The sequence below is a fragment of the Schistocerca cancellata genome, chromosome 2, assembly GCF_023864275.1.
Source record: "Schistocerca cancellata isolate TAMUIC-IGC-003103 chromosome 2, iqSchCanc2.1, whole genome shotgun sequence".
Taxonomy (NCBI): Eukaryota; Metazoa; Arthropoda; class Insecta; order Orthoptera; family Acrididae; genus Schistocerca; species Schistocerca cancellata.
The window spans coordinates 126,011,664-126,083,752 of NC_064627.1; the positions used below are offsets into that span (position 1 = coordinate 126,011,664).

Here is a 72,089-nt window from a genome sequence, read left to right on the forward strand (position 1 = left end):
GCTATTAAAGGAATGATGGCACTAATAGGACACAACAGGAGGTGGAGATAAGACCACCAAATCCGAAATGTGTGTACTTGGAAGAGGATGACAGTTGGTCCCCTTAGCCAAAGTCAGAACCGAAAGTTGGAGAATCTTCACACTTACTTACAATGCACAAAATGAACGAAGCGATACACATGGAAAAGGTAAAATCTCGTTCTGGAACACAATACCCTGGGAAACTGTTTATGAGAAGGATGAGCTCCCTTCATTGATAATAGTGCAAACTGTGAATTATGCAGGCTTAGCTTACCGAATACAGATGTTTAAATTGAGTGGTGAAGACAGAGTAATCCCTCAAGAGAGCACAGGCCCCTTTTGAACACAGGTGGCAGAACTAGATGAACAGAACCCACAGTGTTCAGTCCAGTGAAAGCATGTTACCTGGCAATAGAAAACACACACGATTTTATACGAGACAGGCAAGAGAAAAATCCAGATCCATCTGACAGTGAACAAGAGATACAAATTGCCTCATGTATGGACCACAGGAATAAGCTTTAGTGAAAGAGGAGGAACCAAAGATGTCAATAGACATACATCGAATCATTAAAGTATCGATCGGTAACAAAGGCGAAACTGATTCAGATAGTGGCAGTGAGCTAGCTGCCACTTCGGAATATTGACTTGATCGTTGTATGCCGAGCAAAAACTGCCAATTTTGAAAACCTGGAAAACAAAAGCCATGAGATGTTCAACTGAAATCGCAACTCCAACTAGAATTACAATCTTGTGTCAGGAACCCTACTTAGAAACTAATTTCGTGTTCATTACAAAATTCGTCATCATGATGATTATAGAAGCTGATTGCCGCCGAAGTGGCCGTGCGGTTCTAGGCGCTGCAGTCTGGAACCGCGAGACCGCTACGGTCGCAGGTTCGAATCCTGCATCGGGCATGGATGTGTGTGATGTCCTTAGGTTGGTTAGGTTTAACTAGTTCTAAGTTCTAGGGGACTAATGACCTCAGAAGTTGAATCCCATAGTGCTCAGAGCCATTTGAACCATAGAAGTTGATTACGTTCATAAGCAGAGGGCAATATTAGACACAGGAAATGGATGTGTGATGTTTTCGGACATTATGATTCGCTTTGAAGAGAAAATTACAAGCAAATACACTTCTGGGGAATACTTGAATTGCAAATCGTTATATATCATTGGAAAACTGAGAGAAAACATCCACACAGTATATGGACAGAGGGACCAGTCTCTAAGGTAATGAACTTATTGAGGAAAAACACACTAATACTGACAATAAACTAAATATCCTAGATAATATCTCTGGTCAAGAAAGAGGAGACTTAGAACACACTTTGCATAGCAAAGCAGAGGTATTCCTACAAAAGACAGGTGTGATTAACAACTATCAATACAGATTCAGAGTCGAAGAACATAAACACTACATGGTACCACCCTACACCATACCAGTATGTTACAGAAAACAAGTATTTCTCAAGTTACATAAAATGATGGGGTGATACAATTATAACAGTCTATATACAATAGTCTGCTTTAAATTGTTGACAGTAAAGATGGATGGATCAGCTTTCTGCTTGACTCTAGGAAGATAAATACAGTAGTTATGACTGAAACATGTAGAACAGAAATGATATAAGAGTTAATACAAAAATTTGATGGCTCAAAAAGTTTACATTATTAGATTTGAGGTGCTGTTTGTGGCAAACTGAGTTGGCACCAGAGCGTAGACAGTGCACAGACTTCATTGCATTCGGTAGATGCTACCAATTTAAAAGACTTCTATTTGGACTCAGTATCTGCACAGTGAAGTTTATAAGGGGCTTGGGAACAATTCAAGGTGATGCAAGGATATTAATTATTATTAATATGTTGAGGGGAATGCTGTGCTTAGGGAAAAATAAAGTACGATTAATACTATCTTACATTATGGAAAACGGAGACTAAGAAGGAGTAGGTGAGGAACATGTGTATATAATTTTGAGAAGAAGGTACCTAAATATTAAAAAAATGCAGTGATTAGAAACACAGATATGTGAATCAATTGAATGACTAGACCTAAGGAAGAAAAAAACATTCAGTTCTACTAAAATGAGAGGAACATGCGATAGTAAACACCCCTTCTCAAATAAAAATCGGACAGGTGGAGAGCTGATGGGCGACAATCAAGGCAGATGGAGAGGAAACACTGTCATAGAGTAAATAAGAAAATATGGAGCACACATAGCTAAAAATTAAGTACAGGTAGGAAACACCAACAGCATGCAAATTATAAATGTAAAATCATGCATCACGAAAACCTTTCAGTCATAAACTATGAACTATGAAGATAAGGAAATCTGATAGCATTAACTGCTATGCAAAACTTGAAGAATCAACCAGCCTATGTATAAGGTCTTAAGTGAAAGGCAACAGCTGTAATAGAGTTAATTTGTTTTAACAATTTCACATATAACCTGTAATGAAAGTTTCTGTTTTTCAGAGACACATGTAACATAAAGTGAGATTCTCACATAGATTAAGTATATACTTTGCACACAACATTGTAAAAATGAGATGCAGACATAAGTAAGAGGACAACACTGCTGGAATGTCGAGCCAAGAGGGCAATGGTCGTGGTACAAGAGAACAGAACATTGAGGAGGCACTAAAGGTAAAAAGTGGAGACATCGATGACTCATAATGGTTATTAATGACATGACAGTTTATTAGCACTAAAATACAAGCAATGAATGAAAAAGGGGCAGTATGAAAGCAAATGAAGGCAAGAACGAGTGGCAGGGAACCTTATTTCAAATGGGAATCACAGTGGAGGACAACATCCTTAGGCAACTGATGAAAAACGATACAACCGTGTAACAGTAGATATAGGAACAGGAGTGATACACGATGGCATGATGCTGAGATAAGAGATAACAAGGTCACCATGAACATCTGTTCAGTCCTAACCCCACATAAAACCTGGCAACTTTATCCAACATCGTCAAGTCACATATTATCCTAGCCCAAGAAGAGTGAAAATACAAGTAAGCAGAGCATAAGTTGCTGCAACAAAAGAAACGAAGACCATGAGGGAGAAGAAAGAATACCTGGGCTAGAAGACTGAAGAGCCATCATCCACAATCCTCTCCTGAGATCTCAAAAGTCAAATACTTCAAAATATCATGCAGAAACTCAATAACAATTTAGCTTTGTACCCAGCCAATAATATGAAGACATTGTACTTTTAGTGCCTAACAGTAAAGGTCAACATAGAACTGCTGTTTATCTTCATACAATGGAATGGTGGGTAACTCACCAAGAACAAGGGCCTACTAACTGTAGCAAACACATGATTTGTTACATGAGCAAAGTGATTACCCTGGTAATACAGTACTACCATGGGAGTCGTGCTGATATCTGTAAGAAGATATATCTAACTGACTGTCTACCATGCAACACTGCCAGGAAAGGCTATACCATATTCTCCAGCTACAGAATACTTCGAACCACCATTATATGTCAATACTTATGACTCTACCGCATCAAAACAAGTCCCTGCAAGCTGTGACAAATCAGGGGTCTACGCAACCACTCAGCCTACAGGAACTGTGTACTGCAGTCCACAAGTAAGTGTACGAGTACAATGGAAACTGTGTACTGCAGTCCACAAGTAAGTGAAAGAGTATGACAGGAACTATATACAGCAGTCCACAAATAAGTATAGGAATACAATGGGAACTGTATACCGCAATCCACAAACAAATGTAAGAGTGCAACTGTAGTATCAGAAAAAGTGTTTTTCAAAAGCAAGTCACCCAATGACAAAAATCTGTCCTCTGCAACTGTCAAGAAACATTTTCTCGATGTCACCTGCATGTTAACATATACTCTATTGCCTGATGTCATATGTACCTTGTAAATTTCAATTGTTTTGTGTGCATGCATACTTTTGTAAACTTTAGCCATATTATGTAAATATATGCTTTTGCAACTAATCATTTTATGTAGATGTATACCTTTGTAATCTTCACGGATTTTATACATGTACGTTGTGTTTACCAGCAACAAGGAAGGATTTAAGAATATTCCATATGTATACAGAGGGAGACAAATATTTAAATGCACATGTACTGTGAGGGTTGAGAAAAAATAATGTGATAGATTAAACAAAGGTTTCCTCAACTTCAATAAAACATTTCTCATTACTGGTCAGTGGAATGAATGCGAATTTTTTTCCACAAATTTGAAACATAATTAACCTAGTTAAAGGATGAGTGAGATACTGATCCAAGCATGAAAGAGACATTCATGTATAATTACTTAAAAGAGTTCTTATAAAGCTAAACAATAATTGTGGACTCTTAATTGATGATGATATAATTGTTCAACATTAACATATAATAAAGGATTGTGCAAATTTTTATGTATTAAGGAAAAATAGTATTCTAAGACGACTCGCCTTAACTGAAGACAAGGTAATTGGACAAAGCAGAAGATGGTGCAATAATCAAGTTGAGACACTTAACTAATATGGCATTACTTCAGTCAATGCCTCAACCCTTAACTAAAGAAAGCACCAAATCACCTAAGAATTGGGAGGTTACATAAAGTGGCAATCAATTTTTACCACCTTCCACGAGCAACAAATAAGGTGACACTCCATTTTACCATTTTCCATGTGCATCTCCTTGATGAGATGATTCGAATATCTCCAGACTTAATTTCATATCAAATGATAATGAAAGTGTTCTTGGCTGATTAGAATATGATACTAAGTAATCCCTTTTCCACTTGCAATGTACATACATTTTGGTAGCAATGCATACCTTGAACAGAGATGAGGAGACGAGCCACAATGCAATATTTTTCTTTAAAAGCCACTTTGCTGACATCTGTAGAAGGACGGGGGTAGGTCGCAAAACATCACAGTGACAAGGGAAGCAGAAGTCGCTTACCGTATTCACCACAGAGGGCCAAATACATGTTTATTGCTCTAGATGTCCCAAGGGAGAGGCTACTGCACAACTGGCTGGACCGCATTTTCAGAGATGGTGAAAGAAATACATAGTTAAGAAAGCATATGGCACTCATGTGAACAGGACATGATACCTGCATATATATATACATTAATACTGGTAAAGGCCGGTCCTCCCTTAGAGTGCTCCCTGATTGGTGGAATAGTCTGAAAATTTTGGGGGATAGAAGAGTGCACCCTTTACATCATTTTCTTATGGAAGTGGAGTTAGCAAATAGGATGACTGAAAGTAATGTTCTGAGAGAGGGAGAATTAATTCTGTATGTAGTAGTTTGGCTGCTCCCTAGAGGTCTGGTCGGCAGACTAAAATTTTGGGGGGAGGCAATGTTCTTCACACAGAGGAGAGGCAGTTGATAAATAAATTTACAGACAAGAAAGAGCTCTCTCTCTCTTTTCAGACCGTTGAGTTGGTATGTGGAGTGCTTGATGCTCTGGGGGGCATGAAGAGAGATTTATTCTGTGGTCACTTTGATCACAATGGACTCTAAACTAACTAACATCAGAGTGCCGTATATTCTCCAAGTGGAAGATCGAGAAGAGTCGTGTCAGTTAATATATTCCTGTGAGAATTGCGAGGGCATCACTGTACACTTTACCCCAACAAACCAGGCGAGTGTACACAGCCGTTATACACAGACTAGGGACAAACAGTCCTCTGCTTCACAGAAGAACTCAGTAAGAGTATATAACTGACACATGAGTCAAGAATAATCAGTTTTGTGCATTAATAGACAGCGCAGAGAAGACCCAGTCGTCTGGCGTCCCACACATTCAACGACACATTGTGCAGTAGAGGTAAATGACACACTGCAATCGCGGAAGTAGTACATTACATATGATGTTCTCACAAGTGTGTCTCTTCGTCCAGTTCAATGTTTAGTTTGGAATAGTATACTAAACACACCTTGTTACGTTCAGCGAAGCAAAATCGTAATGCACAGTTTGCTTCTGTTCATACTTGTTTGGTTTAACTTATTGGATAGCAAAGCATTGTTATCTATAACTGTCATATATTTGTATCATGATTTGTGTCTACTTTTTAAATTTCTTTGTCAGTAAACCATTTCTGTCCTGAATCATTTTTAAACAACATCGTAATAAAAAACAATACAATAGCATACATAATGGGTAGTTTGTCCTAAAAGTACGCTACCTACTCTGATTAAATTTATTTACTTGGTACAGAAACTCTTTCAGGAAACCACAAATAACTGTTCTTCTGATGTCGTTCTGCAATTCATGCTTCCTACCTGCCAGGATCAGATTATAAGCACTCTCTGAGCGATGCTTGCATACCAAGTGGTGTAGAGAAGTTGGTTGGTTGGTTGGTTGGTTGGTTGGTTTGGGGAAGGAGACCAGACAGCGAGGTCATCGGTCTCATCGAATGAGGGAAGGAAGTCGGCCGTGCCCTTTTGAAAGGAACCATCCCGGAATTTGCCTGGAGCGATTTAGGGAAATCACGGAAAACCTAAATCAAGATGGCCGGACGCGGGATTGAACCGTCGTCCTCCCGAATGCGAGTCCAGTGTCTAACCACTGCGCCACCTCGCTCGGTTGTAGAGAAGTCTGTAACATTTATGGACGTATTATCTAGTGGGCTACAATTAGGGTATGGATTTCGACGATTTTTCCCTCCTGTTATCAGAAATGATGCTCATTTGGATATATGAAGAAATTTCTCTCTCTCTTATTATATTTATTAAATAGTTTTGTGATATCTGTGAGCCATGGTGGGGTTGCTTTCGAATTCCTAGCACCCAGCTATTTCATAATTTGGGTAAACTGAAACTCTAATCAAGGCCTGCCTGTTTTATTACCCTGTCATTGAGATCTGATATCTTAATCTGTGCTGTAATTAATTGAAGTTATAATCGCCAAAGGACTACACGTTTCAGAGGTATTTTTATCAATAAGGTAGTATCACGAAATGACACATGATGGTCCATTTATCCACAATTGTAGGTTTCAATCCGTAAGTGCATATTTGATTTGGATAAGTATTGTGTCTTCGAAACTCTCCACACATTCAGAATATTGTTCATTAAAAGATTAATTATTTTGTTAATTTGCGGTTTATGTTGAAATTTGGGATGCCTTCGCGAACTTTTTGTATATTTTATCACTTCCATCTTCTGAAGATTCGTTTTTGGGACTGGCATGCCAGCTTGCCAACTTTCGTGATACAGGTGGTACCTCAAGGCAACCGATTCACCATTGAGTACCTCACTGTCGTTCTTTATGTTGAATTTCAATGACGTCCTTCAGGTTGCAACACCATCGAGACGTGAGAGGAGATTATTGGCAAATAGATAACTTTTGTTTTTGTTATCCAATATTTCGTTTAATTTTATCAGATGGCACGCTCCGATGCGTACGCTGCCAGTTTTGTTTTTCAGATGACGATATTCTTTTTATTCTCCTCCCATAGATCCTAAATGGGGGCTATTTTACGATTGATTGAAACAAGGAATAAGAATCCGAATAAGAAGGTTTTAGAGATGGGATAGTGAAAGCAGCAGTGAATCAAATACGTAAAAAGACAAGGCTCGATAACAGTCCTTGGACAACCCCCGAGATATTTCATTCAACTGAAGAAAGGAGAAAACACTAAACTGCAGAAAATGAAGCTGTTAAAAGGTATTACGGATGTCTAGAAAATGATATTGACATAAAGTGCAAATGAGCTAGGCGGGTTCGGCTAGAGAACAAATGCAGGGATGTAGAAGCATGCATGACTGGGAGAAAGATTCACGCTGCCCATAGGAAAATTAAAGTGATTTTTGGAGGAAAGAGAGTGCTATGTGAATAACAAGAACTCAAGTGATAAAACGGTACCAAGCAAAACGGGGAAATCTGAAAGATGGAAGGAACATATACAAGGACTGTATAGGGGAAATGAACTTCAGGGTAATATTATAGAAAGTGACGTGGAAGAAAACGAAGATAAGCTGCAAGAAATGATATGTAAGAAGAATTTGAGTGTGCACTGAAAGCAAAATAAAGCTCTGTAGTAGACGACACTCCCTCATAATTATTTAAATCCTTGGGATAGCCAGCCATCCAAAACTGTTCCAGTGTGCAAGATATATAGGGTGAAGTACATTTAGACTTAAAGAAATACGTAGTAGTTCCAATTGGAAAGGGATTACACGGTGACAGGTGTGTATTATACCGAACTATAAGTTTAATAAGTACTGGTTCAAAATACTGGCACGAATTATTTTCAGCTGAATGGAAAAAATGGTAGAAGCTAACTTCGGGGAAAATCAGTTCTGGAAAATACGAAGCAGCACTGTTCTTACGATTTCTCTAGAAGATACATTAGAGAAAGGTAAACCTAAATCTATTTGTGGATTTAGAGGAATATTTTGATAATGTCGGCTGGACTGTTCGATATTCTAACGGTAGCAGTGATAAAGTACAGGGACTGAAAGATTATCTACAAATTTTACTACATTTAAAGACACATATGAAAGGAAAGCAGAACTTGAAGATGGGTGAGGCTGGGTTGTAGCCTGTCCCAGATGCTGTTGCATCTGTGCATTGAACAATCTGTAAGAAAACCAAGGAAAAGATAATTGAAGATCAGAGAGAAGGAAACAAAGTTTAAGATGTACTCATGGCATTCTAATTCGCCCAGAGATAGAAAAGGACTTGGAAGAGTAGTAGAACTGTAAGGATATCGTTTTGAAAATAGGTTCAATATGATCAAAAGTAAAACAACAATAACGTGATGAAAATAGGCGAAAAATAGCTCTGGAGGAGAATAATTTTTCAACGGAAGATATGTAATTAAGAGTTAATTTGTATTTTCTGAAGATATTTGTTTGTAGTGTAGCTTTGCATGGAAGAGAAACGGGGGCGATAAGCAGACAAGAAGAGAATAGAAGCATGTTAAGTGTATCGCTAGAGAAAAACGCTGGAAATTTAATGGGTGGATTGAATAACTAATGAGGACCTTTTGGCCAAACCTGACTAAAAGAACGATGGATTGATAGGACACATCCTGAGGCATCAAGGAATCATCAATTTCTTAAAGTAAGTGCCCTTCTTCAGAAGGTTATGCCTATACTGGTAAAGAAATTAAATTTCTTGGATGTTTTACCCATACTAATACTGTAATTGCGAAAGGAACTCTGTCTGTTACGTTTTCTCCTCTAACACGCTGAACTAATGTGATCTTTGGTATGGAGATATCTTAAACCATGAAGTGGAAGATAGGCTGCAGTAGAAAGTGTACAGTACAAGGTAATTATTGAGTTGAAGAACATTACGTGAATTAAGGAAAAAATGTTTACTCTTTGTAAAAGTTATTTACCCTTCAACATTGGATTTTTATCATGTTTGAGATAATGCTTCTTTTGTTCGATACATGCTACACGATAGGCTTCAAAGTAATGATTCTAAGCTTATACAATCTTCAGTGTGCTTAATCCATATTTCCACACTATTTGTTGCATAGTGTACACTCTGTATGATGTATAAGTACTTCAGTAGTCCGATGCACGCTTCTGCCTATAAATCTCTGTACACAATGCTCGGCAGTGATACTGCGCGTGCCTACACATCATGTGTTGGGACAGATTGGGAGAGGGGCAGAGCGGACTACACATCATGCGCTACGCTTGTCCAATTAGACGGACATGTGAGGGCAGCTGATGTTATTGCACGTACAATAGCTTACTTACTCACCATCGCTCGCTACTCACATGTGATTACCAGTTGCAGGTAACATCTAGTATGAGATATTTGGCTATACTAGTCTCCATAAACTGCATTGAAGAGATCTGTGCGATTTTTCATTCCATTGAGAAGTTAGTACGTTTGGTAAAAGTGTTCAAACCATCAGCATCATATGATGTTACTCTGCCTCAAGGCTCACTCATGAACAGTGTTACATCAGAAAATTTACGGCGATTGACAGTGGTGAAGATTTGAGAATTGATGAGAGTTTATTTGAGGAAAAAGGCCATTGGAAGGACATTTACCCTGACGACATGGAACAACTCACTGAACAGACACACTTTTTCACAAATATCATCATGACTGATATGATCTGGAAACAAACCCTCCTAGATCGCCAAAAACGGAAGAATGATTCAGCAAGGCAGCACTGAACACGAAGTCGTTGGTGTTTTTTTCCGATTCTAAGCGTTTTATCGAGGCAGAATTGATGCCTGTTATTCAGAAACACCTTGAAAGAGTCCTTATTAAGCTAAGGAAAACAATAAGGAAGAGGAAATCGGATTTGTGAAAGAAAATCTGTTGGTTTCTCCATTCGCCCGCTCCGAGCGATGCAGTTTTTAACGGCCAAGCATATTCCTGTGCTCCACCCTCCTCGGTGTCCACTACATTTCACTGTATGTGACATCTTACTGTGCCAAGAAGTAAGAATCCATTGAAAGGGACACATTTTCCTTATGAAAATGGTTCAAATGGCTATGAGCACTATGGGACTTAACATCTGAGGTCATCAGTCCCCTAGAATTTAGAACTACTTAAACCTAACTAACCAAAGGACACCACACGCATCCATGCCCGAGGCAGGATTCGAACCTGCGACCGTAGCGGTCGCGCGGTTCCGGACTGAAGCGCCTAGAACCGCTCGGCTACACCGGTCGGTACATTTTCGTTATGAGAAATAGGTAAAGACAATAATGGGAAAGTTGGTCAATTTGTCAGTCGAAGAGCTGTAACACTGACCGATGGAACGGCCATAAGCAGCAGCGTATACGGTATATAGCGGAGAATAATATGTTAAGAGAAAAGAAGTTACTTGCAGCTTTGCTTGCCCTAAACTATTTATCACAGAAACCTCTTTATTTAATCGCCATATCTCGCAGTGAAATGAGCATATCTTTTTTCACTGACTCATTTCGTGTTTGCTTGTAGACGACCAGGAGATAAGTGTCAATTTCTCACAACTTAAAACACTAATGCAAATGAAAACCTTTTGCATAATATGGCACAGAAAGAATTATTAAAGAAAATAGTAGTACGGGTAACGAATAGCGGTAACATGTGCTGGGGTACTTCCTCTCCAGCTTTTCTTCATGTAGACTCTCCTGCGGCCTTCATGAAATTCTGTTTCATCTGTGATTTTTATTGCAGAAGTAACTCGAATTGATAACAGAGTAAGCTAGTGGACTACGAGATGATCCAGCTAACTACCTCCTGTGTTCTGTTGCCTCTGTTCGACGTGTTTACTCATAATAATCTGTGATGGAAAGCTATAGCTGGATAGAAAATTACCTTGCAGTGGTCAAAACTTCCATGTCATCTGTTTCTTTGCTAATTGGAGGTAGATGTGGCACAACTCATCTTGAAAAGAAGCAGGTGGAAACGATTTACATGTACCGTTCAGGGTTCAAGTGTGCCTCTTTCCGTAATTCTCATCCATATCGTTAATAATATCGTATGGAGCCCAACCGTAACGTGCATCATATCAGTAGGCTTGAACTCGTTTGCAAGAAACTATGTTGTTGAGCACTGGCTAAGGAAGGCTGAAGCTATGAAGTTCCAGTATCACATAAACAAAGCAAAAGACGTGTCACATTCTCATACGTTTATTGACACATGCAAAGTGCAGTTACAGATATTGGTTGATGAAGTCGTTGAAAGCAGAGACCCTGGTGAATCCGGATGGAGATCCCACCGAACCGCAGGGAGTGATCGCCCATGACGTCACACCGATGAGTTCTCCGTTCTGCACCAACGGGCCGCCGGAGTCCCCCTGTGCGGCACAAAAGTAAAATAAGTTGCAAGCAAATAATATTATCCTGTGCATGGCTTAATTTGGGAGTTAGAAATTAACAGTCGTTTCTAGCGCGTGAAAACGAGGAAATTTCGAGACATCACGTTGTGCAAATGATACGACGAATTTCAGATGACATAAGACTGGCATTGGTAAATAGAAAATTGTATCGAGGACTCAGCTAAACGGTGGCCTGCTGCAAGATTTGGTAAGCGCAATGCGGAAGTTTGAGAAACACCTATGCTTTTATTCAAGCTAATACTTAATGTGTAGCGAGTCATGTCCCTTTGCTAGATACGTATCACTACACATTAATCTATATTCAAGCCTCAACTAGCTGGTGATGCTAATGAGGTTGACCCGAATTTTAGCAGACACATCGTGTCATTATCTGTATGATTCTAGTGAAATCAAACTTTCTTACCTATTACTTATTTAGCAAGGACACTTCGATGGTTAACGACTAAATACTCTCATGTATTTTTCTTTCTCACTTATACAGTCAATTCATCTTTCACCTTGTTTCATCAGTCGCATCATGAAGGTGAGCCTTCAGCATTGCGAAACGAGTCACGTTATTCATTAACATGCAGAAGTAACCATAGCTCGTAATTTCTGTAAAGTATACTAACAACAAATAATGCCGAGTGCTGATCTACATAAACTGATAATTATTGTAACTACCATTACTTTACTCATACGTACGTCATCAGATAAACAGCTACTTTGAGCAACGCTACTTCCCCTCCTCCTGTACAACCCAGCTGCAGTTATTATCCAATAATTCAAACAAAAGCATTTTAACTTGATACAGACCACTATTAGCTGTCCGCACAGAAGCAAAATCAGCATCTGTCTGATACAAATATCAGTGATGGATGAGTAAATGGAGTGGCTAATGACGTATCCTACTTCGTGTTTGGGGTAAGTGTTCGGGAATTTATAATTATCTGCTTAATGCTCACTGGCAACCTGCCAGAGACTATTGTCGTAAAATATAAAACTTCGTCTATACAGACAATATTTTCCCTTCTAGTATTGTGGATGTGAACTTCTGAGTTCCTGCTAAATTTACCCTTTTTGCTGACCAGGCATACCTTTACGGAGCTCAATACACAGAGTGATTCCGTGATGATATTAAAAACTTTCAGGTATGATGGAGAAGCGTAAATATATCAGTCTGACGAAACGTGCCCTTTTCCAGAAACCATAGAGTCGAAATTTATAAGCGAAAATGGTTTTGATACCTCTGACAGTGGAAAACATGTACTGGTAATGTTATTGCACAGATTGTAGATTGATGTAGGTGTAGGTGGTATAGTAAGGACCAAACAAGAACATATGTCTAGTAAACATGGGATATATAATGCTTACCTTAAGAACTATGGCCACTTGTTCATCTTGTGAAAGACATCTCTTCTTGCGGACAAGTGGTCATACGTCCATCAGTTACTTTTTCCAACGTCTTTCTTAGTTTAACACAAGCCGTCTTTGATGGTATTAGTGCTTAATGTTCTTATGTAAGTATAAGAGTCTCTACAGTCCTGAGGAAGCTTGTGCGAGATGTCATTGCTCATCGTTTTTATTCTACATCCAAGCAACTACTAGGTTCTAACCCAGGACGTTTTGATTACTAGTCAAAGGCGCAAATGGTAGACTACAGGTCCAGTCATGGCCATATCAAACATTTAAGTCCGATTAAATTGACGAATTATTTTTGGTGAGTGTGTGCCATGTAGTTCCCAGCTGAAAACTGCACATGTCTTGTATAGGAAATTGCCAATACTGCTGGTTCATTTCTTATTCCTCTTAGACAAACATTTTCAGTGGATTCACAAGATGAGAATATTAAGATCTCGAGGGCGATGACAAAGACCTTCCCTCTCCTCAGATATCTGCACATCGACACGTTGGTATATTGGCCTCGAGAAATGAGAGAAACTGATATCGCTTACAAGGGCCGACATTCGCTGTGGCCTGCACTCAAATAAAGTATTAATGAGAGAGAAAGAGAGACCGATATGTAGATGCAATCACCTGGGAAGCAGAGAGAGATATATACATATAACAGAAAAACAATAAAGCATCTGGTAAAGATTCGTTAGTCGCGGAACTACTGAAATACGCAGGAGAAAACTTAATAAATAATTTCGAGGCACTGTTTGAAGAGATTTGGAATACAGAGAAGATTCCGGAGGAATGGAAGACAGCATTGATTCATCCATTACATAAGAAGGGTGCCAAGACAAATGCAAATAACTACAGAGGTATCTCATTGTTATCAGTGGCCTATAAGATCCTATCCAAGGCACTACAAAACAGGATTGAAAATCAGGTAGAGAAAGAACTGGGTGAATATCAGGCTGGGTTTAGAAAAGGAAGATCATGCAGTGAACAGATATTCAGTCTACTCTCCATAATACAACTTCGCGCACGCACATCGAAAAATCTAGTAATTACATTCATAGACTTCAAAAAAGCATATGATTCTATTGATAGACCAACTCTGATTAACACATTAGAAGAATTTGGGATTGATGATAAAAGCAGAAGTCTAATCCAGGAAACCCTTACGGGAACAAAATCGCAAGTGAAGTTTTTGGGTAGATTGTCACAACCGCTTGTAATTGGAACAGGTGTTAGACAAGGGGATGGGCTCTCCCCACTGTTGTTTAACATTGTCCTTGAAAAAGTGGTCAGGGAATGGAGAAAGAAGATGGCAGAAGCTGGAGTGAAAAATGGGATAACGTTAGGAAGAAATAAAACAAAAATTGAATGTCTGGCATTTGCTGATGACATGGCAATATTGGCAGATGACATCGAAACAGCAAAGATTCAGATAGAAATGCTGCATGAGATCGCTGAGAAGACAGGTCTACAAATATCGTATGAAAAGACAGAACTGATGATACAGGACAAAACAGACCCAACACAGACATTGCAAACTAAATATGGAATAATTAAGAGAGTTCATAAATTTAAGTATCTAGGGGAATGGATTACACCGACAGGGTTACCAAATGTTTCACTACAGGAAAGAGCAATAAAGATGGAAACGGCATACCAGCTATGCCGAAATGTATACAATAAAAAGTCGATCTCCATCAATGCCAAGCTCAGGCACTACAATGCGGTAATAAAACCAGAAAGTTTGTATGCGATTGAATGCATCCCACTGAACAGAAAACGTCTGTTGGAGAAATTGGAAATAAAAGAGAGAAAAATACTGAGAAAGATCTTAGGACCTAAAAAGGATGGACAAGAATATAAATTGCGATCCAATAAAGAGTTATACGAGAAAATTGAAAAACTGACAACATCCTTTAAAAAGAGAATACTGAGTTTCTATGGGCATGTCAAAAGAATGGCACCAGAAAGAACGGCAAAGAAAATCCTGGAATACATGGAAAGCAGAAAGACACAAATTAACTGGCTGAAAGAAGTAAAAGAAGACATTGCAGAAATGAACATTATACCAGAGACAGTTTACAACAGAATGGAATATAGGAATGCCATCAACAAAATACAGGGATTCAAAGACCGAACGCAATCAAAGAAGACGGGAACAACCTGGTCGCAAGAACGTAAAGAAGCCCACTCAGAAAAAATGAAGAAGTACTGGGAAGAACGCAAGAAAAAGCACAAGAAATGACTGATGCTTAGCGTAGTCCAAAGTTGACTGTAACGAATAATAATAATAATAATAATATAACAGACAACGAAGAGACGTTCATATGTACAAAAAAAACAACGCACCGACGATGGGACCTTGGAGAATACCACATGCTATTACTTCCCAGGCGAATGATGCATGATTAAGTCATAAATCTTTTGTATTTATGAACTAGTTTTACTATAGTACGATACGGCTAAAGCTATGAGGGTTGGAACTTAAATAGTAGCAACTATTTATTCGCAACCGATACAAAAGAGTTACATGTTTGCACTTGTCATATTCTTCAAAGTAGTCACCAGCGTTGTGTAGAACCCGTTGCCAGCGATATGGAAGGCGTGGTATACCGTTAGCAGAGCCTGTTCTGTTGCTGTTGCGAATGGAGCGGTCTAAAGTTCTGGTGATTCTCGTGTACGACTGTGTTGGTGTTATACTAACGCATTACGTTCCTCCACGGCAGACCGTCAATGCACAGTATTACTGTTCGTTTTTGGAGCATCACCTGCGACCAGCTTTGCGCAAGAAGAGGTGACACTTTCTGCGCAACCCACCCATCATTTTGCACGACAATGCGCGGGCGCATACAGCCCAAGCTGTGGCTGCTCTGTTCGGGCGATGGGATTGGGAAGTACTGCACCATCCACCATACTCCCCGGACTTGAGTCTATGTGATTTTGACTTGGTTCCGAAGATGAAGGAACCACTTCGTGGCATTCGCTTCAGAACTGTTGCAGAGATTCGACAGGCAGTTGACTGCTCCATTCGCACCATCAACAGAACAGGCTCTGCTAACGGTATACTACGACTTCAACATCGCTCGCAACGGTTTCTACGCAACGCTGGTGACTACTTTGAAGAGCAGTAACAGATGCGCACATGTAACTCTTTTGCACCGGTTGTGAATAAATAGTTGCCACTCTTTAAGTTCCATCCCTCGCATTTGCGACATTTTCTGTGACATTATGTACTCTGCACTCAGATACTGAGACATGCGCTGTCACATCCCTTTGGCAGAACGGGATAGCTGTAGTACTGCTGGCTACTCACGCTGCAGAGACTGATGCCTCCCGTGACTGGGCCTGTGCAGATCATGGTGTCCACGACAGGGTTGTCTTCGATGCCCGCGTCATCGAGCAGCTGCCTGCAGCTCTCCCAGTCTATGATGGTGGCGTCCAGCCACTGGAGTATGTCGGGCGTGGTAGCTGTAGGCGTGGAGCCCCAGCCAGAGGCGATCGCGTTTGAACCGGCTGAAAAAAAAAATAATTGAAGATAAGCGTAGGTTGTGTTCAGCAGGCGCAGACAAACATAGCTTTAGCCTCTCTGAGGATCGGATCAAAAGTCGAGGAACAGCACACAGAGGGTATATAATCTTTTACGAGCTGTTAATATCTACTAGAAATAAGATAGCGTACGAGACGCGTAATATTCACACTGCTATTAAGGGGGGGGGGGGGGGGGGGTAGGACGTCAAACGGGCCGACTTGGAGCAGGAGAGGCATCACATGACATTTTAATTTCCAGTGTCTACAGTTTTACAAATAAATTCATAAAACTTTGTCAACATCACAAGGAAGGATTCAGGATTCACAATCACTGCAGTGGACGTTGGAAAACAACGAAATAATTTTTTTTTACTTGTGAAATTTCATCATTTTTTCACTTACTAATGGCTGCATTTGTTGCTATAGGTACACTTTTCTTCATAAGTTAGAGAGATTCTTCGATGAATTTTGCACAGCATAATTACCATACTTACAGGTGAATGAAACTCTAGAATTTATTTAATTTATGAAAAAACGAATGATCTGTTGTATTTTAAACTTCATGTTTAGAAAAAAACACAAATTTTGTAGGTAATTACCTCAATTTTTACCACACTTTTAATAGATTTGGAAAATTCTAAGGTTTCATACACCTTTAAGTATGGTTTGTATGCTGTGCAAAATTCATCGAACCATCTCTCTTACTTATGAAGAAAAGTGTACCTATAGCAACAAATGCTGCCATTAGTAAGTGAAGAAAATGATGAAATTTCATATGTAAAAAAAATTACTTCGTTATGTTTTCGAACTTCCACTGCTATGAGTCTGAATTCTGAATCCTTCCTGGTCATGCTGACAAAGTTGTATGAATTTATTTGTAAAAGTATAGACAGTGGTAATTAAAATGTCATCTGGTGCCTCTCCTGCTCCAAGTCGACCCGTTTGACGTCCTACCCCCCTTAACTACAGTATAAGTAATACAATTTATATTATAACTTCCTTCTATAGAGGGTGATTTTTTCCACCGTGTACAAACTCCAAAGATTGATCGATGAGAAGACACGGAACAAAAAAGGTCTTGTGGCGTCACCGCCAGACACCACACTTGCTAGGTGGTAACTTTTAACTCGGCCGCGGTCCGCTAGTATACGACGGACCCACGTGTCGCCACTGTCAGTAATTGCAGACCGAGCGCCACCACACGGTAGGTGTAGAGAGACGTACTAGCACTCGCCCCAGTTGTACAGCCGACGTTGCTAGCCATGGTTCACTGAGAATTACGCCCTCATTTGCCGAGACGATAGTTAGCATAGCCTTCAACTACATTTGCTACGACCTAGCAAGGCGCCGCATTCAATTGCTATAATACTTCTGTATCACCAAGAGCGATGTTCTACAAATGTGGATTAAAGTTAAGTATTCCAGAAGCTACGTACTTTTCTTTATAGCATTCATTACGTATCCTGTTTCAGACCTCACGCCAGCCCGCGTGAGCTTATAGCGTGCATTTCGGCCTCCTCTAAAAACAGTGTTGGCAATTCTGCCGACACTTCAGGTCTAATGAACTTATGTCAGGAAATGCACGGTTTCCATGCTACAGACCATTTATTCAATCATACATTGTTACAGAGACTGCAGCGCTATACCATGCAGCCACAGTTACAGTATGTGTTGAAAATGGTTTCCCTATGCCTCAAAGCATGCGTGTATGTGCTGTAGCATGTTCTGTCTCACACGTTCACATCTGCCAGGCTGCACCCGAACAGTGTCGAAGGCAGCATGAATACGCTGCTCCAGTGTCTCGAAATCCGGAATGGGCTCTGCATACACGACACTTCTGAGATGGGTCCACCGCCGGAAATAGCACTGATTGAGATCCGATGATCGAGCAGGCCATGCAACTGGACACTGTCCTCCATTCCATGGACAAAGGAAGACACGATTGAGATGCGTCCGGACGTTAACGGCAAAGTGAACTGGAGCACCATCATGCAGGACCAACATAACCCTTCGAATCATCAATGACACTTCTTCCAGCAGGGGAGGCAAAGTCACTTGCAAGAAAAGACGATAGTTTCGGCCTGTTAGGTGACGTAGAAGTAAAAATGCTCCGAAAATACGGTCGCCAATTATCACGGCCCACACTTTTCGGCTGCACCGGTGCTGATGATGCGCTGTCACGGGGGTTTGTGCATACTATCCCACAGATGACTGTTATGAAACTTGAACATACCACTCCGCGTAAAGTTGGCCTCATCTGTGAATAGGACGGTTGACACAAATCCCGGAATCGTGGTTTTCTGGTGAAGAAATGGTTCAAATGGTTCTGAGCACTAAGTGACTTAACTTCTGAGGTCATCAGTCGCCTAGAACACAGAACTAATTAAACCTAACTAACCTAAGGACATCACACACATCCATGCTCGAGGCAGGATTCGAATCTCCGACCGTAGCGGTCGCTCGGTTCCAGACTGTAGCGCCTAGAACCGCACGGCCACTCCGGCCGGCTCCTGGTGAAGAAACCAATGACAAAACAGCTCTTGATGTGGAAGGTCTGTCGGTGGTAAGCCCTCCGCGTGCTGTAAGTGATAAGGGTAGCAATTGTCATGGAAAATTTTCCACTCGGTTGTCTGGATTACCCTGTGCTAGCGGGCCAACTGCCTCGTACTGACACAGCGGTCGCCTTCCACAGTGATAATCACACTTTCGTCCAAATCTGGTCTAGGAATAATTCGGGTACGTTCTTCTTTATTTCCTGCTTCCTGAAACGACCCTGTCTCAGAGAAACGGAGAAACACTGATCCAAACATTGAATGTCTCCGGCGATAGGTCACCTGACACATTCTCGCTGCCCGCCACCTGTTGCCATTTGCTTTTATGTAAGTAAACACCACATCGGCAAGCACTCGAGTCGAATGCGGAACCATTGTGTACAATGCTGTATCACATCCACTACAAGATGAGTCAGCAAGACAGGTGAATGTGAGACAACATTATCACTATTATGGCAGCAGAGGGCGCTAGGCATGACGTACGAGGTACAGTACCACCCTCTAGCAGGAAACCATCCATACTGTACTGTGACAGCATGGTACAGTGCGTATTACATCACAGTGTCTGTAACAGAGTATGACTGAATAAATGGTCCCTACCATGGAAACCATGTGTTTCCTGACAAAATTTCATTAGACCGTTTGTTACGGTTCCTCCCACTGATCAATCCCTAGAATTTGTACACTGTCGAATAAATCACCCTTTGTAATTGGTATAAGTGGTATATGTACAGCGTGATGACGTAAAGGTACTTACATGCTGGAATGGACCCTGCACTGGCCAGTGGTATGGTCTGTACGTAGGTGCCGAGGGTGAACGCAGAGCGCAACGTGAAGACCGCGATGTCATTGGCCGTCACAACGAGACCTCTGTTGGGTAAACATTTCTTGTTTGATCTATGCACAGGAAATTTCGCTTTCTTTGGTAGCAAATAGACAAATGAGAAGCTAATATAGTCTGGCAGCACACATTTCAGTTTCAAAGTAGGATGTTCATCAGACATTGAACAGCTCCACTGCCCACGAAATGAGAGACATAGCGTGCGTGCAGAATAAATCGACTTGCAGGTGACTTGCTGGTTGCTCTGCTTTAAGAATGTAAAATTATTCAGTAAGTTGGTTATTATACTTGGTAACGCAAGAATGTAGTGCAGCACCAAACACAGACGTCTGAGATACTCTGCAAGTGCATTTTTTTCCACAAATTACAGAATCAATGAACTTATTTTCTAAGAAGAAAACAAATGTTATCTGTTGTTCTTGCACTATGAGACTATAAATTCTGGTGGTGAAATTTATGCCTTACAGCTTTCTTTTGCACACCGTTAAACACTAAAGCATTTTTCCTGTTACTGCAAAAGAAAGGAAGGGACAATCATTTTGTGATTAAATGTGAAAACGCCTCAGAATTTCAGCTCTCATATGCTGCACCAACACACTGTTTACCGCACACGGATAGTTCATTGCTGATGGTAACCATAAAGTGCGGCTGCATCATTTTCGCACTCCACGCCCAGTATACGAGTATATTGTTGCACGAGATATTGAGTACAGTCTTGCTAAATCAAGCAAATTGGAAACGTAAGGTATTGAAGCATTCCACTCTCCACGTATAGTACTGCTTTAGCTTGGAAAGGAAAGGACATTAACACGCCTTTTGCTTGCATCGTGCTACTGGTTAAAGACAATTTTGTATGTAGCTAACTGAAAACAACAAACCACTTATGATGATAAAAATGTGATGTTTGGATTTATGGCTGTGCAATGTCTTACATTCAGGCCTATTAATCTGGATGCTTACAACAACTAGCCTAGATATTCAAAAGCTTTCAAGGCGCTCAAATACCTAAAGTTGGCCGTGTGCAGCCTTCGAAACGATTCCATTGTTCCTTTTCAAGATATAAACGGCAGTTTAATGTGGAAACTCACCCAGGGTAGTCAGGGTGCATGATCTGCTCAGAAACCCTTGACTCCTGTTCAGTTCCTTCGTCGACTCCGAGGTTCAGTTCTCCAGCCACCGCCTGAAAAAAAAAAAAAGAAAAAAATGTCAGAACAACTACTACTGTGATTCAAACAATTTGGACATATGACAACAGAGTACCTGTGATATGATAAGTAATTTACTTAAAATGTCCAGTCACATTACTGAGAACACATGTCAAGAGCCTCAGTAATCGCATTTCGTAGAGCGTACCTCTGCAACACGTGCAGGAAGACAGCGGATGAAGTTCTGGGAGGTACCTACAAGGGTGCTGAGTCATTGCGACTCCAGAGCCTTGGTCAGCTGCGTTAAATTTCTCAGTTGAGGAACAATGGTGCGTACAGCTCGATCGAGGTCGTCCCAAAAATTCTCAACTGGGTTGAAATTCGGGGAGTTTGTTAGCCGGGGGAGTACACCAAACTCATCGTGGTGCTTTTCGAACCACGCATGTGCACAGCGAGCTACGTGACGCATGGAATTGTACTGCTGGTAGATGCCATTGTGTCTAGGAAGAACGAAGTACACGTAGGGGTGGACTCGAACACTTCACGTCCTTCGCCGTTTCGGAAGTGCTTGGTCTGAAAGCCAATGGTCATGATGGTCGTCAGTTCCGAAAGGCATGAAATTTTCATCTTTTAACAGCCGTTATGAGATGAACAACACCGTATAATTTCGATGCATAACGCACTTGTGCTCCATGGTGGCACACTATCTATTTCCACCACCGTACAGTAGTGGAAAAACCAGTCGGGTTTCATTTCATCCGAAATTTCTACGTTCGCCCTACGTTTTTACGAATCTTTACTTACCGTCTTACCCCCAAATTGCAGATTTAACAACTTACTACTACTAACTACAAAATGTACTACATGAAAGCTAGACAAACAACTAAGAAACAAATTACGATCTGCTTCAAGTGCTCTGTTTGTGAAAGGGCCTCCTTCAGCGATAAAATAGTGATACAGTGCGTGACACAGACGTTGGACATATCAATATCTAAACAGTACAGCGCATCCAGGACGAATCTCTCACCCTGCAGCAGAGCGTTCGCCACTTCAGAACGGTCGCAGGTTCGAATCCTGCCTCGGGCACGGATGTGTGTGCTGTACTTGGTTAGTTAGGTTTAGGTCTAGGCGACTGATGACCTCAGATGTTAAGTTCCGTAGTGCTCAGAGCCATTTGAACCACTCCAAATCTTTCTTGGATAGCGTCGTTCACCAAGATACGGTTCCTGTTTCGAATACCGATCCAGTACACAGTTTCAATACACGTAAGGCATACAATTGCTTTCTGTACCGTCACGGATACTACATTTATTCAATTAGATGAGAAAAGGTACTGCCACATGAGTATAAACACCTGAACACCTACTGCGGTTACTATTTATCATGGACAAAGAGGTGTAGACGATCAGAAGAGTTTATTAGTTCTCCAACACACTAAGAATATACTCAAGCCTGATAGTGTTGACTCTCGTGAGAAGAGGGATACTGAATGTGAAGGACGGCACCTCCACTCAACAGAATCGCGTCTGTATGAAGCTGACATTGCGGCTGATGCAGTTTGTACATGTCGCCCCTTGCGCATGCCGCAGGACATTCCGATGTCACACTAGACCCAACGTTCATACGACAAGTAAGAATATAAAAAACGACTCTTCATATCAACACTGGGACAGTATAGCGGGTCATATCTGCTAAGGGACGTAGCCTAGAAAGGGAATCATGTCATCGATTCATAGTTTGGTCTAACATGCACTAAAAAATATGCAGATGCCGCGCCGTTACATCACGTTGTAACTGTTTTAGCTAATCGGGAATGAAAAACAGATATTTCTTGAACGCTTCTCATATCACACCCCGGAAAGAAAAGTGACATATGTCAGAAAACGACAATTTGTTACTTTATGTCAGAGAAAAATGCGTGTGAAGTGCCGCAAGATACATGAAAAAGTCACATCTCTATCCATCAATTTGCCCAATTCAGGGCAGCTGAGTCAGTTTTGTTGTAGGCAACTTCAGGTTTCGTCACAGCCTGAGTAGTGTCACTTCAGCGTTGCTGCTGGCAGGGGAGCGTGGGTCATTCAAGAAGGGCTGCACATTCTGAGTTGTGAAACTTTCCATGCATAATTTAAGTTGAGTGTAATTTCCAGTATAATTGATTATTACAGAGCTTGTATCTATAGAGTGTCTGTATCTTACATTACAGTGCCATTCAGACATGCTTACATTGTTGTGACTTGGCAAGACAGCCAAGTCACTATGCGAGGATGCCGAAAGGCACGCGTTAAGCTCACGCAGACTGGCGTGAGGTCTGGAACATTACAATGTAATTAATATAGCAAATAAAGTACGTAGTTGAAGTAATACTTAACTTTATTCCATAATTGGTGAACATAGCTCTTGTTGATACATTATATAATCTCAATATAAACTGGTAAAGGCGCCTTGCTAGGTCGTAGCAAATGACGTAGCTGAAGGCTATGCTAACTATCGTCTCGGCAAATGAGAGCGTAGTTGTCAGTGTAGCATCGCTAGCAAAGTCGGCTATACAACTGGGGCGAGTGCTAGGACGTCTCTCTAGACCTGCCGTGTGGCGGCGCTCGGTCTGCAATCACTGACAGTGGCGACACGCGGGTCCGAAGTATACTAGCGGACCGCGGCCGATTTAAAGGCTACCAGCTAGCAAGTGTGGTGTCTGGCGGTGACACATCTCATTGTTTTCACGGTTACAGCTGTTGTAAATATTACGAAATTTCGGGTCTTGCAGCTGTGGTGTAATAGACGACAAGTGGTCTGTTGCATGCGCCATCTATCGTCCCTGTCCTAGCACAAATTCTAATTAAATGATAAAATGGAGTTGCGGGTTAGGATTTGTCAGTTATGTGCATAAATACTGCGGAAGTCTTTGGTTTTTAGATGTGCAGATAATTCAAACACTGAGCCAGCAACCGGCGCGGACATTTGTTGACGCGGCAAGTAGCGGGCCGCCATGGAGCAAACACAGTGAGGCTGATGGCGTCGCACCATGGAGGTCCAGAGTCGCGGCGGCGGGATACTCCGAGACGGTTGTTGGACTTCAGAGGAAAAAAAACGAAGAATGTATAATGAGGAACTTCGTGTGTAACAGCGGAAGTAGGAAGAAGCAATTTAACGGCCGGTAACGCAGTAGGCGGTACCTCAAGAGCCGACTGTACACAGGTATCAGAAATAAATCGCTGTAACTGTTGTAAAAAAGGAATTCTGAATAAGAGTTACTGCGAGAAGCAGTCAGACAGCGTCAGTTACTGGTGAATGATCGCCATAGGCGACATTTCCTCCATCAGCTGCGCCGTCCCCTCCTTCACTCGACGAATTTAACCAACATCAAGACAGAGACGAACTACGCAAATAATAAAACTCATCAGTGGGGCGGGGACAGCGCTCTTAAGAAACTTCATATTGAATCTCTTTTCTACATTAACTAAGCCCATTTACGATTCTATGTTTTCGTTAATTGTGTTTTTTCATTTTACCTATCTGGTGTTGCTAGATTGCATTAAATTTCATAAATTGTAACCTGGCACTTTATATTTTCCAAGAAAAGAAGTTCAACTCACTAGTCATTCTTTGTTCTAACTTATGTAACAATTTTGTCAGATGGAGGTTCGAATGTCGTTTTATATTACAGCAAGTAATTTATTATTCGGAATTATGATGCAAAATTCCCTTGGAAATGCTAGCGGTAAGCGGGAAATCCGGGTTCGTGTCCCGGTCCGGCATAAATTTTCGCTGTCGTCATTCCATTCTACAGCTGATGGTTGTCTACATTTGGAACTGCGATTGCATTTAATGTAAAAGATAGGAGTGGGAGTGTGGTAAAAATATTACATGAGGACTTGTAACGAAACAAAAAAATTTTTTAAAACAGCAAGAAAAGTAACACTACTCACAGAAATAATTAATAATTACCTTATAACAACCCATATTCTACGAGAACAGAACTACACTTCCATAGTCTGTTGTATCGAATATAATGGAATTTACTTTCAAAAATACTTTAACTAAATGGAAGCTTATACAGGGCGTTTCCGTAAGAGCGCACAAAAATTTACCAGGACATAGCGGACGCTGCACTGAACAATTCGAGGTAGGGAAACTTGGGTCGGAGAAGCTACTTTAAGGAGATAATGGGAATAAAATCACATTACGGTGTACTGGACGCGGTGGCCGAGCGGTTCTAGGCGCTTCAGTCTGGAACCGCGCGACTGCTACGGTCGCAGGTTCGAATCCTGCCTTGGGCATGGATGTCTGTGATGTCCTTACGTTAGTTAGGTTTAAGTAGTTCTAAGTTCTAGGGGACTGATGACCTCAGATGTTAAGTCTCATAGTGCTCAGAGGCATTTAAACCATTTCGTACTTATTTACGAGGGTGAGTCAAATGAAAACCTTAAATATTTTTTTTAAAATATTATTTACTGTGCAGAAGTGGTACAAATCTGTATCACTTTTCAACATAATCTCCCCCACGCTCAATGCAAGTCCTCCAGCGCTTACAAAGTGCATAAATTCCTTTAGAAAAAAATTCTTTTGGTGGTCCGCGCAACCACTCATGCACTGCGTGGCGTACCTCTTCATCAGAACTGAACTTCTTTCCTCCCATTGCGTCTTTGAGTGGTCCAAACATATGGAAATCACTTGGGGCCAAATATGGTGAGTAGGGTGGATGAGGAAGACACTCAAAATGGAAGTGAACCCAGATTTCGTCCCCAGTACCGGTTCTTGCAAGGAAGCCATCACCTTCTCGTTCAAAGCGCCGAAGAATTTCTTCACAAGCATCACCACGTCGCTCTCTCATTTCAGGAGTCAGCTGCCACGGCACCCATCCTGCAGACACTTTGTGAAACTGGAGCACATCATGCACAATGTGGTGTGCTGACCCATGACTAATCCGTAAACATGCTGCAGTGTCATTCAGTGTCACTCGGCGGTTTTCCTTCACTATGGCTTCAACTGCTGCAATGTTCTGTGGAGCCACATCTCGTTGTGCCGGACCTGGACGAGGAGCAACTTCCACTGGAGTCACACCATTTGCGAACTTCCTACTCCATTTGTAGACTTGCTGCTGTGACAAACGTGCATCATCGTACTGAACCTTCATTCGTCGATGAATTTCAATAGGTTTCACACCTTCACTACGGAAAAACCGAATAACAGAACGTTGTTCTTCCCCAGTGCAAGTCGCAAGTAGGGCGTCCATCTTTATACTGATCCTGCGACGGTATGTGTGCATCTGCACTATGTTGCCACTTACAGGCCATTCTTAACGCTGTTTGTAGCACGCTTACCAACTTACAGGATAGTGGTGCGAAGTTTCGATTTGTTATTACAAATTTAAGGTTATCATTTGACTCCCCCTCGTATTTACATTAGTTACAGTTAACTGCAAATACCATCATTGACGCAGTGGAGGTACCATTTCTACTGCACCTTACAAAATGTGCTGAAACTGACGGCCATTAACCTCAATGCAAGGATGACATCGGGGAACAACATTCTGTCGCACCCTGACAAACATCCCTGGTATGTTTTGAATCATATCACAGGCAGCTACAATTCTGGCCACTAATTCTATCTCCGTATCCATTGGTGTGTCATAAACAAATGACTTCAGATATCTCCATAGGAAATAATCGAGGGGATTCACGTTAGGTGACATCGCAGACCATAGAATAGGGACTCCCCTTGCAATCCAGCGACCAGGAAATACAGCTGCGGACGTCCACACTGAAGTGAGGCGATGCACCGTCATGTTGTATGCACAGCCTCTCACAAACAGCACGTTCTGCCATGGGACAATGTAAATACGATCAAGAGAGCCACCTTACGGAAAAGTAAAGCAAACAAAACCGGCCCCAAGACTTTCTAGTGATCAGCTCATCCCCCTTGTTTCTTTGCAGGAAATAAGGAGTATACACGTAAATAAACAGTTCAGTGACAACATTAATGTTAGACAAAGCGTTAGACAACATTACTTCCATATACCAAGCTGGCTTCTCCGACCCTAGGTTCCCTACCTCAAATAGTCCAGCTGAGCATGCTCTAAGTCCTGTTACATTTTTGCACACTCATACGGAAAAAGCCTGTATACCGTAAACTGAGGTTACTTGGGCCCTGGGATGTAACTTGGACCCAAAACAAAAAAAAAATGTTTTAAATCATGCCTGGGTGTGCTGTAATGGACGTGCACAGCTGATTGACCATTTCGTCGACAGGTAGCAGCACTAGCTAGCGGCCAGTGCCCTCTGAACTCCCTCTGCTTTTCGCGCCTTCTCACACCTAACGTTACATTGTTGTGTAGTGAAACCAAGGATTGTCACTGCCGGAAATCTTCCACTTTCACCGCGCTTTCCACTGGAGTTGCATGCAAGGTAAAGTAAAATTGACGTTTTATACACATTCCTTAACAAAATAACTATTGTTCAAATTATGTAGATAAAGAACGCCCAATAAAATTGATATATTTGTGGAACAGTGTGCTTATACCCTAATAATGGGGTTACTTGGACCCCAGTCCACCAGTGGGTTCAAGTAGCCCCAAGCTTTATATTTAAATTACACACTTCTAAATTTCACTGCAAAATAATGTATATCATTAAATTTTGCCAATTTATTTGATTAAATCGTTTGTACAAAGGATACTCTATAATCAACTGCCATGCACCCATAAACCAGGACAACAAAAATAACCCGGAGAAAGTTGAAGAATTTTGGGAGATACTTGAAATGGAACTGGATAGATGCTCAAAGAAGAACATAAAAATGTTAGTAGGCGATTTTAACGCACAAATAGGAAGGGAGAAAAAATACCATGGAACAGTAGGCCTCTTCCCAGGTCACAAAAGAACTTCAAAAAATGGAGAAAGGCTTATAGAGGTATGTAGGCATTTCAACTTGAAAATAATGACAACACATTTCAAAAAGCTGAGCCGAAAAACTAAAACATGGAGATCACCAAATCCACTTCTCGGAGAATTCCAAATTGACCATGTGGCTATCTCACTTCATTGTCAAGAAGAAATTCAAAACACTAAAGTGCTGAAAAGCCTTGATGTTGATTCAGACCACTATTTGACTACGATTAAATTCAGACCACTCCCATTTCGAAAAGAGAAGAAAACCTTTTACAAAATTCCAAAATATAACACAGAAACTTTAAAAAATGAAGAAATTAAACAACGGTTTCAAAGAGCATTGCACAAAGATAGCGATGGCATATCCACAATAAATAAGGAAGCGGGATGGGAGGAGATCAAAAACGAAATAGTTGAAATAGCAAAAGAAAATTGTCTCGTGAAAAGAGTAAGAAGACATCCATGGTGGGACAATGAATGTGATGAGAACCTGGAGAAGAGACAGAAATTGTGGCAGAAATGGAACTCCACAAAAGATCCTCAAGATCTTGACAATTTTAAAATCCAGAGAAGAGAAACAGCTAAGCTTTTCCGTAATAAAAAAAGAAGACAATTTCAGGATAACCTAGAACAGATTGAGGAAGACTTTAAAAGAAATAATTCTAGAGATTTCTACAAAACTTTTAGAAAACAGCTAACCAAATACCAATCCCCAAATTTATGTTTTAAAGATGAAGAGAACAAGCTAGGTTTGACAAACAAGACTAATTGTGAAATACTAGCAAAATATTTCGAGAATCTACTAAATTGTGAACCACCCAAAGATAAAATGAGTTTTGAAAACCACCGAAATACTAATACCGAGTCAAAACCTCCAGACGCTGAAGAAATAAAACACATAATACACAGTCTAAAAAACAATAAAGCCCCAGGTGAAGACTCCATAGTACCAGAAATCCTAAAAATAATGGATACCAACCTCCCACAAGTTTTGGAACATATGTTTAAGAAGATCTGGGACGAAGAAAGAATTCCTGAAGACTGGCAGTGTGCCCTGATACACCCACTACACAAAAAGGGGGATAAGATGAATGTTAATAATTATAGAGGGATCTCGCTACTACCAGTAGGATACAAAATTTTGTCAAGGAAATTACTTCAAATCGTGGAGCCAGTTCTGGATAAAAAAATAGGTGAATATCAAGCAGGTTTTAGACAAGGTAGATCCTGTGTTGAACAAATATTTAACCTGAAAACACTAATTCGTTACAGAATCTCAAGAGGCCAGAGATTTGCAATAGTATTTGTAGATTTCAAAAAAGCATACGACTCGGTAGATAGAGAAACATTACTGAAAGTATTGGAAGAATTTGGGGTCGATAAGAAAACAATTCAAATTATCAAACAGACGCTAACAAACAGTAAGGCCAAAGTTAAATTTATGGGTGAAATTTCAAGGAAGTTCGAAATTAAAACAGGTGTTAGACAAGGTGATGGTTTATCCCCAATCCTCTTCAACTGCGTACTGGAAAAGATATTGAGAATATGGAAAGAAGAACTCAAAGGCACCAAGAATGACATCAGAATTGGAACAAAAAAAGAAAAAATAGAAGTGGACTGTTTAGCTTTTGCAGACGATCTGGCAATAATTACAGAAAACGAAGAAATAGCTCAGAACTACTTGGAGAAACTACAAGAAGTTTCGGCCAGAGCTGGACTGCAGATTTCATTTGAAAAAACCGTGTATATGTCTAATCATAGAAATAACAAGAAAAATCTTATTACTAAATACGGCAATATTAAGAGAGTAGAAAAATTTAAGTATTTAGGTGAAATAATTCAAGTGAATGGTTTAGACAAGAGTGCAAACCAGGCGAGAGCAAGGAAAATGGAATTTGCTTTTCAAAAAACCAAAGACATATAGAACAAAAAAAACATTTCGATTCAAGCTAAATTAAGACATTATAAAACTGTCATTAGACCAGAATGCCTGTATGCATCGGAGTGCCTAACTCTTAACAAAAAGGGGGAAATAGAAAACATGGAAAAGAAAGAAAGGAAAATTTTGAGAAAAATATTAGGACCGAGAAAGATTGGGGAAGAGTACAAGCTAAAGAGTAATAAGGAAATATACAAAACTATTGAGAAAGTGAGTGAGGCAATGCGTAAACGCAGACTAACGTTTTATGGTCACCTGTCGAGGATGGATGGAAACAGACTAACAAGAAAAGTGTTTGAACATAGTAACAGGAACGAAAAAACCAACAATAAATGGATACAGATGGTGAAAAAGGATTTGGCCTATTTTAATGTCACCCGTGAGTCAATCAGGGACAGGGAAAAGTTTGGACAAATAGTGAACGAAATTAAGTGTTTTCCAGAAGAAACGAAACTAAAGAATAATAACAGGAAATGGTCGGAAGAGCGGAGGAGGAACCACTCGAAAATGATGAGGAAATATTGGGAAGAGAGAAAAAAAGATCAAAAAGCCGGGCAAGTGAATTGTTGAACGTGGTGCAAAGATGGCCGAAATCGAAAGAAGAAGAAGAAATCGTTTGTACACTGAGTTGATGTTTATTTATTTGCAGATCTGGAGCCAAAAAATGACTCGAAATTACAAAAAATCCCCTGGGAGCAGAACCTACGCGGATTTCACAAGAGAAAAATTGCAAGAATGTTTAAATGCTCTAAGGTCTGGAGAAATGACTCAACGAGTGGCTTCAGCACACTTCAAAATAAGTAGGTCTGCGATAAAAAGAAGACTGAAAAATGACCGTATGAATAAACCAGGACATCCGACCATTCTTAATTATGAAGAAGAGTATGCTTTCGCAAGTCACATAGATAAAATTTGTGATTTTGGATTTCCCGTGGATGAAATGGACTTTCGTTTTATTGTGAAATCGTACCTCGCAATGCATCGAAGAACAGTACAATGTTTCCGAAACAACTTCCCTGGCACTGAGTTGGGTAAAATTGTTTTTGAAGAGGTTTCCCCAGTTATCTGTCAGATTTGCAAACAACATAAAAAGAGCTCGTGCTGCCATCAATGAATCAGTAATTGTCGAGTATTTTGAAAACCTGAGTGCTTTGACTAAAGACGTTCCACCAGATAACATTTACAATTATGATGAAACCAGCATGTCTGATGATCCTGGTAGGAAGAAGATAATATGTCGCCGAGGTAAGAAATATCCAGAGAGGATAATAAATTCCACGAAGACTAACGTGACTGTCATACACTCCTGGAAATGGAAAAAAGAACACATTGACACCGGTGTGTCAGACCCACCATACTTGCTCCGGACACTGCGAGAGGGCTGTACAAGCAATGATCACACGCACGGCACAGCGGACACACCAGGAACCGCGGTGTTGGCCGTCGAATGGCGCTAGATGCGCAGCATTTGTGCACCGCCGCCGTCAGTGTCAGCCAGTTTGCCGTGGCATACGGAGCTTCATCGCAGTCTTTATCACTGGTAGCATGCCGCGACAGCGTGGACGTGAACCGTATGTGCAGTTGACGGACTTTGAGCGAGGGCGTATAGTGGGCATGCGGGAGGCCGGGTGGACGTACCGCCGAATTGCTAAACACGTGGGGCGTGAGGTCTCCACAGTACATCGATGTTGTCGCCAGTGGTCGGCGGAAGGTGCACGTGCCCGTCGACCTGGGACCGGACCGCAGCGACGCACGGATGCACGCCAAGACCGTAGGATCCTACGCAGTGCCGTAGGGGACCGCACCGCCACTTCCCAGCAAATTAGGGACGCTGTTGCTCCTGGGGTATCGGCGAGGACCATTCGCAACCGTCTCCATGAAGCTGGGCTACGGTCCCGAACACCGTTAGGCCGTCTTCCGCTCACGCCCCAACATCGTGCAGCCCGCCTCCAGTGGTGTCGCGACAGGCGTGAATGGAGGGACGAATGGAGCCGTGTCGTCTTCAGCGATGAGAGTCGCTTCTGCCTTGGTGCCAATGATGGTCGTATGCGTGTTTGGCACCGTGCAGGTGAGCCCACAATCAGGACTGCATACGACCGAGGCACACAGGGCCAACACCCGGCATCATGGTGTGGGGAGCGATCTCCTACACTGGCCGTACACCACTGGTGATCGTCGAGGGGACACTGAATAGTGCACGGTACATCCAAACCGTCATCGAACCCATCGTTCTACCATTCCTAGACCGGCAAGGGAACTTGCTGTTCCAACAGGACAATGCACATCCGCATGTATCCCGTGCCACCCAACGTGCTCTAGAAGGTGTAAGTCAACTACCCTGGCCAGCAAGATCTCCGGATCTGTCCCCCATTGAGCATGTTTGGGACTGGATGAAGCGTCGTCTCACGCGGTCTGCACGTCCAGCACGAACGCTGGTCCAACTGAGGCACCAGGTGGAAATGGCATGGCAAGCCGTTCCACAGGACTACATCCAGCATCTCTACGATCGTCTCCATGGGAGAATAGCAGCCTGCATTGCTGCGATAGGTGGATATACACTGTACTAGTGCCGACATTGTGCATGCTCTGTTGCCTGTGTCTATGTGCCTGTGGTTCTGTCAGTGTGATCATGTGATGTATCTGACCCCAGGAATGTGTCAATAAAGTTTCCCCTTCCTGGGACAATGAATTCACGGTGTTCTTATTTCAATTTCCAGGAGTGTATAAAGCAGAACTCCTTTGGACAACGTGGACAGAAAATGGACCAGTGGGTGCTAGGTACAACCGAAGTAAGCATGGTTGGATTGACCATGCAATATTTGAAGACTAGTTTATCGTCCACCTCCTGCCTGTGCTGAAGAAACAAGAAGGCACTAAGATTTTAATTGGACATAATTTGTCATCTCATATCAGCTTAAATGTTGTTAAGCTGTGTGAAGAGCACAATATAAAATTTATGTGCCTGCCACCAAACTCCTCACATATGACATAGCCCCTCGATGTAGCCTACTTCAAGCCTTGGAAAACTAAATGGAGAGGGATTTTAACCAAATGGAAACAGTCTGAAGCTGGAAAGAAATCAGCATCTTTGCCAAAACATCAATTCCCCATGTCACTAAAAACTGTATTAAACGAGATGGAGCCTAAGTTGCCAAGCAATTTGAAAGCAGGTTTTAAGAAAACTGGCATTGTCCCCAAAAATAAGGATGAGCTTTTATCTCGTTTTCCGGAACATGATAGATCAGTTAACTTAGACCTTGTTGGAGACGCGTTCTTAGCTCACCTTCAAGAATTGGTGGTGGTGGTGGTGGTTAGTGTTTAACGTCCCGTCGACAACGAGGTCATTAGAGACGGAGCGCAAGCTCGGGTTAGGGAAGGATTGGGAAGGAAACCGGCCGTGCCCTTTCAAAGGAACCATCCCGGCATTTGCCTGAAACGATTTAGGGAAATCACGGAAAACCTAAATCAGGATGGCCGGAGACGGGATTGAACCGTCGTCCTCCCGAATGCGAGTCCAGTGTGACCTTCAAGAAACGAGGTGTGAGTTTGTAAAGCCCCAGGCTAGGAAAAGAAACATCCAAGTTCCACCAGGGAAAAGCATTCATGTCTCTGATATTCAGTCTGAAGAAGCAGAAACTTCATCTTCTAAAAGGCGAAGAGAAAATGAACGTACAATAAAAACAGCTGCAAAGAAAAAAGTGTCTTCGTAGAAAAAACGAAACTCCACGAAAAAATCATGTGATGAGTCAACATCTGAGGACGAGGAAGCTTATAGTCTCAGGGACTCCGGAGAAAGCGACTTACTTTCTTCTGAAGATGAAATTTGTATGCCACTCCTTCACAGTAATATTCCAGAGTACGAAAATAGAGAAGACATAGAAATGCTAAAAGGTTCCTCACAAGAGCAAGGTTTTGTTCTTGTGGCTTGGAATAATGTTTTATTTCCAGGTCAAGTAGTGACCGTCTGCGACAACGGTGCCATTGTTGAGTGCATGACACCGACAAGAAAAGCCTGGGCATGGCCTTCAGAAAAAGACGTTTTCTTCTACAAGTGATGTGACATTAAAAGAAAAATTAACCCACCCACTATCATTAGAAGGGGTTTGTCTTCATTGACCGTAAACTAACTTTATTGTACACCATAATGTATTGTTATGAATATTTACAACAGTGTAAACCAGTGAATACAGTTTATTATGTATTTTTTGGATGTTTTGCAATTAAATGTCAAATTAAATGAACATTCTTTACACCAAAATATCTGTAAATGTCTTTATTTTCAGAGCCCAGGTCCTACTTGGACCAGATGCACCTTTAAACTGCTTTTTACAAGGAAAATAATGCGTGGGTTCATGTTACCCAAATCCTGGAGTTACTTCGACCCAAATTTCAATAATTTTTTACTCACATACAAAAAAAATTGGTCTGAAACAGATGCAAACTGCTAGAAAAATATCACAAATATAAATGAATTTCGGATATCGGCATAATTAATGGTTTTAGACTATCATGTGGTACTAAATATACAAAAAATTTTACTTCTTGGGTCCAAGTAACCTCAGTTTAAGGTACTTCAATGTAAGTTTTATAGAAGTCATTACGGCGATTTTTTTTTTCAATTTTTGCATTTTTCAGTTGCGTCACTGTTCTTGCCGGTGTGCGATATGACATGCAAGCTCGCTCTGTCGTGTACTCACGTAGTAGGTGCCGAGGTTCATGACGCAGTGTCCGGCGGTGACGACGGTGGTGGTGGAGACGATGGAGCCGCCGCAGTTGTGCGACCGGATGAACAGCAGCGACAGCTGCAGCGAAACCTGGTACGGGAACTGTCCTGTAAGGCACGGATCACACCACGTAGAAACAGCACGTGATAACTGGAGAAGGGAAACGTTAGTGACACTGCATTCGTAAAAGACAAATTGATCTGATGTAGGGTCTTAGTACGTTCCTTAGCGGAAGGGTACCGATAACTACGCTAAAAATGTAGGGCGTTGGGCTCCAATGAAAGACGCTTCAATAATTCAGTGGTAACCATATTCTACATTGTCACAGGTTTCTCCAATTCACAGTACGTCAAGCCTTCATAAACTAGCAAGGTGTTTATGTTCATGCTGAAAAATAAGTGAACGGCTGTTACAAGCACTATAGTAATACCAAAATGTTAATAAAAGGTAATGCGTGCCTCTTTGAAAATTCGTAATGGTATTTTTACCCTGGAAGCTCCTCCTGTTTGACCAGACTCCGCCTCAAGGTAATCCTTGGATCTCATCGTCACTCCCATACCACCAGCAACCATTGATTCTTGCAACATCTGTTGTTCATTCACAGGATAGTTGAACGATAAGACCTGCTTGCGTTCCTGTCCAATATTGGTACGATCAAACTACAAACACACCTGCTTCTGAATGACGGTGCGAAATTTTGGAAGTACTAGAAGTTTCTATAGGTTAGAAATCACCAGTTTATATTCTGGAGAATCCTAAAACTAGGCAATGGTTACATCGTCATGATTTCGCTATTGTCGCCTAATGCGACCACACCTGTTGCAGTAACATAATAAAACGGAATGAGTAAGCATTAAGAAGGCCTCTACTAAGCACTGAAATCTATATGCATGCAAAGCCTTGATCGAAACAAACCTCTCATTTGTTCGTACCGCATATACGTACCACCACCTAAACAACAGCAAATTTTCCTCGTGCTCCACTTCCACTCCTACGTATTAAGATGACCATGGCACGTCAACTGCGGAGGAGGATTCAGTAATGGATCTAAGAATCCACAGCTAAGAACAGTCCACCTACCTTTCTACTTTCATCGCTATTGGCAGGCGGCAGAGAGAAAGACGTTGGGTTGGGATGATTTGATGGAAGAGACCAAACAACGAGGTCATCGGTCTCATTGGATTAGGGAAGGATGGGGAAGGGAGTCGGCCGTGCCCTTTCAAAGCAACCATCCCGGCATTTTACCTGAAACGATTCAGGGAAATCACAGTAAACTTAAATCAGTCCGTCCGGATGCGGGATTGAACCGCCATCCTCCAGAATGCGAGTCCACCACTGCGATACCTCACTCGGTGGGAAGACTTCTGTCTCGTAAAGCACCACGGCAGTTAACGTGTCATTTCTCACCAGCAGCAGACATCATGAACAGAAAATGGCGAACAGGTGATCGTCCAAATGTTACAAAAGTTAACAAACACCACCTCATGGACCTCCCGAGTGCTTCAGCAGTTATACCTACACGCACATTTTGGTTCCTGGAGTAAAGTTTTTATGTTCTATTTTACTTATTTACTTTTCTCCGTTGGTGCGACCTGCCAAGAATTCCTCTCCTGTGCCGACCTTTTCATTTCACAGTAAATCTTTCACCCTACGTCCTCAATTACTTGTTGGATGCATTCGAGTCTCTGTCTTTCCCTACAGATTTTACTCTCTATAGCCGCTTCTAGAACGTTACAGATTACTTCCTGATGTCGTAACATATGTCGTGTCATCTTATCTCTCCTCCTTGTCAATGTTTTCCGTTCGTTCCTTTTCTCGCAGATACAGCAGAAATGCTTCTCATTCGTTACTCTGCTAGTCCGACCAAATTTACGAAATTCTTCTGTAGCACCACTGAGCCGTGATGCCATTGAGTTAGTAGACTGTTCTGTCTGGCGCCACTGGCTCAGCTGCAGTATCGACTATACCTCTTGCGGCCCCATTGCCAATATCTACGAGGAAGACTTGGTATCTGAGGGTTGTGTTCTTAGAAAGTCTTTGCTTGCCGAAATATATACGGTGTTCGCTGGCCCGAGAGGGAGGCACGAAGTTTGGTGATTGGCGGTAGCGTCTCGACAAGAGGTGGTCACGAGGTCCGAGCGGCCGAAGCCACGAGATGCGCAAGGAGGGCCTGCGCAGAGCGAAGATACCGGAGTACTTCCTCGGAGTCAGCACCGACTTCAAGCGGCAGGCCGACACCCCGTCGGTTGGCTGGCAACATTCGTGTCGGACGATCGCTCGTGGCGTGGCTGCCCCCCTCTTCTGCCTGGCTTTCATCGGCACCACTCAGTAACCGATGCGACGCACTGCAGATCTACGGAACTGCTTGCTGATAAAGGGGGCTAACATTCTGTAATCCACGTGGTGATTTGTTTCACTGTCTATATCCCCTCCTTATTATTTTCGGGCTTGTACCCGACCCTTAATGTTCTAATTAATCAGCTCTTGGTCGTAAATACAGGGTTATTACAAATGATTGAAGCGATTTCACAGCTCTACAATAACTTTATTATTTGAGATATTTTCACAATGCTTTGCACACACATACAAAAACTCAAAAAGTTTTTTAGGCATTCACAAATGTTCGGTATGTGCCCCTTTAGTGATTCGGCAGACATCAAGCCGATAATCAAGTTCCTCCCACACTCGGCGCAGCATGTCCCCATCAATGAGTTCGAAAGCATCGTTGATGCGAGCTCGCAGTTTTGGGTACGTTTCTTGGTAGAAGAGGTTTAAACACTGAATCTTTCACATAACCCCACAGAAAGAAATTGCATGGGGTTAAGTCGGGAGAGCGTGGAGGCCATGACATGACTTGCTGATCATGATCTCCACCACGATCGATCCATCAGTTTGTAGCAATTGTAAACGGTAAGGCTTCTGCTTTAGCCTTTTCCGTAAGATTTTCCAAATCGTCGGCTGTGGTACGTTTAGCTCCCTGCTTGCTTTATTCGTCGACTTCCACGGGCTACGCGTGAAACTTGCCCGCACGCGTTCAACCGTTTCTTCGCTCACTGCAGGCCGACCCGTTGATTTCCCCGTACAGAGGCATCCAGAAGCTTTAAACCGCGCGTACCATCGCCGAATGGGTTTAGCAGTTGGTGGATCTTTGTTGAACTTCGTCCTGAAGTGTCGTTGCACTGTTATGACTGACTGATGTGAGTGCATTTCAAGCACGACATACGGTATCTCGGCTCCTGTCGCCATTTTGTCTCACTGCGCTCTCGAGCGCTCTGGCGGCAGAAACCAGAAGTGCGGATTCAGCCGGACAAAACTTTATGAGTTTTTCTACGTATCTGTAGTGTGTCGTGACCATATGTCAATGAATGGAGCTACAGTGAATTTATGAAATCACTTCAATCATTTGTAATAGCCCTGTACAGCCGGAACAATTGTACTGAGACACAGGCTGACGTTAAACAAGATAGGGACCTTGTGGTTAGATTTATCCGTTCAGTTCTTTAATTGTTATTGTATTTCTCATTCATTAGTTATAATCTGAACTACCTGTTGCACTAAGCTGCTAGTTTCCGTGCTTGAAAGTCCGGGTCATTATTGGTGTATGTTAGCTCGATCTTGTGGTTCCGTCGAGTGAGGTCTTAATAACTGACAATCATTTTAACTTTGAAAATATTAACAGTCAATTGTCACCAGGGCTTTAGTCAATTGTCAGAAGGGACGGGTTGGGGTACTGTCGCACCTTGGTTGCCGATTGAAATTAAGAGGTTGGTTGCTTTGAAGTAAGCCTTGTCATTGTCAAATTGTTCAAATGGCTCTGAGCACTATGGGACTTAACATCTATGGTCATCAGTCCCCTAGAACTTAGAACTACTTAAACCTAACTAACCTAAGGACAGCACACAACACCCAGCCATCACGAGGCAGAGAAAATCCCTGACCCCGCCGGGAATCGAACCCGGGAACCCGGGCGCGGGAAGCGAGAACGCTACCGCACGCCCATGAGCTGCGGACTTTGTCATTGTCATATTGTTTGCTAATCTGTTTAACTTTTAAGCACACGTGCGCATCTTGACCCCGAACCTTTAAAGCTTTTGAAATTAAAAGTAATTGAATCACTGTTTTCATCAATGGTGAATATATAGTTTTCATGTGTTGCAGAAGGACACGTAATGAGACAGATAGACTGTGATCAGCGCAGCAGTAAACACAGCTGTTTCACCCGAAAACGGGCGAGCTGCAGGTCCGGCCGTCTTGTGATCATTGTCTTATTGTTGGTTGTTTTGCAATACAGCACTTCAGATTTCTTTTGCAAAGATTAAAGCTTATTCAACTTAAGGTTTAAGGTCAAAAAAATTTGGCAAATTTGTTCATTTTGTTAAAGAAAATTTTATGATTAAACGCTTCGATTATCTGTAAAACATAGTTCATATATTGTTAAATAAACAGGTTGTGTGAAAAGAAAGTTATAATGGTGGGCCCTCCCTTTCGACGTTTTCCTTAATTCCGGCAAGTACCACGTATCAACCACATTTCAAACGGCTGGCTTCTCTCCCTTTCCTATTTTGCCACAGTCCATGTCTCACTATGATACAGCGTTGTGCTCCAAACATACATTATCGGAAATTACTTCCTGAAATTGTGTCCCATGTTTAATACCAGTAGTCTTCTTTTGGCCAGTAATGCACTTTTTTCCAGTGCTAGTCTGTTTTTCCGCGTTGTTCTTGCTTTGTCTCTCACGGTTTATTTTGCTTCTAAGGCAGCAGAATTTCTTAGCTTTGTCCTATTTTTGATCATCTATTTTGATGTTAAGGTTCTCGCTGTTCCCATTTTTGCTACTTCTGATTAATTTCATCTTTTGTTTACCCATATTCTCAGCCCGTATTCTGTACCCATTAGACTGTTCATTCCATTGAAAAATAAGTAATTCTTCTTCTCCTTCACTGAGAACAGCAAAATCACTATATAGTCTTATCACTGATATAACCTGTATTTTAACCCCATTCTTGAGACTACCGAAGGTATTAATTGTTATTTCATATCTGATTGTGACCTTTAACAAGTCTCTACTATTACTATACCCCCGGCAACACTACAGCTGCCTCTGGTACCGCTCACTACTCTGGTTGCTAAGTTACGTGTGTACAGTGGCCACGGGCTCGGCGTGTTACTCACCGCTGTAGGCATCCTGTCCGCCGTAGATGCGTCCAGCAGCAGGGCCCAGTGCTCTCGCTGGCCCAGTATGCACGACCCGCCGCAGCGGCAGCCTCACACCTGAAACACAGACTCCAGTCAGCAACGACGCACTCCACACGTACCGTCACAACAGGTTAGAAGAAAGGCCCAAGCGCCGGACACACGTAGCTCTAGAGGTCCAACCCACGACGCTAGGACAAGCGGGTTATAGGGAGGGGGTCCGGAAGTACTATAGCCTGCTTGGCGCCAGATTAATTCGACCCACCGTACTTCGAGCACTTACCAGTACATGCTCATCTGAATCGAAAAGCTCACGTTGGCTCAGTTCAGAAAAGGAAATATCGGGTTGCGACTTACAGGTTGGAACCTAGGAAGCAGAAAGTACGAAGAGATACGCTACTGGCCATTAAAATTGCTGCACCACGAAGATGACGTGCTACAGACGCGAAATTTAACCGACAGGAAGAAGATGCTGTGATATGCAAATGATTAGCTTTTCAGAGCATTCACACAAGGTTGGCGCCGGTGGCGACACCTACAACGTGCTGACATGAGTAAAGTTTCCAACCGCTTTCTCATACACAAACTGCAGTTGACAGGCGTTGCCTGGTGAAACGTTGTTTTGATGCTTCGTGTAAGGAGGAGAAATGCATACCATCACGTTTCCAACTTTGATAGAGGTCGGATTGTAACCTATCACGATTGCGGTTTATCGTATCGCGACATTGCTGATCGCGTTGGTCGAGATCCAATGACTGTTAGCAGAATGTGGAATCAGTGGGTTCAGGAGGGTAGTACCGAACGCCGTGCTGGATCCCGACGGCCTAGTATCACTAGCAGTCGAGATGACAGGCGTCTTATCCGCATGGCTGTAACGGATCGTGCAGCCACGCCTCGATCCCTGAGTAAACATATGGGGACGTTTGCAAGTCAACAACCATCTGCACGAACAGTTCGACGACGTTTGCAGCAGCATGGACTATCAGCTCGAAGGCCATGGCTGCGGTTATCCTTGACGCTGCATCACAGACAGGAGCGCCTGGGATGGTGTACTCAACGACGAACCTGGGTGCACGAATGGTAAAACGTCATTTTGTCGGATGAATCCAGGTTCTGCATACAGCATCATGATGGTCGCATTCGTGTTTGGCGACATCGCGGTGAACGCACATTAGAAGCGTGTATTCGTCATCGCCATACTGTCGTATCACCCGGCGTGATGCTGTGGGGTGCCATTGGTTACATGTCTCGGTCACCTCTTGTTCGCATTGACGGCACTTTGAACAGTGGACGTTATGTTTCAAATGTGTTATGACCCGTGGCTCTACCCATCATTCGATCCCTGCGAATCCCTACATTTCAGCAGGATAATGCACGACCGCATGTTGCAGGTCCTGTACGGGCCTTTCTGGATACAGGAAATGTTCGACTGCTGCCCTGGCCAGCACATTCTCCAGATCTCTCACCAATTGAAAACGTCTGGTCAATGGTGGCCGAACAACTGGCTGGTCACAATACGCCAGTCACAACTCTTGATGAACTGTGGTATCGTGTTGAAGCTGCATGGGCAGCTGTACCTGTACACGCCATCCAAACTCTGTTTGACTCAATGCCCTGGCGTATCAAGGCCGTTATTACGGCCAGAGGTGGTTGTTCTGGGTACTGATTTCTCAGGATCTATGCACCCAAATTGCGTGAAAATGTAATCACATGTCAGTTCTATTATAATGTATTTGTCCAACGAATACCCGTTTATCATCTGCATTTCTCCTTGGTGTAACAATTTTAATGGCCAGTAGTGTATTTCAAACGGTGCTGTTTCCTGTGCTGGACCACTGCTGCAGTGTGTATTATGCGTGTAGGGGAGAAACGGGCAAAGTGGTCATGACGAGAAAAGAGGTCATTGTGCTCCTGGAGGTTATAAGATGCTTGCACAGACCCGGGAAATGCTTCACCTTATTCTCTCTGTTGGGGTCAGTCACACTGAAGTCCAACCTGTAGTGCTGCCCCTCAGATTTGTAATAATTTAGTTTTGCTGACGTAAGACAAGAGGTCAGTTGCGTATTTATGTGGAGAAGGAATGTGTCCTACGTCTTTTTAATGAAACTGCATTTAAAGTGTCATATGTTGACCCCATAATTCTTATTTAGTTACTGCCATTTCGGTTACGCTGTTAGAGGGTATACAGCTTTTGTGTAATTGCGTCAACGTGGACAGACTGGTGGCCCCGGTGCTGACTTTGTGTAGGCGGGAAACGTAAAAGCAGCTGCCGGAAGAAGGACTCACAGGGCAAGTCATAACAGTGACCTCGAGGCAGTAAATGAGGAGACAGAAGAAAAAGAAGGTACAAATGTGGAAGAACGGAAGGCAGCTGAAAAGAAGAAAGGCAACAAAAAAAGAAAAGAAAGAAAAATTTACGAACAGCAGGAAATCCAACCCTGGTAGAGCTCTTTTTAACGACAACGATGAAGACAGAGGATGCATGTATTGCGAAGAAAAATTTTCATATTCAAAGCTACAAGAGCAGTGGATTTAGAACCAGTTGTGCTCCTTCTGCGCCTACCAACTACGAACGGCAGACACACAATTTGACTGTTATTTGTGAAAGATGTATATAATTTAATTCGAATCATGTGTTACAACAAAATATATTTAGTTCTTTCTTAAAACAGCTTTATCTCTTTTTTTAGTTTAAAACTAAGTGACCACTTTACCCACCCATGTCGGGCAAAGTGGACATGAAACCATTTTGTAAAAGTTGAATTGTTTCAAGTACTTAATTTGACGCTAAGGTAATTAAACTATTTGAGATTATACTTGAAAAGTTGCTGATTATATTCACTGATTTCTGAGCACTTCCAAATAGTGATACTCACTTTAAAAAAAATATGAATGCCTTAGCTTGCTCACTTTGCCGCGCTCTCCTCTACAGACTGCATAAAAACTACGTATACAGAAATTTTGGAGTGCTAAGACGAGATAAACAGGAACACTGTTTTAAATGAAAGAAATACGGTAGTCGGAATTCCGTTGTAAGTTGCATTAGGAAGTTTCCTATATTTATTTATGGGGACTAGTTTAAGACTTGTGTTCATTCTCAAACGTCCGTCGGAATTCCGTTGTAAGTTGCATTAGGAAGTTCCCTATATTTATTTATGGGGACTAGTTTAAGACTTGTGTTCATTCTCAAACGTCCGTACTGGAAGTGACCGAATATAGTTATTTATGCGTGCATGAAACAATCATAGCAAATAATCCAAACAGTAATACAGACACTGTAGCACACACCAGACGAGTTACAGCGTGACAATTATTGAACTACATGAAAAAAACGCAAAATAGTTAGGAACTACGGCGTACACACAATTTATTCAACACGTAATAATCACTACAGATATTCGGATTTGCGTTATGACACGTTCGATATGCCTGCCATCATTAGCGATGATAGGGTGCAGTCGAATAACGAAATTCTGCTTGACCCGCTGAAGTGACGGAATATCGATGCTGTTGAAGACCTCCTAAATGGCTATTTTAAGCTGAACAATAGTTTGGGGGTTTTTGCTGTATACCTTGTCTTTAATATAGCCCTCCCCTCCCCCCCCCCCGCCCAAAAAAAAAAACGGAATCCCATGTATTCAAATCCGGAGAATATGGCTGCCAATCGAGGCCCATGCCAGTGACATCTGGGTAGCACAGAGCCAAAATGCGGTCCCCAAACTGCTCCTCCAGAGCATCAAACAGTCTTCCGCTTCGATGGGGTCGAGCTTCATCTTGCATGAGCCGTATCTTGTCGAAATCAGGCTCACTTTGGATAATGGGGATGAATTCGTCTTCCGAAACCTTCACGTACTCTCCGGTAGTCACAGCGCCGTCAAAGAATATCCCTCTCATTATTCCGTGACTGGACATTGCACACCAGACAGTTTCACCCGTTGAGGGTGAAGAGACATCTCGATGGTCAATGTGGATTATCAGTCCCTCAGTCCCCCAAATTCGATACTTCTGCTTGTTGACGAATCCATCCAAATTAAAGTGGGCTTCGTCGCTAAACCAAACCATACTAATTCCCATCATGCCGCGTGGCCAACAGTGCAGTTTTAGTGTCCTAACGCAAACCGTTAGAAGTTATGACGATTGTATTTCATGTAGTTCAATAATTGTCAAGTTGTACGTTGAGCAGTGCGAAGAGAGCTGTTTTATGTGACAAAAATATCACGCTAGGAGTCCATAAAAAGCTTTTACGCTAGTTATATTCAGGGACTGACTTCACATTCCCATGTGACGAATACTGCTTCACAGATGTTGCTGAAAACTTCAACTGCGGTACCTGCATGTTATTCGATTCTTCAACACGCTCGAAAAACCAGTTGTTTCATGAATAACGGCAGCAGCTTCAGCCAACCGGGCAACCAGTTCTTTTGAATTGTCTGTTGTGTCTCGTGCATCAAACGATTCGTCTCCACGCCAAAAGGAGATTCATAAAGTGAGGTCCGAACGGTGTGCAGCCCACTGTGATGGCCCACCCATCCCAATCCATTAACTGAGGGAAACACAGGCCAAATTATTTCCTTACATTGAGGTCAAACAAAATGTTGTGAAACCTATCATGCTCGGATAATAATCGTTGCCTGTCTGCTAGCGGGACATTCTCCACATTCGATAGTACTTCACAAAGAAAGATGCGATAGTTTGCTCAGTCGTGCGAGTTAGGCAGAAGGTACGGCCCAATCAGAGTATTTTTCAACTCACAGACACGTTTGTTGTTGCTGTTCAATATTTGTTCCCTAGCGTAGGCAGCCTAGTCAGTGATGTTTGTATTTTGGTGCAGATACCAATGGCAGAATACCACTCGGTATGAAAAGTCGTCAAATGACACGTTTGTACATTCTGATACTTGAATAGGTGCGCGCCCATCTCCTGCAGGACGCTCCACACATTGGCTTATTTCCTTGGCTATTAATCATGTGCTAGCGCTGAGTTTGCGCTCAGTTCGCTGTACCGCAGCTCCCTGAACTCAATAGTTGGCACTATTCGAGTTACCGAGCTGCTTGATCTAAGGAATCCTGTTTCACGTACACGGGCACCAAGTCTTTGAAATGTGATATAATTTGGTGAACTCCTCCCTGAAACTATTCTGTATATAAGCACCGTGATACTTGGTTGTTGCATCCTGTCTCCCCATAAATAAGATATCTACCACCTATCATTTTAACACAACATAAAAGAAACAATAATAACGTAATTATTCATCGAGGGACTTCGTATCTGCTAGCAGTAGTGCCAACTTACCCTTCCTAGGAGTATGTTGATGTAACTGCGTTGCGAATGAGATTCCAGTATGAAAGTGTTTCATAAGAAGAAGTCAACCAAACTGTGAAGTCACTTCAAGGTGAAATAGCAAACCTATGACAATTGTGTCTCATAACAAAAGTGTTTCTTTTTATCTCCTCTAATACCTGTACACATCTACGCACATAGTTTTGTTTACTCCTAAAGCTAAACGATGACCCTGTGTAAGGTAAAGACAACGATAATGTTCACAATCTACCTTATTTCACGAAAGAGTGGAACACAAATTTTCAGTAGCCAGGAACTCGAAGAAAGACGCCTAATATCTCACGAAAACCAGCTTAGAAAATTTTGTTTAATCTCTGTTCAGGACCATTTGCTTCCGCAGTTAAGTGTCTCTCAGACAGAGACGTACCACTATTTTCCCATATTTTTCACAGACTCTAACTTTGGATGGAATGAAAAGATGCCTAAATACATGTCGCAGTGAAAAGTAGCCTCTTCTGTTCCAGAAGGGCAAGCCAGAACCAAGGCAGTTCGTCACACTTCTCGTCACACGACGGAAGGAGCCATAAATGAAAGCAAATAAGAATGGTGTGAAGCACCTAGTTTCGCACACCTGATCATACAACTTTCTTGTGTAGTTTAGACGTAGATATTACTGTGAGAAATCACTGTTCTTGTAAGGCATTATCCATTACTGCGATTAAAAGATAAGCAGCAAAGATATCTACTGGTATTCGACGATAGCGCTAAACCTCTCGACTCAATCACGACGATAAGATACCAAGAGCAGGCCTCGAGATAGCGGAGGAAAAAAACCCGACACGCGGATGCTCTTTTTTGAAGCTCCTTGAAGGACACACACTACTATCACGTCTGGCAGTCAAACCAATTCACAAAGAGCCACCTGACTAGAAAAGACGTATAGACTAACGAGGAATCATTACCATAACGTGCAAGAGGGAACTGTTGATCTACAGTATGTCTTTCACATAAAAAAGTAACAGCTAATAATAGTCCTCAGAGTGGCGCACAATTCTACAATCTTCACATGAGCTAACTGAACAGAAATTAAATATACTGTAGTATACGGTACAATGAAAAATATCCTCTACTATGTATTTTATTCATTATTTTATTCATTTTTCATCATAAATTTTGAGAGTGTGTAAATCAAGAACGGAAAAATGTCAAGTAAAATTAAAATCACACACCTTAAAACTGAATCAGTAGCAGAACAATAGACTCCTACATTATAATAGACACATTTAGTTATTTATTTATTTAATCGTGTCAGAAGCATCGTACATAAAATCAGAATGATTAACACTTACATATCAAGTATATAACAAATACAAAAAGAGTATAAGAGTATACAGATATATAAGCAGGGTCAAGTAGTTTTTTATTTTATGAAGTCTTGGACCAGAACCTAGCCACGTCCAGCGCTTCCGGGGTGGCATTCATCAAATCCTTCATGGTGCAGGTGCTTGGGCACAGCACACACTGCGTGAGGTGGGTGGTGGTTTGAGTGTGTCCACAGTCACACAGCGCCGGTTCATTTGAGAGGCCCCATTTGCGCATATTCTCTTTGGATCGTGTGACACCAGAGCGCAGCCTATAAAGAGATTTCCATGCCGTCCATCCTTCCATATGGCCGGGAGGGAGTTCTTCGTTTGGGACTAACCATTCCCCGAGGTGCGCGTTTTCTTGTCGCCACATTGCCAGCCTCACTTGCTGCGGTGTCCCGACGATGTTTTCTGCTGAGTGCAGGAAGCTTTTTCTGGATTTTAGTCGACGGCGGGCTGGCTGGTGATTGTACAGCGGGTGGGCAGGTGAGGTCAACGCCTTTGTCTTTTCCTTCGTGACCGCTACTTTCCTTCCAATATCTGGTGGGGCCACGCCTACCAGGCAGTACAATTTATCACTCGGGGTTGGTCTCAGACAGGCTGTGATGATGCGGCAGGTTTCATTAAGCGGTATGTCCACTTGCTTCGCGAGGCTAGAATTATACCACACTGGGCACGCGTATTCCGCTGTTGAATAGCACAAAGCAAGAGCTGTGGTTCTCACTATTCCAGGCTGTGCCCCCCATGTAGCGCCCGTTAGTTTGCGCACAATGTTATTTCTCGCGGCTACTTTGTGTTTAGTGTTCAAGCAGTGCTTTTTATAGGTAATTGCTCTATCCAAGGTGACGCCTAAGTATTTTGGTGTTTCGCAATGTTCCAGGGGCACTCCTTCCCAGTTAAGTTGTAGTCTTCTTGCAGATTGTCTGTTCTTTAGGTGGAAGGCGCAGGTTTGGGTTTTCCCTGGGTTGGGGTTGAGATGGTTCCTCTTATAGTAGGTGGCAAGCTGTTCGAGGGCTTCTGACAGATTCTGTTCAACAGTTTCAAAGCTGTCTGCTTGAGCTGTAATGGCGGAATCATCTGCATATATGAAGTTTTCGGTGCCTTGGGGGAGGGGCTGGTCATTAGTATATATATTGAAAAGTGTTGGGGCCAGTACGCTTCCTTGGGGTAGGCCATTTTTCTGTATCGTCCACCAGCTTCTCTGTCCCTGGAAATCCACGAAGAATCTTCGATTCTGGAGTAGGTTTCCAATCAGTCAGGTTAGTATGTAGTCCCTACTCATTGCGCATATTTTCCCCAGTTATTGCCATTTCTGGGTATCCTCTCGTACGACACACACAGTTTTAATGCGCTTGGCCGTAAAAGAAGCTGTTGATTGGTGTCGTAGATATGCGTCACTTACTGGAAGCGATGCATTCGATATTATAAAGACACGTTGCCGGAGATACTGCCAGCCTTTTCTTTGTAGACGATTTCCTCGAAACAGAGTGTGCCATTTTGCCGCGGACTTCATCGAAGAGGTTACCTTTCGTGTTCAGCGGAAGTTGTGTACTCTCTGAGCACTATGGGACTTAACATCTGAGGTCATTAGTCCCCTAGAACTCATAACTACTTAAACCTCACTAACTTAAGGACATCACACACATCCATGCCCGAGGCAGGATTCGAACCTACGAACACAGCAGCAGCGTGGTTGCGGACTGAAGCGCCTAGAACCGCTCGGCCACGACGGCCGGCAAGAACATCAGATTGATAGAAAATTAACAGTCTAAGAACCGCGGTTATTGAAGAAACGTGAATAATAATAATCACTGATTCTCATCTGTCATTTCAAAATTTCTCATAACCACCAATTTTATTTTTGCTTCTGTGGCCGTTGTAGAAATTTATCCTTAATTTCCGAGTGTTAGATTTCACTATAAGTGCAGTAAGCTGATGCCGGGGTTCTTGTACAGGTTATATACTTATAGAGCACATCTCTCTGTAGCCTTTGGTGTCTGAAAATATGACAGAAGCTTTCAGAAGAAATTCTGATGTGAAATGTAGTTTGCAATGTCTTCCTGTTGTTTTCCTAAACTGGTACGTATTTTCGCGAACAATCTTACGGCATGATTGGTATTCATTTAAATAAAATCTTCTGGACAATTTTGACGGTTCTGAAATTTCATTGAATCACGGTAAGTTTCTGCCTGCTCCCATCCACCATGCTGGAAGCGAGTACTGAAGCAATGTAGTTAGTGAAATCTGTAATTTATGATTTTCCCACTTACAATTATTGCTTCACTTCGTAAGATATGGTCTAGCCTCAACGTCATTGTCTTAATTTTGAATATCTCCAACGCTTTTCGATGCTTGTGCTATATGATCTAGCGTCTCCTTCAACTCAAAATGTTTCTACTTTTTTGCAAATACTTAAGGATGCTTGTTACATCTCTATAGAAAGTCTCACACTTGTGAAGCTACACCAAATACACCTGGTTGAAGATGTCGCTATTAGAAATCTGGAACTTCAGGGGACTTACAAGTACCTTGATACTGAAGAAAATAATGAAACTCAAGGGTACTGTACGCAGCGAGGTGGCGCAGTGGTTAGCACACCGGACTCGCATTCGGGAGGACGATGGTTCAATTCCGCGTCCGGCCATCCTGATTTAGGTTTTCCGTAATTTCCCTAGATCACTTCAGGCAAATGCGGGGATGGTTCCTTCGAAAGGGACATCTCGATGGTCAATGAGGATTATCAGTCCCCCAAATTCGATACTTTTGCTTATTGACGAATCCATCCAAATTAAAGTGGGCTTCGTCGCTAAACCAAACCACACAAATTCCCATCATGCCCCGTGGCCAACCGTGCAGTTTGAGTGTCCTAACGCAAACCGTTAGAAGTTATGACGATTGTATTTCATGTAGTTCAATAATTGTCAACTTGTACGTTGAGCAGTGCGAAGAGAGCTGTTTTATGTGACAAAAATATCACGCTAGGAGTCCATAAAAAGTTTTTACGCTAGTTATATTCAGGGACTGATTTCACATTCCCATGTGACGAATACTGCTTCACAGATGTTGCTGAAAACATCAACTGCGGTACCTGCGTGTTATTCGATTCTTCAACACGCTCGAAAAAACCAGTTGTTTCATGAATAACGGCAGCAGCTTCAGCCAACCGGGCAACCAGTTCTTTTGAATTGTCTGTTGTGTCTCGTGCATCAAACGATTCATCTCCCCGCCAAAAGGATATTGTGCTCCGTCTCTAATGACCTCGTTGTTGACGGGACGTTAAACACTCATCTCCTCCCTCCAAGGGTACTGTAAGAAGGTGAAACAGATGCTAAGGATCCAATTCAAATTAGAGAAATAAACTACTGTAATGCAATCTGAGACGACAGACCCTAGCGCACGAATCATTATTTTATATTCCATTTTACATCTCAATGTATAGATCTTTGCAATTTCTACTGAGTCGCCTTGCCATTAATGTTCCCGTACACGGGGCTCAGAAATCCATTAAGGGGCACTACCTTTTATCTGACTGACGCAGAAAGACGTCAGGCTTATTGGTTGCTATTGTTCGCTCTTCGTGTATTTGTTAATCGTACCGGAAGTGTTACGTCCTATGGGCACATCTTCTTGTGCGTCTTGAGATACTCGTTCTTCTCCAAAATAGGGTAGTCTGTTATTAAACGGCTCGTGGTCTCAAAATGTACTCGACAAAGTCGCCATCTGCCATAGTGAATGGTTTTCATTACTACTTTTTGTAGTTCTACGCCCGCACGGTCTGAAATTGTGTAGCTACTATCAGAAGTTCTGAATCTGTTTTTATTCTTTCTGAAGCCGGAGATGCTTCAGATCTCTGCCAATTTTTATTCGATGTGATTTCTGACTATGCATAGAGTTCTGTCTCCATGATAGTTTTGACTTATTCTGAGTCTGTTTTGTTGTTACGTTACTTACATGAGTCAGTAGCGTCATTTTCTGCGTTCTATGAGAACCTTCTTGCAACCAAGGTGCTTGTAAGTCCCCTCTTTGTCACTAAACTTTGAAAAAACACACTACATGCAGTTCAGAACTTGTAAGGTGTGTCGTATGTCTAACATACGATGACAAGAAGACAGAAGAAGTGGACAGTGTTAAATTCTTGGGATTACAGCTTGATAATAAATTCAACTGGGAAGAGCACACCACAGAACTGCTGAAGCGTCTGAACAAATCTCTGTTTGCAATGCGAATTTTGTCAGACATAGGGGATATAAAAATGAAAAAGCTGGCATACTATGCTTACTTTCATTCCATAATGTCATATGGGATTATTTTTTGGGGTAATTCATCAAGCCAAGCTAAAGTTTTCCGGGCACAAAAACGTGCAGTAAGAATTATATGTGGTGTGAACTCAAGAACATCCTGCAGAAGCCTGTTTAGGGAACTAGGGATACTAACTACAGCTTCCCAATATATTTATTCCTTAATGAAATTTGTCATTAAAAATATATCACTTTTTCAAACCAACAGCTCAATTCATGGAATCAATACTAGAAAAAAGAATAATCTTCACAAGGATTTAAAGTCACTTAGTCTTGTACGAAAAGGTGTGCATTATTCAGGAACACACATTTTCAATAACTTGCCAGCAGCCATAAAAAGCTTAACAACCAATGAAATTCAGTTTAAGAGAAGCCTAAAGGATTTATTGGTGGCCAACTCCTCCTACTCCATTGATGAATTTCTTAGTAAAACCAACTGATTTGTATATAAGTACAACATAACTTCTGCACAATTTCAGTGCAGTAATGTGTTCACTGAAAATGTGTGTGTGTGTGTGTGTGTGTGTGTGTGTAAGTATAATCTAACTTCTGCACCATTTCAGTGCAGTAATGTGTTCATTGTAAATAAGTATTACAGTAGTTGTATTACATGTTTATTACCTTATAAATAAATAAAAAAACTTTTTTATTTTAAATTCAGTGCATTAGTATTTGTAAAATGGCGCTTAGTGTTCATTAAAAAATGACGATCATTCCACTTGGGACCTGTGGAATGGTACATTAGCTTATTTGTTTTAGTTGTAAATATTTGTCATGTATTGTTGTTTTTCTGACATGTTCCACATCCTGGAGGACCTCCTCACTACGGATCAATTGGAATGAAAGTAAATCTAATCTAATCTAATCAAGCTCCAGATTTTTAATAGTGACATCTTCAGGGAAGGGTATGTGCTCTGGGTTCACAAGTTTCCCTTTCACCGTGCTTGGTTAGCTTAATGTCTTTTTATTTCTTACGAATAGCTTCAAATCATCCATGTAAGAATGATGTTCAGTTACTTTATGAATGTCTTGGAGCTCATAGTTGAAAGAGTTTCCACTTAGTTCTCTGGGAACTGTAATTACGCAAATGCAAAGCAAGAATGGAGTCAAAGAATCACCTACAAATATTTCCCTTCTTCCTGACTAATCCGTAACTGTATACATTGTTGTACCATGTTCATGCATAGCCTGGTGCTCCATCGCTCCAAGCTGTATACTTACGGACATTACGTAACTAGGGTAACTGACACCCGCTGCAAACACTGATTTTCTCCCCCCACCTACAACCCGTGTCGACGTCTTGTAATTTTTTGTTTAATTCAGATCGCTGGTTAGCCTGTTTATTTAAATCAAGACGAGTTTACAACGAAGTAAGACACAAACTTCAGTAATTCCATTTTGAACAAAACAGTTCATGACGTGGAACAACATACAGTCCAAAGGCGCTCTGCTTCCAACATTACAGTGGTTCCGTTTCTCATTGTTTCATTGTCGATCAATAAAAAGCAGCAAGAAACCATACAAGCAATCCAAATGTAGCCTTACTTAAGTTACGTTGCTTAGCTTGCCGTAACGACAGTTGTTCCATCTATCTACCGGAAATAAGGCACAAGATTCTCTTCGTCTTCTTCTTCTTCGACATCGCTTTCTCGCTCTTTCTGTTCCGCCCTTTCCTTTTGCCCTTCTCATTTTGTTTACCTGTTATGACGACCGTGCCCTCATTGAAAACGCGCCCACGCTACACGGTAGGGATGTGAAAAACCGAACGGTTAAAACCCAAACCGATATTTTAGATCTGAATAACCGGCATTTTTCGACGTTTGTTGGGTTTCGCGTATAAGTTCTTTTTAAATTTTTTCTAACAACCGGGTAAAGGAACCCAAGTATCAGTTATCCACTAGCAGCAACGGTGAAATATTTGGTTTTTGAGTAAACCTTCTTTAAAAAATGATTAATTTGGTTCGTAAGATTTCCATTCCTTTGAGATAAGAAATGAGAAAAGCTATCAGCGCCGTTTTAGTAACGATACAGACAGAAACGATAAAGAGACACTTGGCTTGAGGATTGGTACAGCGTTTCTGAGAAAATAATGTACCTGTTACCATACTATTCGATAGTATGCGATTATAAGCAGCGTATAAGATTAGCTTATCTCGTCTACATGGTACCTTCTCGCTGTTGGCGTCGGAGTTAGTTGCATTACAAAATGGCACTAAACTTAGTCTGGAAATATTATTACAATGTGACGTAGCAATGAAGTACAGCCGTGCATTTGCTTTAAAAGATTAAGGACGGTATGAGACGCAACACAGCTGCCACATCATATAAGGAGAAAAATAAAAACTTACCAATTCATTCACAGTTTACAATAAAAATGAAAAGTAGCTAATCTGTAGTTTATCTGCTTGCAAAATGAAAAATAGAGTTCTTCCATGTCATTTTTCCCCTTTAGCACTGACTATTCATAATGCTCTAATAGTGGTACGATCCTCGATTATAATATGATTCGTCAGCAGAGTTTCAGGAGATTTTAATCAGTAGCAGAATACTGGTGGTTTTGTTAGTATGGAGCCAATTATTACTTTTCGAGAAAAGTTGCGGTGGTGGACAGACTAAGTTTTCTTGTATTTGCGTATTTAATTTGACATTTTGATTCTATGTATCTTGAAACTGAGGGAGTCAATATTTTTCAATCTTTACTCGATTTCTACTTTTATAACAGAAAATAATAGGAATAATAAACCGAAAACCAGTTATTTTGGGCGGTTTTAAGATGCAGGTTAAACGCGTTGGAAATAAAAGATACAACAGAAAACCAGTTGTTTTGGCGGCAACAGCCGTCCCTAGCACGCGGCCTGGCTGTTATATCCTCGTTATGCCACTGTTTACGGCATAATATCGTTATTGGGTACAATTTGTAGAGTTTAACAGATTACAATAGATATACGGAATTACCAGACGCCTGACTATTTTATCCGTGCGGCACTAAAGGTTTCACCTGTTTTGCTGAGATGCTTTATGGCTATATTATTGAGGGTAAAACTATTGTTATTATTATTTCTCTTTCCTGTCTCAGACGTTATGTCTGGTTAAAAATGGAAAGTGACGCGGACCTTGATCAAGCGTGACTTCCTTTTAACTGTACGGTTTATGTTACATTGCATTTAGGAACTTTCGGGTAATTGAACATGTATCAATAATTACAGATTTCTGTAGTTGTATATATACGTTTGGATGTAGCTGTATTGCGTTGATGTACTGGTGGATATTATGTGGTATGACTTCTGTAGTTGATTGTATAATTGGTATAATGTCAACTTTATCCTGATGCCACATGTCCGTGACTTCCTCAGCCAGTTGGATGTATTTTTCAATTTTTTCTCCTGTTTTCCTCTGTATATTTGTTGTATTGGGTATGGATATTTCCATTAGTTGTGTTAATTTCTTCTTTTTATTGGTGAGTATGTCAGGTTTGTTATGTGGTGTTGTTTTATCTGTTATAATGGTTCTGTTCCAGTATAATTTGTATTCATCATTTTCCAGTACATTTTGTGGTGCATACTTGTATGTGGGAACCTGTTGTTTTATTAGTTTATGTCGTATGGCAAGTTGTTGATGTATTATTTTTACTACATTGTCATGTCTTCTGGGGTATTCTGTATTTGCGAGTATTGTACATCCGCTTGTGATGTGGTCTACTGTTTCTATTTGTTGTTTGCAAAGTCTGCATTTATCTGTTGTGGTATTGGGATCTTTAATAGTATGCTTGCTGTAATATCTGGTGTTTATTGTTTGACCCTGTATTGCAATCATGAATCCTTCCGTCTCACTGTATATATTGCCTTTCCTTAGCCATGTGTTGGATGCGTCTTGATCGATGTGTGGCTATGCTAGATGATACGGGTGCTTATTATTATTATTATTATTATTATTATTATTATTATTATTATTATTTACTGGCAATCCTAAAAATCATAATAAAATTATATGATTTATCGAGTGAATTTTGAATTAGGATAAGTTATTATAAAACTCGGAAAGCGTCTGAAATTGCGACATGGACAATTAAAATTACATTGGACTGGCTTTCACACAGAATGGATAAACTGACAGTACCGAGCTCCCTAGTGATTACCAAATGAGAGATACACTACGATCGAATCATTGGCTCCGTATACAGTGGAAAAAGTGCAGACTCTTACCCAGCACGCAGCCGGCGAGGGCGAACAGGAGAACGGCTTGTCGCAACATGTCGGAGGCGGCTGGCAGGCGCCGCCCATCGCCGCCCTTATATACCGTACTGTATTGGCCACGAGATCTCGACAGGCTGCGACCTTGGCAGGTCAAAGAGCAGTCCACTACGCACAGGAGCTGCCGACTACTTTATCTTTGACTAGAAATCCCAGGTTTGCATGATATCATGGACTACTCTTCGCTGATGAGATAACTGAGAAATTCATCCATATGTTCGTACCGAAACTGATTACATTTAGGTACACTCAACAGCCTCAGAGCGAGGACTGAATCTCATTCTACTAAGTTACCGGACTTGAAAAATTAAAAGACAACCTTGAGTGCTTGCTGACAAACATTTCATTAATGCGCTAGATATTAATTGTTAAAGTTTACATTCTTCATTAGTCCTGGAGAGTTTCAGTACTAACACTTAGTACGTTATATTGTCTTTTAAAAACAAGAACTAATTTTAAAAAGCAAGTATACGAATAATAGGTCCATTACCCACTTAGACATGTAGTTTACATCGGTGAAATATCAACACGTTTCCAAGTGTCGCTGATTCAGATAATGCTTACAAAGTGATGATTAGACTTTGAGTTCACAGTTTTCTTAGAATATCTTTGCTATCGATACCTCTTTAGTTTGTATTGTAAATACACAGTACGCAGTAAGACGGGCAACAAAAGTAAATTAAAACTAACAACAAAATTGAAGATCTATTAGATAAAGATCATCTGGCTTAAGGGAAGATAAATGCATCTGACAAGTAGTTCTGACATTTCGCAAGACGGAGGACATTAAGACATTAATAACAATGTAAATACAAGGCTAAAGCGTTTCACGGGCTAAAAAAAGCCTTCGAAAACATACCATGCTACAAGATGTTGGAAATTCTGAGATATAAACGGGTAATATACAATATACTATTTTGTCGAAAGTCGACATGTTGAGAAACGTGGCTGTTGTACTAAGGTTTATAATTTATAAAAAAAAACAGCTACCAGCCACATGTATGGTTTAAAAATGTTCATTATCTTCAGACCATGACCGGTTTCGGATTTTTCTTTACAAATCCATCTTCAGATGGCAGTTACAAGCATTCTAAGTTGGACCTAGTTTTGTTTTTGTTATTCGTTTGCTGCACTGGGAAAGAAAATAAATATTTTTGTTGTCATATCGGTAATGGTATTTTAACAAAAGATTTATTTCTTTTACAAAAACTAATTGCTTACGAGGTATGTAGTACTCTCGTAAGTAAAATAACCTGCACGTCCACTAAGTGAAAAACAGAAAACTATCTCATGAGCAATTAGATTTTGTAAAAGAAATAAATCTTTTGTTAAAATACCATTACCGATATGACAACAAAAATATTTCTTTTCTTTCCCAGTGCAGCAAACGAATAACAAAAACAAAACTAGGTCCAACTTAGAATGCTTGTAACTGCCATCTGAAGATGGATTTGTAAAGAAAAATCCGAAACCGGTCATGGTCTGAAGATAATAAACCTTTTTAAACCATACATGTGGCTGGTAGCTGTTTTTTTATAAATTATAAACCTATATACAATATGTATCTAGAACAAAGATGGAACCATAAGAGTAGTATAAGAATTAAAAAGTACTCGAGTTCAGACAAGTTTTTAATCTTCCTCCCCTAATATTGAAGCTGTACATCGAAGAAACAGAGACGAAAATGGAAGGTTCATAGCATGATTACAATTCGAGACAGAAGGATGTAGTATTGATATTCATTGATGACGTAATGTTCCTGCTGAGGAGGCATTGCGGAACCTATTGAGTGGGATAAGCACAATATAGATTGAGAATAAAACCAATAAAGACGAAAGTATCAGCATGTAGTAGAAATTACATTATCGATAAGCTTGCCATCAAAATTAAGGATAATGCAGTGGGGGAAGTGAAGTAATTCTGCTACTTTTGGACGAAAAAACTAACGCGTGACGGGCGATGAGGATATGAGAAGCAGATTGCCATAGCAACTGAGAGCAGTTCTTGATGTGGTAGGTAAGAAGTGTGGTATGTTGCTGTAACAAAGAGACAACTAACAATGTAACAAGAAGATTTATTTTGATGTCAACACACTGTTCATAATACACAACCTGTCAAGTACATAAACCATTTGACTAACTTCAGTCAGCACTTTCAGGCATATGAAAATCTTAAAAAATTACAATTTTCAAAAACAATTCAAAAGTTTCCTTGTTACACTTTTTTTTTGATTGAACAGGAGTATACTCTCCGCTGAAGAAGTAATTCAAAGCTTACAGACAACGTGTCTCAAGCACGTAAGGGCAGTAATGACAGAAAACTGACTTACATGGGAGCTTAATTGATCAAGCCACATGAAGGAGGAGCAACGGCTTGCTAATATTACGAAACATTTAAGAGAGGCCTAACGCCACGATATTCAGCTTCTGTCTCTCACAACAATGCGATATTACTCCAGATTTTTTCCCAAAAATCCGTATAATTACACTCTATATAAGCTCATTATACGCATTAAAATACGTTGCGCTGGCCGGTGTGGCCGTGCGGTTCTAGGCTCTTCAGTCCGGAACCGCGTAATCGCTACGGTCGCAGGTTCGAATCCTGCATCGGGCATGGATGTGTGTGATGTCCTTAGGTTAGTTAGGTTTAAGTAGTTCTGAGTTCTAGGGGACTGATGACCACAGATGTTAAGTCCCATGGTGCTCAGAACCATTTGAACCATTTGAAAATACGTTGCCTCAGTTACCATCATTGAGACAGGCAATGTCAGTCCATGGTACAACCAAGGAATTAACTAACTATAGATATTCACCATTGCGTCACACCAATATAATTTAGTCTGTGGTACTGACTGATAAATAACAGCTCAATTCTTAATAATTTTTTTTAGTTTGAACAGGAATGCTGAATTATACCAGTGTAACACCATCTGAAAATGCAGTGCGACTGTCAATTCCGATTGGTCACAAATTCTGGAATTTCATCAGCACGAGTTCAGAGGCCGAATTACGTTTAATCCCATCACATCCATGCCTACAGTCCTAGAACACATAATGCGCTCCCTCCAACAATGTCTTCCAGCTCCATTGGTCGGACACTAACAACATCCAGACAACTTACCGTCCCGTGCTTAGGCTGCCATTGACACCACAGAGGGCTGTGTCTGGAGTGGAACCGTGACGAGGAAGCATGGACTTCTGATGAGCGTCGTCGCTTAGAGTTAGTGATGAATCGGTCTTCTGCACTACCTCGTTCGACAATAATCTGGCGACTATGTTTTGGAGAGGCACTGCAGTGTTACTCGTAGCGTCTTGTTGTGGGGAGCAGTCCGATATGGCTTTAGGTCACAGCCGGTGGTGACGGAGCTACCTCCCAGGGCACAAGGATAGGTCATTGACTTCCTGTGTCCTCATGTGTCACCTCTCATGCGACAGTTCATGATGCCACTTTTCAATAGGACAAAGCACGTGTCTCTATGAGCTATCTGTGTGATTTTGATTTACTCATATGGCCAACGAGAGCCTTAGTTCTCTCCCCAAAAGACCATACGACGTACCACCCCGGCCGTCAACTATGTGCCAGTATCCAAGATAAGGTAAGATAAGGTAAGGAAGGTAAGGTAAGGAATGAGGTTCTACGCAGAATCGGAGAGGAAAGGAAAATGTGGAAAACACTGATAAGGAGGAGGGACAGGATGATAGGACATCTGCTAAGACATGTAGGAATGACTTCCATGGTAGTAGAGGGAGCTGTAGAGGGCAAAAACTGTAGAGGAAGACAGAGATTGGAATACGTCAAGCAAATAATTGAGGACGTAGGCTGCAAGTGCTACTCTGAGATGAAGAGGTTAGCACAGGAAAGGAGTTCGTGGCGGGCCGTATCAAACCAGTCAGTAGACTGATGACAAAAAAAAAAAAAAAATCCAAGATAACAACGCCCACCGCTGTGGACCAGGTTGCCTTAGGAGAAAAAACAAATGCGTTATGATACCCTTCCGATCCCACTCAGTGCATTCATCAAGGTCACAGGGAGGGGGGGGGGGAGGTGCAACGTCATTGGATTGGGATATGGCCTCACTGTGGCAAGTTCTTTGTACATTTGCCTAGAGTTTTTATTCTGTATCATACACACCCAATCTGTGAAGTTTCATTTATTTTCTTCCTCACTTTCTTGGTGCCTCACTAAGGGAAATCAGAGCTCGCACAGTAAGACGTAAGTGTTGGTTTTTTCCTCGCGCTGTTCGAGACTGGAATAATAATGAATTTTTGTGTAGGTGGTTCGGTGAACCCTGTGCCAGGTACTTAAGTGACATTTGAAAGATATCCATGTAGGTCTAGATGTAGATGCACATCAGGAGATGCATATTTGTTGAGTGTAAGTTTCTGTACCGTATGTGTGTCTGTGTACTTTTGTGTGAAGTGTAGTGCAGCTTAGCACCATGTTGTTGAGAAGAGAGATTAGTCAATAGAGGACGTTTCCACGGAACTGTTAAAATGAAGTACAGTTGGTTCTTCTGTGCTGGTTGAAATGGAAGCTGACATTGTGAAATCATTTCTGTATCCCACGTATTCGGAGGAATGGATGACACAAAAATTGCAAAGCTCGTGGTTCCTTTATTAGAACTAGTTAGTCGTCGAATATCTATTTCTGTATACTTAAGTGTTCAATTTCATTATCTCCATTGCTTCCGTTAAAACATATTGTATTCGTGGAATTTCTATACCATTACCTACGTTAATTCGCTGTCTTCCCTTAGATTTAATATTGTTCTCTTTATTTGCAGAGTATTCTGTGGTCAGTACATGAACGGAAAATGTGTAAATTTGAATATATTTGTTCACTATTGGCAACCTTAAATTTCAAATGAGTTGTAATTATTGTGTTAATCACCAAGTTTTGAGTGGTTCAAATGACATCAGAAGCAAATATATTGAATTATATTGACAAATTGTCCAGTAGAGCTGCGCATGCGCAATCTGCTGAATTTGGTAAAGGGCCACGGAGGGCTATATCACTTCCTATGCCACAGCCCTCACGTGTTCTCACAACTGCCACAAATCGATATTTGGCAACAGACGATACAAGCGAACAAAAGAAGTGTTCCTAGCAGGGCGATGACGTTTCTCGGGGTATAAGAGACGAAACTAGGGAAACGCGATAAAAAGAGAGGTGACGAAAAACAGCTTTGACATAACAGTGTAAGCGACGCTTACAGAGTGCTCCTTGAAGAGAGCCACCACGAAGATGTTATAACCTAGATCTTTTAAAATACGTCTGGTGCCTGCAATAAGCAGATTAAACGTGAAAAGTCATAAGTTATTTCACAATATTAATCTCGTGGCAGGTGGAGATCGACAAACACGAAATGTGAAAAAGTTGTTAAAAGGACGTAATCGTCATCAGACATGTTTTTCACACAAGATAAGAATTAAGCACTTATGTCTTATCGATGATGTGCTAATTACCACCTTCAAGATGTTATCGGTTGCAATTTGTGACACCTGTCGTATCTTCTAAAGCTAAAGATGTTTATTTAACGCGTTTGATACTTCCTGCTCTTTCAGTAAAAGCAGCGTTGCACCTCTTTTGAGAGTCCCGTTTCGTCGATAATATTGTATGGTGACTCCAGACATACAGATCTCTTTGAATTCTTTTTATGCGAATTTTGATTCGTTGACTTCCCAAAACCCAAAGTACAGTGATTCAGTTGAAGCCAAAGATTTCATTCCTGATTTCTCCCTTTACCGTCTGTATATTCTCAGCCTCATTCCGGGTACATAATTTTCTATTACTCACCAGCCAAGAACTATCATAACTTTGTAAAATTATTTGACGTTTGTTTTTTCTGTCCTTGCTGCTGATGGAATCACAAGTGTTAGTACTTCCAAACATGTCTCTGGAGGCGACTAGAACATTCTTTCATTCAGTTTTATGCGTCAATACGTTTGAATTACATACTTTTTGGTTCGTCGAAGATATTATCAACTAAGCAGTTACAACAGCGAGGAATTGAGCAAAGGAGTTGTAAAAATCGCTTTCTTCCTGATGATGCTGGTTATACGAGTACATTGTGGAACATAATCCACGAGACAACAATAGAGTTGCTAGGATATGCTGATGCACGACGAATCAAAACATATGTGTCGAGATCTTCAACATACTCTATGTAATCAAAGGTATTCGGACACTTGGCTGAAAATGACTTACAAGTTCGTGGCACCCCCCCCCCCCCCCCCATTGGCAATGCTGGAATTCAGTATGGTGTTGGCCCACCCTTAGCCTTCATGACAGCTTCCACTCTCGCAGACATACGTGCAGTCAGCTGATGGAAGGTTTCTTGGGGAATTGCAGCCCATTCTTCACGGAGTGCTGGACTGAGAAGAGCTATCGATGTCGGTTGGTGAGGCCTGGCACGAAGTCGGCGTTCCAAAATATCCCAAAGGTGTTGAGAGATGCAATCGCCATCCCCGAATTGCTCTTCAACAGTGGGAAGCAAGAGGGTGCTTAAAACATCAATGTAGGCCTATGCTGTGATAGTGCCACGCGAAACAACAAGGGGTGCTAGCCCCCTCCATGAAAAACACGGTCACACCATAACACCATCGCCTACGAATGTTACTGTTGGCGCTACACACGCTGGCAGATGACGTCAACCGGGCATTCGCCATATCCACACCCTGCCATCGAATCGCCACATTGTGTACCGTGATTCGTCACTCCATACAAAGTTTTTCCATTGTTCAATCGTCCAACGTTTACGCTCCTTAACCAAGCGAGGCGTCGTTTGGCATTCGCGGACGTAATTTGTAGCTTACAAGCAGCTGCTCGACGAAGAAAACCAGGTTTTCTCACCTCCCGCCTGTCATAATGGATCGTGATGCAGTTTGGAATTCCTGTGTGATGATCTGGATAGATGTCTGCCTACTACACATTACGACCTTCTTCAACTGTGAGCGGTCTCTGTCAGTAACAGACGAGGTTGGCCTGTCCACATTTGTGCTGTACGCGTCACTTCACGTTTCCACTTCACTGTCACCAAGGGATGTTCAGCAGGAGTGTGGAAATCTCGCGTATAGAGTGTGACACAAGTGGTACCTAATCACCTGATCACGTTCGAAGTCCGTGAGTTCTGCGGAGCGTCCCATTCTGCTCTCTCACGATGTCTAATGACTACAGAAGTCGCTGACATGGAGTACCTGGCAGCACAGCAATGCACCTAATATGAAAAACGTATGTTTTTGTGGGTGTCCCGATACTTTTGATCTCATAGTGTATCTTTAAAAATTTTTTTGTAACTTCTCAGAGGATAGGTGTATTCTCTATTATTGACGTAGTTCTAGCCAATTGGAACGTCTGCAACTATACAGTGTCTGGAGAAGGTCACAGGGTCAAAGAGCAGGGTACGCCCTTCATCCGTTGGCACATGAAACGTCCACTGCCTTGAGGTGTATCCTGCATCGGGCATCTGCAATCTTATCTCAGTCAAATGAACTGATATTTCCTGTCTGTAATGTCGTCGGAAAATACAAGGCCTGATGACATGCTAGCCACATGTCACGTCGAACTTTTCCCTGCGACGTGGCGACACAAACTCCCTCTCGACTAACGGTAAGCGGATAACTCTCATTCAAATGGTCACAATTGTAATCCTAGCGTGTATCAAGCAGAACAACATGTGAATACGTGTGTCTTACTGTGTTTGAAGTGCTCTGTACGGGTAGCTCCACAAAAGAAAAGGAAGTGGATAGACATAAATTGAATGTCAGGTCCTGAGATACGGAGAACATGTGTGGCCATGTTATCAACGTAGCGACGATTTTGGCAGCCGCACTGTTGGATGGAACTCGTAAGTATCAAATGAAAAAGGATTTATATGATGTGTCAGACAGATGAAGAATTAAGAGAGAAAAACAGTGTTGTATATTATTTGAGCATAGCTTTGTTCATTCTCAAGTTGTGATTCATGTTTCCCTCTTGTAGGTAACATGGAAGCTAATGACGTGAACACAAGGAGACCGCACTGCGATCTCGTCATTTCAGGAGTGTTATCGCAAACGATTTCAATCACTGTCAGCCATACTCACGAAGCAGACAAACTAAAACTGAGCAATCGAAAACAGCTACGGATGGACAACGATCAAGAGCTGTTCTGAAATCGTTCAGTCGGCGTCCAGAGTGTTCTACTCCTCGCATCTACCGGGAACGCGGGTCAACCATAGATCAGTACGAGTTTTTTGACCACACGTAAACGACTTCCTTAAAAAATGAAAATCGTAAAATATTTCACCCAGAATGATCTGGATCCTGGTGGACTGGCTAAGCAGCAATCTGCTAGTGTTTGCTGATGGCTCTAAGTTTTGTCGTTGACTTACTATAGGAAGGTACAGAAAGACTTAGGCCGAATTTGTATTTGGTATCCTGAATGGCAGCTTCCTCTAAAGCTAGAAGAATGCAGGGGGAGTCATCTAAATCGTACCAATTTTGAAATTTCATCTATTATAGCCTAAAGAGTAAGCTGCAAAATTATTTAAACAATGCCAGCCTCAACGGCAGGATGTTGTTATTAGTATTTGACTTAAAGACTCGAAATGCTGAGAAACATAAACAATCTACACTTAATTTTCGTAACTTCTGAAAGTGGTACAAATTATGTATCTGGTTTTCTAATTCACATTGTACACTTAATTTTCTAAACATCTGAAAGTGGTACAAATTATGAATCTGGTTTCTCAATTTGTTTTTAAATCAGAAATTCGCTTTCGTGATTTGTTCCAGGGGGTACTTAAGTTGCACCAGCCTTTTAAATAATGTGCCTCAGTTTAGAGGCACGTAGTAGCTTAATTCAAGGAAATGTTCCATATTTTAGTTGTTACGTCACTACCTACAGGCATCATAATGTGACTTTTACACTTCTTGCTCCATCCCTGAACAATATGCATGAACCTACAACTTGCATATCAAGCAGCATATCATTTCTTCCATTTCGTCTTTCACGCACAACTTGCTACACAATTTCTCTGTTTTACGGATGACTTTCTGTGGTGGATTTCCCACAGACTCCCCAAAAACGTATTTTCCGTCAATTTTCGTAATTTTACCGACTTCACGTCACTTCTGCTCATGTGATCATGACCTCACTTCTGGCCACGTATTCTGAAATTGCTTGTAGACGTAGTAGAGTTGTCAATACATAGCGAAATTGCATAATTTCTCTCTCCCTCTCTCTCTCTCTCCCTCTGTGTGTGTGTGTGTGAGAGAGAGAGAGAGAGAGAGAGAGAGAGAGAGAAAGGCAGAGAGAGAGAGAGAGAAAGAGAGAGCGTATAGGTATAAACTGAGTGAAAATACGCCAAAATGTGATAAAACTAAGGGCGAATGAGGAGGTACTTACATGTCTGCTTCGTACAGGAAAATTCTGCTACATGAGAACGAGCGTGTGACAGCAAAAGGAATACGAGAAAAAGTCGACTGTAATTCTTCGGGGACAGCGATAAGACGGGTGGAATGGATTGTTTGACGTGGATGACCATCAAATGTAAGTCCGCCCCGATAGCTGAATGGTCAGCTAGCCCGGGTTCGATTCCCGGCTGGGTCAGGGATTTTCTCCGCTCATGGACTGTTATGTTGTCTTCATCATCATTCCGTCCCCATCCGGCGAGCAGGTCGCCCAATGTGGCAGATTGTGGGTATGGCGAATGCCCGGTTAACGTCATCTGCCAGCGTGTGTAGTGCCAACAGTAAAATTCGGAGGCGATTGTGTTATGGTGTGGTTGTGTTTTTCATGGGGGGGGAAGGGGGGCTGGCACCCCTTGTTGTTTTGCGTGGCCCTATCACAGCACAGGCCTACATTGATGTTTTCAACACCTTCTTGCTTCCCACTGTTGTAGAATGTAATAAGACCTGCACCACGGCTGCCTGTATTAGAGGCCGGAGTCGTCAAGCTGACAACGTCGGAGCCTGTGACGTCAGTAGGCCGGCTAGCGTGACCCGCTAGGCCGAGACTGAAGTTTAGATTTCGTCGAATGCAGACGACGTCTCAGATATAAATACGCAATCACTTTCTTTTTTTTTGTAGATTTGGGCCCCATAAATAACACAGTAACCTAGAAAAGCTAATTTCTCGCAGTATTACGCCGACGTTATGTCGGAATTACGCATTTTATTCTCCTTTCCTTGCAACGATGAACTTTTCAATAACTCACATGTGCTTCATAGCAGTATATTATGACGTTTCTTACCCGAGATTTGGAGATACAAGTTCAGCAAACAATTTTGTGAGGTGCCTACTAACATTATTTGCAGACTTGCAATTATTTCAGTCTGGTATTTGAAATGTATTATCATGTTCCTTCCAATATAAATGACAAACTAATATAAAAGTTACTGACAGCTGCAACATATCTTTCACACCTTTATATATGAGGGTGGCATAATAACCATAATTTTAACGAAAGTTTTTTGTGTATTGTTCATTAGTATGTTACATTCTTTTTTAAATCACAGGTCATACAGAGTCTACACATCTTTCTGAGTCAGAATGAACTGGGGACCTTGCTGTAGGATTTGCATAAGAAGCATGACTGAAATTTATCAGTGCATTAAAGTTTACTTCATAGTGGCCACCTCTTCCTTGCCAGTTCTAATCAGAGCATTTAAGGACTGAGGTTAGAGGTAAGAAAGAAGTTTCATAATTTTGTGTCAAAAGTTATGTAATGTTTTTAATTTTCTATTAACTCCCTCCTTCTTGGAACATATTAATTGATCATTTTGGAGTTTGGTATAATTATTTAACAATATGTTACACATAATGGAAACCAGCTTTTTGTAGATATCAGTAAGTGGTCTTCCACAGAGACATGAATCTGTTAGGGAATCAGTAGGAAATCTGTACACTGAGATGTAACCCTCTTCCTTGCTGGATTTGTAGTTGCTGTTGCAACCAGGAACACATTTTTCTGGCATCTGCAAATAGAATGATGCATTAATTGCTAACATCTTAAACCAAAATACTATTATATAAAAATAGCAAATGAGAATTTGAGTGGACTGGTTTTTTCTACTGCTTGGACATCACGAAACACAATTCTACAAATAGAATCAAATGTGTAGAAATATTCATAATGTTAACACAAAGTCACTTAGGAGACGATTCTGATACTAAACTTATTAATTCAAAACTTTATCTTCAAATTATATCTAGAATATAGTAGAACTTTTGTTGCAATTGTGTAGACGAAAGTCGATCACGTAGCACACTTGCACATATACATGTAAAAACACTACAAACTTCACAGAATTGTATACATACATTGTGTTATATCTTCGACTGTAGTCACGACTACTTGCTATAATTTTTGCAGAGTCCAGTATAGCATAATTACACTGTAATGTCGGATAAAACAGACACCGCGAAAGTACGTAAACAACTGCTTCCGTTCGCTACCTTATAGCCACAGCCATGCGGTAGGCCATAACGTAACGTTGCTACATTTCAGTCCTCCGGCCTCTAATACAGGCGGCCGTGCCTGCACCAAGGTGGCCGGACCTGCCCCGTAAGAAGCCTCCCGGCCAATGACGCCAAACGCTCATTTCCATTTACTACCAAATGTAGAGTAATAAAATTATATACGTCGGATCACAAGCCTAGGTGTGATACCAAAGTTATCGGTAACCACCTTATAGACGTAAGTGTCTCGACATGTGATGACTATAAACTTTACATATTCTTTAGCTAAAGAGCATTGCATTACCAGGTTGGACTGCAATATACAACCACGGAATTGATCGTTTGTTGACCTTTACAAGACTGTTTAAGTTTTCTAAACGCTAACACACAGAACTTACATTGTGCTCCTCTGTGCTCTTTATCAGTCACAGCCATGCGACGTCAGCTAACAAATACCATACGGAACACAGCTCCACGGCTTTCAACAACATTCTGCTACATGTCTACTGAGGTAACAGAAATACTTGCGGGTTGACTACTGTCTTGGTTGCTTTCCAAGAAAAATAAACTATCTTCCACCTTCAGTTAGGATGATAAAAAGTAGTCGAAGGAACTGATTGAAATGTGTTTTAACGATGTAGTATTAATCGTAGACATGACGTATTTAGAGAGAGGGAGATGTTGTGAAAGGTAATGTATCACACATTTGACCATTTTTCCCGTTGTTATCTCGGCCTCTAACAGCTGTGCGGTATAACATGATTTCGATTCGTACATAGCTGCATGTTCTAGATGTGACTTACAGCTCTATTTGCCTGCAATCGTTAGCAGCAGACGTCCCCATACAACAGTCAGCGGAGGATTTTCAATACATGTGTGTGAATCATGTCCACAAAACCAATGAAAAACCTTTTTCAGCACTCTCCTCTGGACGAACGAAAATGTGCGACGTACTCTGCTTCAGTATTATCATGATATTTACAAGTCTGTAGCTATTCATAAATGCAAGGAAACATTTTTTTTTCTTTCGTGTAGTTCTATTTGTATGGTACAACACATGCTCTCGAATCCATTAACAAATTATGAGTTGTATCCAGGATGGCGGCTTCGAAAACAGCTGCCATACTCGTATCTTAGGTTTTCCCGCATATCCATCTCGTAATGCGTGATTTTAAATTTCAGTTTAGCCACCAGTCTTCAATTTGGAATGGCTCCTCCGCACTTAGAGAACCTTCAGCTTGCTTACAATTGCCTAGCTGCTTTGTTTCCTACAGTACGCTGTGACTTGCACAATAATTTCGTGGATTATGTAGCACAGGACTTCTCACTGTGTGCACTATATTCATACCATGTTTCTTGCATCAATAATTTAAGAGCACTGCGAAACGGTAATACCAGGAAAACACCGTGAACTGCACGTGTACAATCGCCTTGATACGTTGGAATATCAGTCTGGGTCGAAACGGTGTCTGCGTAGTTGTGAGTATATTATGTCGAATATGAACAAACTGTGGGTGCTCGGATGGTGAGTGCTTCCGAAAATAAGGTAGCCGAAGATTTATACCCCTTACAGAGAAAGTACCATCCTCTAAGTCACGACACAGACGAAACTTTACGTTGAATGATCGTTGAAATGGGCTTTCATTGGTGGCGGCAGTAATTCATGGAAGGGCCAAGACCCAAGTTCAACATCATTTGTGGTTGACAACATCTACATGCATTTCGTGAAAACGTTTAAAATTTTCCTTTACAATGAAACGAAGCTAAAAGCCATTTAAAAATAATCACAGAACGCCAGAAAGGCTCCAAAATTTTCTTTGAAATATACCTCTTCCTTTAAAAAAAAATAACATTATCAACATCAATAATCACAGAGCGCCAGAAGCCTTGGCATATACTTTCAAATTCTCCCTTAAATATTTACAACATTAATCAATAATCACCAAGCGCCAGAAGGCTTTTAAATTACCTTGAAACTTTCAAGTTCTACGACAAGGTCAAGATCAATACAGAGAACCGTAAGACTCTGAAATGGTCCCCTTAAAAAATTAAAAAACAACGCTTTAACACAAAACAGTTTCAAACAATTTGAGACTATATACAGAGGGATTATAATCAAAGTTAAACTTTCAAAACGCTGTAGAAATAACACCACTGGCCAGAATGACATCAAATTGCAACGGAAAATTATGGGAGAAGGGGGAAAACGTATCGCAGAAGAAGAAAAAGTAATGTGAAAATTGATCAATAGATGGCGCTGTATTTGTCAGAATACGCAAGTGAAAACACCTGTCATGCGCACAACCCATTGAAGTTGGTATAAACACGCCGGGTACACGGCTTACCCATTCGAGGGTTGGATTCCCTCACTTCCTCAACGAGGACTCGCACTGCCTGGACTACTCTCAGGGTGTATCTTCGACGTGGAAGAGCTCCACCCTTTCCTTGCCGTGTTGTCTGCACGCCGTCACTACTGCTCGCCGCCCTTCTCGCGCGCCGCCACCATATCCCAACCCACCACCACTATCATTTTCACGTCTCCTTCCGCTGCTCCAACCACAATCACATGGAGCTGATCCTCCACCCCCCTTCCCGTCCTTCCTTTTATCCCTGTCCACCACACCCCTGCACCATATTCGGCTGTAACTACCCCCAACTCCCCCTCCCCTATCACTGTCGCCCCATCGACAGCTACTGACTTTCCGCCGCTCCCTGCACCGCCTCTGACAGGCTCCATGCCAGCACGGATTTCGGCTCGACGTTCCATAGTCTCTGTGACACCCACGCCCCCTCCCTCTGCGTCATCCACTGCTCAGGGTGGTACTGCCCCCCGCCATCTCCCCCTGCAACCCATCCCCCAGCCCCCTCTCCACCCGGTCGTAACCACGAAACCCTCAAAGCGCCTAAATGTTGACCCTTCCCCCGAAATCTCCTCCAAGAAAACCCCTGATCCCCGTGACCCACCCACCCCCATGGACACGTACCCGACCCCCACCCCTGCCACGCCTGCCACCCACACCTTTGTCCTCTCCAACCCTGACCCTCAATTCCTTGATGCCTACTCCCTCACCTGCGCCAACCAGAAATACTACCCCAATGCCCCCATCTCCCTTCTGATTCCTTGCAAGGACTTGGTCCTCATTAAACCCCCCAATGCTTCCTTCCACACCAATCTCCTCTCCCACATCTCCCATATCCAATTTGGCCGACGTGCAACCATCACCCTCTATCACACCCCGTCCCTGCCCTCATCTACAATCGCTGTCATAAGGTGGACCCCTCCCATTCCCCAGTCCAATCCTACCACTGCCAACACTGCCTCACATACAACAACCATGTTACCTCTGCCTGCAAGAACCCCCCTACTTGTCCCCACTGTAAAGCTTCACACTTACTCAAGAATTGCCCCAACCTCACCTCTCCCCCCTCCTGCAACACCTGTAACGAACCACATCCTACCTACTCCTCGAAGTGTAAAGCAAAACCTCCTCCAGTCACCCCTGAGCTCACCGTCCCTGTCCGTCCTGTTGATGACCCCATCCACCCCAACAACTGGCTCCGCCCTCCACCTACTGCAGAGAACATCATCTGTTCCATCACCATTGTGCTCCAAAACATTCACCCCTTCCACCCCTTCCAGCACTCCCACTCCCTTTCCCAAATCGCCCTCGCTGCCTGTTCCATCTTCCATCTTACCACCTATGCTACATACTCCCACAACCAGACCCACTTCACCTTCACCCCCCTCACCACCCTGGTCTAACTCTCCCCTCCCATGGTACAACAACCCTACCGTATCCTGTACCACAACATTCGCTCCCTGACAACCCACTAACTCCTCTTCCTCCACATCCTCCATCAGCACCATGTGGATGCCTTTGTCCTAAATGAAACCTTCCTTCAACCCCGTATCTCCATCTCCACGGCTCCTTACACCCTTCACCGCACCAATACCCCGTACCCTTTGGCACCTGGCGGAGTTGCTATAGGCCACCTCAAGCATCTCCCTGTCCAGCCCCAACCTCTCCTTAACAATCCTGCCGATCATCTCACCCTCAGCCTCTTCTTCCCCACCCTTACCATCACCTGTGCCACCATTTATGTCCACCCTCGCACCCCCATCCTGTATGATTTCCTGGTCCACATTGACCGCACCTTCTCCGTGATTGCTGCCGACCTCAATATCCACAGCCGTGATCCTGCCGACCTCCAGCGGTGGCATCAGTTTCTCACCACCCTCCAGGGTGACCTGGTTCCACTGCCTCAGCACACCCAACCCGAATCCAACACCACTCCCGATGTAGTCCTTGCCTCTCCCAACCTCCTTAGGTGCATCACCGCAGATGTCCTTGACCTCACTGGCAGTGACCATGCTCCTGTTCTCCTCACTATCTCTAATGGTCCCCATCCCCACAACGCTCCTCACCCCGACGTCCCTCCTAAACTTGTTCATGATTACTCCCGTGCCAACTGGGATGCCTACCGGGACTCCATTCACACCCAGGTTGACGGCCATGACCTTACCCTCCAATCTCCTGATGACGTCTCTCGCACTGCTGCCTTCCTGCACCAGACCTTGTCTACCACCGTCGTCAACCATATCCCCACCAAAACCATCCACACTCACCACCTCGCCCTGCCTCCACAGGCCATCCTCCTCCTTCGAGAGTCCCGTTGCCTCTACCGCTCTTTTCTCTGCACTCGTGACCGGGATACACCTACCCACCACCAGCAATTACAATGACACATTCGCAACCTGCTTACTGTCAAGAAACGCTGTGCCTGGCGCCAGACACGTACACAACTCAACACCACGCTCCCCATAAACTCTTCCAAGTATTGGTCTGCTTTTCACCACATTACTGGGAAGCGCCCCTCCCCCCAGTAGCCTCTCCTCCTTGATGACCATCCCTTATCTGACAACCTCAGTAAGGACAACCACTTTGCCTCTCACCTCTCAGACTTTTTTCCATCCCAGATAATCCCCACTTTGATTATTCCCTCTTCCCTGACGTCATGGACCGTATGAATACCTCTGTTCCTCCCCTTGCTCCTAGCTTCCAGTACTTGGGGCACACACGACCATCTGAACTCAACACTCCCATCACTACACAGGACATCAGCCTCACACTATGCACTAAACGCAACACTGCTCCCGGCCACGACTGCATTACCTACTGCCACCTCAAAAACTGCCGTCCCGCCTTCCTTTCAGTCCTTGCCACACTCTACAATGTCATCCTTGCCACTGACTTCTGTTCCAACCTGTGGAAAACCTCCCATATCCTGATGTTCTCCAAACCCAACAAGCCTCCATCTGATGCCTCTTCCTACTGTCCTATCTGTCTCGCATCGGTGTTCAGCAAGCTCTTGGAATCCATCCTTTCCCAGCGCATCCATCACCACCTCTGCCAAAACCACCTCCTCCCCAACACCCAATGTGGCTTTCGAC

The 72,089-nt window shown here is 42.1% G+C and overlaps 1 protein-coding gene across 1 annotated transcript; it reads right to left on the bottom strand.

Moving 5' to 3' along the window:
- Window positions 1–11,582: 11,582 nt before the first annotated feature.
- Window positions 11,583–55,195, bottom strand: LOC126144061 (trypsin-1-like). The gene is made up of 7 exons (XM_049915467.1): window positions 55,147–55,195; window positions 39,982–40,080; window positions 34,783–34,916; window positions 21,203–21,294; window positions 20,031–20,143; window positions 16,507–16,706; window positions 11,583–11,765 (listed from the first exon to the last, which is right to left on the bottom strand). The coding sequence occupies exons 1-7, from the start codon at window positions 55,193–55,195 to the stop codon at window positions 11,622–11,624; spliced, it is 831 nt and encodes a 276-aa protein (XP_049771424.1). The 3' UTR covers window positions 11,583–11,621.
- Window positions 55,196–72,089: the final 16,894 nt, after the last annotated feature.

What these genes read in the sequence shown, in the direction of transcription:
- LOC126144061 (XM_049915467.1), bottom strand. Translation starts at nt 55,195, where the DNA reads ATGTTGCGACAAGCCGTTCTCCTGTTCGCCCTCGCCGGCTGCGTGCTG. An exon ending in CGGACAGGATGCCTACAGCG is followed by an intron (nt 34,917 to 39,981) that starts GTGAGTAACACG and finishes CGTGCCTTACAG; the next exon opens with GACAGTTCCCGTACCAGGTT. An exon ending in TGCAGGGTCCATTCCAGCAT is followed by an intron (nt 16,707 to 20,030) that starts GTAAGTACCTTT and finishes TTTTTTTTTCAG; the next exon opens with CCGGTTCAAACGCGATCGCC.